At 40.2% G+C, this 70,917-nt stretch overlaps 6 protein-coding genes across 9 annotated transcripts in view; 2 read left to right on the plus strand and 4 right to left on the minus strand.

The window, feature by feature from the left end:
• znf395a (zinc finger protein 395a) overlaps positions 1-5,251 on the plus strand; it is a 10,742-nt gene extending 5,491 nt beyond the window's left edge. For both annotated transcript variants that reach the window (XM_042420559.1, XM_042420550.1), the window contains exons 5-10: positions 342-544; positions 641-741; positions 950-1,232; positions 2,288-2,413; positions 3,867-3,937; positions 4,207-5,251. In XM_042420559.1, coding sequence (XP_042276493.1) covers positions 342-544; positions 641-741; positions 950-1,232; positions 2,288-2,413; positions 3,867-3,937; positions 4,207-4,318 — 896 coding nt within the window. In that variant the 3' untranslated portion in view covers positions 4,319-5,251. The remainder of the gene's footprint in view (positions 1-341; positions 545-640; positions 742-949; positions 1,233-2,287; positions 2,414-3,866; positions 3,938-4,206) is intronic.
• A 3,592-nt stretch (positions 5,252-8,843) lies between these two features.
• gtf2a2 (general transcription factor IIA, 2) lies at positions 8,844-14,961 on the minus strand. 3 transcript variants are annotated; one of them, XM_042421011.1, is made up of 4 exons: positions 14,883-14,961; positions 11,712-11,816; positions 10,764-10,947; positions 8,844-9,161 (listed from the first exon to the last, which is right to left on the minus strand). In XM_042421011.1, the coding sequence occupies exons 1-3, from the start codon at positions 14,895-14,897 to the stop codon at positions 10,795-10,797; spliced, it is 273 nt and encodes a 90-aa protein (XP_042276945.1). In that variant the 5' UTR covers positions 14,898-14,961; the 3' UTR covers positions 8,844-9,161; positions 10,764-10,794. The 3 variants fall into 3 exon arrangements, with proteins under 3 accessions (XP_042276945.1, XP_042276938.1, XP_042276929.1); XM_042421004.1 differs by lacking the exon at positions 14,883-14,961 and adding an exon at positions 13,112-13,541 and having other exon boundaries at positions 10,821-10,947; XM_042420995.1 differs by lacking the exon at positions 14,883-14,961 and adding an exon at positions 13,112-13,537.
• A 326-nt stretch (positions 14,962-15,287) lies between these two features.
• Positions 15,288-18,987, plus strand: LOC121897142. The gene is made up of 2 exons (XM_042411460.1): positions 15,288-15,376; positions 15,597-18,987. The coding sequence occupies exon 2, from the start codon at positions 15,841-15,843 to the stop codon at positions 18,985-18,987; it is 3,147 nt and encodes a 1,048-aa protein (XP_042267394.1). The 5' UTR covers positions 15,288-15,376; positions 15,597-15,840.
• Positions 18,988-22,041: 3,054 nt separating this feature from the next.
• LOC121897152 lies at positions 22,042-24,793 on the minus strand. The gene is made up of 5 exons (XM_042411472.1): positions 24,676-24,793; positions 23,283-23,354; positions 23,117-23,167; positions 22,521-23,012; positions 22,042-22,299 (listed from the first exon to the last, which is right to left on the minus strand). The coding sequence occupies exons 1-5, from the start codon at positions 24,791-24,793 to the stop codon at positions 22,112-22,114; spliced, it is 921 nt and encodes a 306-aa protein (XP_042267406.1). The 3' UTR covers positions 22,042-22,111.
• Positions 24,794-26,781: 1,988 nt separating this feature from the next.
• Positions 26,782-34,832, minus strand: LOC121903268 (NLR family CARD domain-containing protein 3-like). Its single transcript, XM_042420130.1, has 10 exons — positions 34,744-34,832; positions 34,413-34,523; positions 32,475-32,585; positions 32,268-32,346; positions 31,848-32,076; positions 29,811-31,608; positions 29,532-29,705; positions 28,533-28,706; positions 28,288-28,334; positions 26,782-27,620 (listed from the first exon to the last, which is right to left on the minus strand). The coding sequence occupies exons 1-10, from the start codon at positions 34,830-34,832 to the stop codon at positions 27,082-27,084; spliced, it is 3,351 nt and encodes a 1,116-aa protein (XP_042276064.1). The 3' UTR covers positions 26,782-27,081.
• A 5,583-nt stretch (positions 34,833-40,415) lies between these two features.
• Positions 40,416-52,860, minus strand: LOC121897159 (NLR family CARD domain-containing protein 3-like). Its single transcript, XM_042411482.1, has 9 exons — positions 52,755-52,860; positions 52,277-52,356; positions 49,035-49,113; positions 48,615-48,843; positions 46,565-48,365; positions 46,286-46,459; positions 45,445-45,618; positions 41,278-41,324; positions 40,416-41,017 (listed from the first exon to the last, which is right to left on the minus strand). Exons 1-9 carry the CDS (start codon positions 52,833-52,835, stop codon positions 40,482-40,484), a joined length of 3,201 nt encoding a protein of 1,066 aa, XP_042267416.1. The 5' UTR covers positions 52,836-52,860; the 3' UTR covers positions 40,416-40,481.
• Positions 52,861-70,917: the final 18,057 nt, after the last annotated feature.

A 70,917-nucleotide genomic window follows, 5' to 3' on the forward strand; every position in this document is an offset into this window, starting at 1 on the left:
ATTTTCCATTTTCATGGTTTTCCATCGTTTGAGCTTTGACTGCTGCTCTATTAATGACGTCGTCTCGTTGTGTCCTCTTCTTGTGGATGAAAACAAACATTCTTAACATTTTCTTTTGACTATTTTCTGGAAATTCGGTCAAAATTCAAGCTACATTTGGATGGAAATGTGGCTAAAGAAATAGTAATAATAATGGTTGTGATAACAGGTGTCATAGTTGTACTAATAGGAGCAAAATCTACAGAAATCTAAAATAAATGAGAAATATTAAACGTATCCAACTTCTATCTAATATAATCAACAGACCGGTGAGTCGTTAACACTGTATTGGTGTGTTTCAGCTCCTCTGATGGATTTTGGAGGTGGCGAGCTCTCTGACAGCGGCAGCAGCGGTTACTGGAGCGTCGGCCACGGCAACGTGAGCCCAGTCCCCTCTCCACCAATCGCAGAGCCCGACATCGGCCCGGTCACGCCCCCTGACGAAGGCCTGGACATGGAGATGGAGCAGGTGCTGTTTGACGAGCCGGCGCCACGGAAACGCAGGGTAAAGCGGCGGGAACGATGCCTTCAGGGCTTCGCTGTAAATAGAGGTGTCGACACAGCGGACAGGTGTAGCTGATGATGTGTTTTTGTCCTCCAGAACTCAGTGAAGGTGGCGTACAGGTGTCTGTGGCCGAGCTGTGGGAAGGTGCTGACGTCTGTGGTTGGAATAAAGCGTCACATCCGGACGACACACCTGTGGTGAGTCTCACCTGACAGACAAACAGTGTCTCTTTACTGCTTCTGTTTTTGTATAGAAGTTCAATCCTGCCTGAAAAATTTATATTAAAAATAAAAATTTAATGTTGTCATATAATTGTGAGACATTTTAACTTAACTCATAGTTTATATTTCTGTGAACAGACGTCGTAGGTTGTACTTGACCTTTGACCTCCTCCTCTTCTCACAGCCGCGGCAGCGAGCACGAGCGTTGCTCCCGCAGCGAGGAGGATTTTTACTACACTGAGATCAACCAGCAGCAGCAGCAACAGACTCCTCCTCTTCCTGTCCTCTGTGGCTCCGCCCCTTCCCCTCCCTACTCCCCCGGCTCGCTGTCCCCCTCCTCCCCTCCCAGCCCTCCCCCTCCCTCCCCTCCGTCCCCACCTCCTCCGGCCTGCGGCGCCCTGAGCCGCTCCGCCCCCTCCTCCTCCTCCGGCAGCTTCTGGCAGGTCCAATCAGAGCACTCCTACCAGGTGAGGCGGGGCTTAAGATGAGTGATTGACAGCAAGTGTGTACGAATGAAAGCCGCATAAACATCTCTTAAAAACACCTAAATAGGCACTATTACATTATTTACTTTAACTTTTAGACACTAAAATATCATATTGAGAAATGTAAATTAATAATTCAACAAAAATATCTTATAAAAATTAACCAATTAAAATACTGTTGTTGTTGTTTTTAACTTCCAACAATGTAAATATTGTTAAACTTTGGACTTTAAATATTATCTTCCAGATTTTTAGTTTTTTTTCCAAGTATCTGTTTGTTGTAGTTTGTTGGATTTGTTACATTAAAATAAGTTTAAAACAATATTTAATGTATAAACTGAGAAATAAGTTTTAATTTGCAAGACTCATCTCACGTTTAGTTGTTTAAATTTCATTCAGTTTTTTTGTTGTATGGTAATAATATGCAAAAATAAGATGGATGTACATAATAAATAATGTCTGCGATGTAGATGTAGCAATAATCCTGCTTTTCTCTCGTCTCGTTAACAACATGAGAGAATTTGCAATCAAATTTAAAGCCATAAAAGCACGTTTGCATGTAAAAACACGTTTTTCTTCTTGTTCCTTCAGTTGGATGTTGTTCTCTTCTCTGTGCAGAAATGATTTATGTGCAGAGTTTCATCTGCTGGAGGATGAAAGTTTCTGTTTCTTCACCTTAAATCTCAGTTTAACACATTTACCTACGAGCACGATTTGTGACATCACAACTAGTTTGGAGCCAATCGTGTCCCAGTATGCAACTTACACAAGTGTGATGTGGAAACTTGAAGCCTGCAGAGCACAAACACTGAGAATGAATTAATTATTTACAGTGAAAGAGGAGACATCTGATGTCCAACAGGAAAACTTCTGACATGAAACATATTTGCATATTCATGGTGGAAGAAACATATCAGAGAATTATTCCAAGCAGATTATTTTTAAATGCTTTAACACATGTCTGGATGGGATCTTTAAGTATAAAACAAGATTAAATGTAGAAAATGTGTGTGTAATATTTTGCTGTGGTGTTTTAGGCTCCGTCTCCCGGCCATGTGGAGCCACCAGCACCAGCAGCAGCAGCAGCAGCAGCAGCAGCAGCAGCAGCTTTGAACACAGTTTCCTGTCGTTGGACGGCCCCACCCACCACCTGCCACAGACAGGTAACATCTTAACCTGGATTTATACTGTGCTGTGCTGTAGCTGACTGCTGCTGAAGTGCCGGTTTGGTCTTTTCTGGCAAGAAGAAAAATATAGAATAACACCGGACTGATCCTTTGAAACAGGGATGGTAATATGGGTAATAAAAACTGTGCAGAAGACTCTGAAAACTGACCAGAAATTATGCAAATTTCTGCACTTTCACTCATGCAGACTGAAACTCTGCAGACCCCTGATTGTTTGGACAGTTCTGGACTTTCCCTGCAAATATTAAGTTAGATTCTACATTTTCTAATCACTGTGGATCCTTTTAACACCAACAAGAGCAGCACACTTCTCTGATTGAGTTCCTGTTTTTTCTCAGTCTGAATCCTGTACAGCAGTCTATTGTTTATTTCCTGCAGCAGCCCCGAGGAGCCTGTTAAAACTGGTTTTATACTGGAGGGGGGCGAAGTGTGTGTGTGTGTGTGTGTGTGTGTGTGTGTGTGTGTGTGTGTGTGTGTGTGTGTGTGTGTGTGTGTATGTGTGTGTGTGTGTGTGTGTGTGTGTGTGTGTGTGTGTGTGTGTGTGTGTGTGTGCTCCTCCCTGATGGTTTTCATTCAGCAGGAAAATCCCCCTCGGATGGTTGCAGTCACATTTTCCATCAGTCTGCCTCAGTGCAGCGCTGCCACCTGCAGGCCGACTGAGGCAACTGCAGAATGTTTTTACGCCACAAAGAGCTTTAAAGGACAAGGTCACAATTTTTCAAGTGTGTCTTAAACCAACAGTCAGGAGCCCAAATGAACATTAAACCTGTTTATCTTGCTGTAATCATTCCTCCTGTTCATACTGACCATTAGAAGATCCCTTCATAATGACCTTACAATGGAAGTGATGGAGGACAAAATCCACAGTCCTCCTTCTGTGCAAAAATATTTAAAAGTTTATCTGAAGCTAATATGAAGCTTCAGCGTCCAAATGAGTCAAATCAAGTAGATATCTTTCAACGTTACAGTCTTTTTAGTGCCAAAGTTCCTCTTTTTGTTACTATACTTCCACCTGCAGCTCAACAGGGAAACACTGTCCGAGGAAACACAAAGAGGGAATTTGATGCTAAAAAGACTGTAAATGTGTCAGATATCCACTTGATATGACTAACTCAGACTGCTGAAGCTGAATAGAAGCTTCACACAGACTTTTAAATGACTGTGTGGACACACTGTGGATTTTAGCCTCCATCACTAACATTGAAAGCACATTTGAAGGATCTTTTAATATCCAGTATGAACAGGAGGAATGATTACAGCGAGGAAAACCTCTTTCACTGTTACTATGGACACCTGACTGCTGGTTTAAGACAGACTGGAAACATTGTGATATCATACAAAATGATAAAACTTTTGCTCCACAGTAAGGACTGTTAGTCTCTGAGAGGAAACAACAAAGAGCTGAAATAAACATGTTTCTCCTCCTCAGGGTTTGTCGTTTCGGGTGCGTTCGGTCAGCGTAGGAGAGCAGTGGCTGCAGCAGCAGAGCGCCCCCTGCAGGTCAGTATCTACAGAGGCTTAATGACGTAATGCTGCATTCATGTCACATCAGAGCTGTCACATAATTAGTTTTTAAAATAGCATTCACATCAACATCCAAGTCATAATTACAACTCTGAAATGTGTTTGAAAAATTATAAACTTTATTTGTATAGAGCCTTTTAAATTAAGGGTGACAAACAAAACATTGTTTTATCTTTCCATCTCTACAATCCATCCCACAGAAAGCTAATTTTGCTCATCTCTCTCTCTCTCTCTGTGTGTGTCAGGAGGATTCGTGGTGAAGCCAAGAAATGTCGCAAAGTCTACGGCATCGAGCACAGAGACCAGTGGTGCACGGCCTGCCGCTGGAAGAAAGCCTGCCAACGCTTCCTCGACTGAACAGAGCAGAGGAAGAAAGAAAGAAAGAGAAGAAGAGGAAGAGGAGGAAACAGAAAGGAAGAGAGAAGGACTGTGAGTGAGGAGCTGAACCAAGACTCTCAGCTTCACCTGGTGGATGTTTTATACTTTCTTATATCTGAAACCAGAAATATTTCCTTTTTGTACTCTTTCTACATTTTGCTAGAAGTGTTTTTATTATTTTTATTCTAAATGTGTATTTTGTAGATGTTGTCATCTTAAAGAACCTGTGTCCTGGGGCAGCTATGTATGTGTATGTGACCTTTGACCCGGTCACCTGCTGACTTTGAAGCAGCTGAGTGAGCTTTAACGTCCCAGCCGACTCTCCTCAGCCTCTGCGTCAGGAGATATGTGTACTCTCTATATATATGTTTATCAGCAGATTCATATACATCTCAGTCGCCATGGAAACAGATGGAGGAAGATGAGAGAGGGGGTTAGGGTTCACCCTGAATCTTAGTTCTCAGGTTCATGGATCAAAACGTTACGAGTCACCACTTCTACAGGATCCCAACATGGACAAAAAACACACCGACACGCACATTTTAGAAGTCGAGCACAGACAGAGTGAGTTAAAGAAGACACATCTGTGAAATTCTTAAAACATCGTCTCCTTTTCCTACTTCATGTAAAAAAAATCCAGACTTTGTGAATATTGTTCATATTGTTCAAAGTCATCTACAGTCTCGTTGGTGCTACTTCAGGCCGCTGATTAATCTGCATTTTGTACACTGAAGTGAGTCAGGAGCAGTTTCGGACTCTGACACACCAAACCGCCCACATTTTCAGGATTATCTCAGTTTTATAACAGCAGTTTTGTCCTTCAGCTCCAACTTAATGTGATTCAGTGTTTAGGAATTTGCATCTCTGAGATACATTTATAAAACTTACTAAAACTGATCCTTTATTCTCTAATCTTGTGGCTCTGGTCTTGTATTTAATCCTGATGACAAAAATTTAAGTTTTAAGACTGTAATATACTGTATTTTAGTTCATGTTGCAGTCACATGGTGCATATTCCTGTTGTGTTTTTTTTTTTATCAGATTGCTTCACACACAGAAAAAACTGGAAAGTATTGTTTTTTCTGGGTGTCTGTAGCCACCTAGAAGTTTAATCCAGGCTTTTAAAGATGTGTGTTGATCAGGGAGTTTCCAATGAAAAACACTACCCTAGTGCATTATGGGAAATGTAGGATCTAATGTGTGACCCATACAGTCAGTATATCTGGACCGTTATAGTCCCCGGGCTTCATGGAGGGTCGACTATGAGTCACTGCAGATGTTCTCAGTTTATTTTTATTTTTTACAAGACCGTTTGTTTTGTTGAATTAAAGTTTGTTTGATTATTTCAAAATGTTTTTTTGGGAATTCAGACAGCAGCGGAGGGTTTGTGTATATCGGTATTATCCTCTTATTCAGCTCTCAGCTCCGTTACAGAGACTCAGGATGTAGATCTCTATGTAGTTAGCCATAATGTGCGTTCCAGGCAGCTACTTTCAGTGTTTACTTTCGTTGAGACTCAGAGACAAACATCGATGATTAATGTGAAATCATATTTATCTGGAGTCTTCATTTCTCTCGATCTCTATAACGGAGCTGAAGAGTGTTAGCGTGAACCGTAGAGCCACAACGGACACGTTTATATATCAGGTTGAAATAAACCGGGGTTAATTATTCCTTTAAGGGTTTCATACTTTCCTCCAGTTGTTGCTTTATTTTTTTTGTGAATTACTGGGCAGGTTTTCCTCCTCAGGTCCAAATAAAACAAGAAACACTAATAATAATAATAATAATAATAATAATAATAATACATTTTATTAATACAGCACTTTTAAATCGCACTCAAGCAGGAGAGACGCTCTGTTAAAAATAGTAAAACAAATGTGTCACACAACGGTTAACGTCCATGAGGAGAGTTCAGGAACAAATAAACAGCCGACAAATGCAAACAGTGACGAATCTTTACAGTCACGAGCCAACAGCTTCGGGAACCAATCATGTAAACTCTCTGTGGTGTGTTCAAGTACAACTTTAAGGGTGCAACATGCGACATTCAGCCCCACTAGATGTTGCACCGGAGCAGCAGCAGCATCTCAGATCAAAACACATTTTGCTCTTTGACACATTGCTGTGCAGAAGTGAAGCCAAAGGATCTCGTTACCTGCTGTCCTGCTTGTGTGACATCATTTGGAGCAAGTCTGCGCCCCCTTTTTATATCAAATAACTAATTAAAAACAAACATCAGAAAAATGAGCACTTGGACAAACATCAGCGGGATAATAACAACCTAAAATGACAGAAACCAACTTTCGGATATTTTAGTTTGGCTCATGTCCTATCTGGTAACATGGAGGGGGCGGGACTTATGACCAATACTGTATCCAGCCACCAGGGGGCGATCCAGATGTTTTGTTCTTTTGGGGAGCTGTCATGACGTCCATGTTTATATATACGCTGATCAAATATGGATCAAGATTCTGTTACTGCGTTGACTATTTATCACCTTTTCAGAAACATATTCTAGTGTTTACTGTTTCGCTGTAATATGTGAAAGTTTGTGACCCGGCCGCCATGTTGAAAACGGCGGCGGGAAGGACAGCAGGGACTCACATGCATGTACGGCCAGACCGGCTATCAATACAAAGAACAGAGATGATCTGATTAGAACACACAGAGTGACTTTATTCTCTGCTCAGGACGCCATTACTCCACTATAGATGTTTGCTGATATCTAGTGGAGCTGAATGTCGTTTATTTGGACCTTTAAGGTGCTGGTTGTTTGTGGTGGTGGTTGGTTGGTGTGTGAGGGCTCTTTAACTTCTCCCACTAACACTGAACTCAGCAATAATCTGTTTTATTTGAAAGATATGAATCATTTCATCACATCAGTGTCCAAAATCTTCAAATGCTCCTCTCGCTTTATTTCCCATCAGTCCTTTCTTCCAGGAGAAGTTTTATTATTTGGAAACAGAAGCCATTTCCACTCCTCTCTGTGGAAACCACATGCAGTATTGATCAAATTACAAATATATAATACAGAAAAACACAATGTTTTACACTGAATTACATATATTTTATTCTATCTTTCCTTCCCTGGTGTATATGTTTTTATATACCAGACCCATATATGATATCTAATATCTTCCTGAAGCCTTTTAAACATTCAGATTTCAGACGTTAAATGTCGTTAAATAAATATTTGTTGCTTTAAACTGAGACAGAAATTCTCTATTTATATTCTGTATGTCCTGTTTGTATATGAGCAAAAGATTAAAAAAAAAAAAAAAAAAAAAGTAAATGTTGATTGTTGTAATGATGTCATTTTTTAAATGCACTCTTTTATACGAGGTGTGAAATCCTGATGTTGTTCTAATAAACTGGAAAAACTGATTCTTGGTTTGTTTACTGGTGACAGAGGCAACGTTACTGCTACAGATTTATTATTATGTTTAGATTAGAGCTGAAACTAATGATTATATTCATTATTGATTAATCTGCCAATTTATCAATTAGTTGTTTGGTCCCTAAAATGTCAGAAAATGTCAATCAGTGTTTCACAAAACTCAACACGACGTCCTCAAATGTTGTTTTGTCCACAACCCAAAAATATTCAGTTTACTGTCACAGAGACTAAAGAAACCAGAAAATATTCACATTTAAGAAGCTGAATCAGAGAATTTTCTTCTTAAAAATGACTAGAAACAACTAATCCATTATCAAAATAGTTGCAGATTAATTTAATAGTTTGCAGCTGATCGATTAATTGACTAATTGTTAAAGTTTTAGCCACTTTAGATTCTTCTCCATAATGCAGCAGCATCAGGAGGTGTCTGATCATCTGCAGCCAGAGTCATAAAGAACCTCAACATCATGGAGTCAGTCTGGGATCAACATGAAGACACAGAAACAGCAGAAGAAGAAGAAGACGCAGGAACGACCGACCTGCTGAGAACTGCTGCTGCTTTAAAGACGAAGCTGCTCACAACAAATATTTATTAAGTTTTCTGCTGTTTAGTGAACTTTGTATTAACTTAACTGGTAAATAAAAACTATTCATGACATTATTTTTGAAAGCATCCTCACTTTACTCTTAGTGACTAAAACTTTTGCAAAATACTGTATAAAATGATGTTACTGTTGTAAAACATATATAACTTATAACTTCATATATGAAGCTTCTAAAAGTGCTTCTTTTATTTTCACTGTTCATTTCACAAAAAATAAATCAAATCACCTTTGAAAACAAGAACTATAGAAACATATTTTACATTTTTCATCCACAAATTAAAACTAAACAAATGAACTAATGTCTGTTTTGATGTCAATGTAATGTACAGACCCTGACCCCTGACCCCTGACCCCTGACCTTAAATGATTCTTCAAACTGCTTGTTTAGTTTAAACAAAACCCCAAACAGATTCAAATCATGTGCAGACATTCAGATAATATCCAGTTTTTACAGCTGAATATAAGTCGACTTGGCGTGAAGGAAAACTCGGAGCCTCCGTGTGTTTTAAATAAAGTTTTTTATTAAAGATGATCCAGCTCAATAATTACAGCAAACTGAACACAAACCTGTAAACTGATAATAAAAAAAAAAAAAAAAAAACTGCTGCAGGTACAGTGACTGGTCCACTCTGACACACACACACACACACACACACACACACACACACACACACACACACACACACACACACACACACACACTCTCAGCTGTGACTCTGCTGTAATAAATTATATGTACAGTCCAGGTCCATCTGTGACTCCGTCTGACACCCAAAACACACAGAGAGACGTCACTCTGCAGCGTTGGAGCCCGAATCTACAGAGACAGAACAAAATAAACGAGTGTTATCAACGAGATCATTACAGGAACCATCAATACAAAAACACAAAAAGGAGGTGAAACATATCTGCACAAGTATGAACATGTTTTAACTTATCCTGATAAAAAAAGGAGCAAAAACTGGAAGAAAATGACTTAAAGGACTGGAGTTACTGGTCAGTTCAGACATTCAGAGGCTCAGACAGGCTGGGAGATCGATCAATTAAACTGATTAATTCGTCTAAGAGCTAAGTTAAGAGTCCAGATGTTTGCACAAAGTAAAGTGTTGAAAATAGCTTAAGTTAACAAGAATGAGACACAAACTAATTTAACTTTGAATACAGAAGATCCTGGATGGGAAACGTTTGTTAATATAATCTGAACTTTCTGAACTGGAAACAGAACAAATTGTGTGTTTTCTGGGACTGAATGAGAAACTTTATGGACTCTCTCTTATTTAACTGAACTGACTGGAAAAACATGGATAGAAAATATGATGTCTGTTTTTTTATTATAGCAGGTGTTGAACTGCTCGGACTCTCGGTGTATTTAACGTCTACGAGAGGAAACAAGACTGAAAATGACTCCAACACCGATCTGAGATCTGTTTGTGTTTGTATCATCTCTGGTTGGGAGATTCAGAGTGACGAATCTGAAACTGAATATAAGGCTACGACTAACAATTATTTTCATTATTGTTTAATCTGTGGATTGTTTTCTCAATAAGTTGATTCGTTGTTTGGTCTATAAAACGTCAGAAAATGGTGAAACATGTCAAGTCAGTGTTTCCCAAAGTCAAAGACGACGTCCTCAAATGTCTTGTTTTGTCCAAAACACAAAGATGTTCAGTTTACTGTCATAGACACTAAAGAAACCAGAAAATATTCACATTTAACGAGCTGGAATCAGAGAATTTTAGCATATTTTCTTTAAAAAAAAAAAAGTCTCAAAACGATTATTCCATTATGAAAATAGCTGCCAGTTAATTTTCTGCCCATTGACTCATCGTTGGAGATCATCTTACTGTCATGTCCTAAAATCTGAGAAGCTGCAACCAGCAAATTTGTGACATTTCTGCTTTAATGTGTTATATAATAATAGTTTCAGACGTTCCTTGTCGTTAGTGACGCCGGTGGACGTTAAGTGAGCTGCAGTCAGCTCACTTAACGTCGCTTACACCTCTAATGATAATATAAAAGATCTCTACGGTTGTGTTTTGCGCCTTGTTTCAGCAAAGCATCTCTCACTCTCAGACAGCCCCCCCCCCCCCCTCCCCAAAAAAATTAAAAATAAATATGTAAGAGTTGTTGAGAGCTGCTGTTTGTTTATAACCCAACAACAAAGGTATTAAAGGGTTATAAACACACCTGGATAAAAACTAGTAGAAGTTTTTATTTAAACACTTTTAAAGAGGTGTTGATTTATCTTCACGTCAGACCTCATTTATATGAATTACGATTCATATAAGAAGAAAATAACAGAAACACCTCTCAGTACAACCCAAACACTTCAACAGCAGCACAAACTTCACCCTCCAACCTGACCAGAAAATAAACCACCACCTCTTTAAAAAAGATCAAATAAAAACTGAACAAATACCTGCGATTTCATCGTCTTGCACAACATAAAATCAGGCGATCGTTGATGTCGACTCACTCTTTCCGTCACAGGCGACGATCTTCACCTTGTCGACCTTCACCAGGTCGGTGACCTCTCTGAACTCCACATCGTTCAGGACAAATGTCCACACGTTGTCACAGAACCTGTAGGTGTTCAGAGAACCCTGGAGGACGGAAAGAGAACAAACAACAAACCGGTGACGCACAGAACAGAGACACAGTCCAACACAACCTGAACATGTTGCAGAACATCCTGTCAGACAGTCAGTGTGTCGATGCGTCAGTCCATAAACTCCTGAGTCGACTGATGCATGTTGCCTTCATTAAACTACGTCATCATACTTAAAATAACGCAGCGTGACAGCATGACAGGCTTCATACTTCTACACATTCTTGTCTCTAAATGACCCAAATACATAAAACACATAACTGTGGTGGAAACAGAGATGATGGACAGAAAGTAGTAAAACCTGGTTTCTGTAAATCTGTGTATCCATGCAGCACATCATTAACCACATTTCTCTCCCACACTGATCTTATTTTGGAAGCGTGGCTCACTGATTTTAACTGTATTAAAGCAAGTTAATGGTTTCCATGTTCCCAGAGCTGTAAACTCCAGTCTGTGAGTATTACAAACCGCTGTGCAGTGTTTTTTCCTGATCAGCCTTTAAATACAATAATCTGTTGCACCAGCTGTACTGCTGCATATTTCATTGTCTCCACAGCACTTTAAAACAACACGCCCACACAGACACTTTGCTTTTCTAGCAGATGCACGGCTGGTGCGTTTTCAGGGCGTACGGTCTGCGCGCTGTGTCAAATTTTGGGCTGCCTCTCTGCAGACGTCTGCATGGACCCTCGCAGACATGAGCAGAAAGCATGAACTGACCAGACGTTGTTGCTTTCTGACTTCTTCCTGTGGACTCACCCTGAAGTTGACTCTGTTGCGGACTCTGTTGGCGAGCGCCGTGTTGATGGCTTTATCGAACTGAAGGAGGACCTGGAGAGCCAGCTGAGGAGTGATCTGCTGAGTCTGAACACACACACACACACATGATTTAATTTAACATCTAACAGCAGGAACCTGAGACACACACACACTCACAGTGTTGCAGAATTCATTCACATCGTTTTCAGAAAAGAAGGAAATCAGCATGAACATAGAATGATTATTTGATAATCGAAATAGCTGCAGATTAATCAATCATTAATCAATCGATTAACTGTTGCAGCTCTTCTCTACATGTCTTTTTATTTATTCAGAAAATTTATCTGCAAATATATTGATAATCGAATCATCGTTTTAATCATTTTTTAAGCAAATATGCCAAAAAGTTTCTGGTTGCAGCCTCTCAAGTGTTACGATTCGAAGCTTTTACGTGTCGTACATGATGGTTAACTGAATATCTTTAGACAAAACATTTGAAAACGTCCCAGTGGCCTTTAAGAAGTTATAAAAGGCAGTTTTCACTGTTTTCTGAAATCTTACAGTCAATCAATTAGTACTACTAGAGATCATTTAATAAGATTAAAGACCTCAAGGAGGCTGCACTTAATTAACAATCAATTCACTTTTTTTTTTTCCAAATGTTTTACTGAATTTTACTGACTTTGGAACTTTTTTTGCAACCTTATCACAAACAAAGGACGTAATTTTATATTGTCTAAGTTGCTTTTTCCTCAAAGAAATCATTAAGACATCAAAACATTGACTTATGTTAATATGTTGTACATGTTTGGTTATATTCGTTTGTACAGTTAAGTGATACTTGATGATTTTTATGTCTTACATATAAAACAATAAAAACTGGACTAAACTGTGTCTTTCAGGGGGACCTCTGAGGATCTTGTGTCATTTCTAATTCAGCTTTTTGTTTGTTTATTTTATACTTCAATAATCACGGAGGTTATGAGATACATCACAACAAAACTCTGTAAAACAACACGGTCACGTATCTTATAATAAAAATATCAACATGAGGTCGCAAACATAAAGCTGACTGATGAAAACGTTAAATTCACTGGTTCATTTGTCACCATCAAATATCAGTTGAAACCAACTAACAGAACTAAACAGAACTTTTGTTAACGGTTTACCTACATGACCTCACCGCGAAGATGATGCTAACTACCTACAGTAGCTGATATCCACAGTTTTAAACACTACAGACGGAAAATTAACATGAGAATATTTCTGTTTACTTCAGACTGAAATCAGAGCTAAAAGCTAAAGTTAGCAGCTAACAGCCGATCAGCGTCTCTGGCCGCCGCTGTTGTCGTTAGCAGGATGCTAAGCTAGGCTAACTGTGAGCTAGCAGCTGGTATCACCTGTATGAGCTCGTCCAGACTCTCCTGCAGGCTGTTTCCCAGAGTGGTGTTCCTGTACAGCTGATAAGCCATGATGGAAACCACCAGAGGAACAAATAACTGGTTACTGTAAAAAGCTATCCGACAAACACAAAGCTAACGGAGTCGCTTCCCTCTTCTTCTATTTCTTCTTTTTAGTTTTAAACGACGGTTGGCGACCAGCGTATCAGGTGCATTACCGCCACCTTCTGTTCCGGAGTGAAGACCAGAGATTAAATCCCACCAGCGGATCCCACCGGGCGCGTCTGCTTCGCGTCCCGGCTCCGACACGGTTTTTGTTCCGTCCTCCACACGGCGTCATTCATACACCACCGGCAGCGTTTCAGAAGCAAAGCGCTTTGACTGCGGTCAAGTGAGCCGCTGTTTGCAAAACCACTGAAAGCCAGCCGCCTTTTAAATTCAGTTGTCCTGCTCCTACAGTAATTACGGCAGCCTAGTCAAAGCCAGCGCCTTTATCTACCGTAATAAGCTGATTTTATTAACTTGCTCAGATTTTATTGATTTGGTCATTTTTCCTTATTTTTTGTGCTTCTTTTATGGATAATTAGGCTATGGAGTTAAATGGTTTATTTACTTGTCTGTTTTAATTGTGTTTATTGTTGATATATGATTGGCAGTCTGCACGGGATGTTTTGAAAATTGACCGGACGCAGCTCTGATGCAGCTTCTGTCCAAAATAGACTAGATTTTTAGAAAAAGAATCGGAGCAGATTAAAGTGTTTCCTGGTTTATTCTCCTCTACTCACTGTAGAGCCGAGAGTACTGCCAGCACCTCCTCTGAGTAGACTCCCAGATCATTTGGAGTTCACTTTATTCTAACTGGAACTGAAAAAGCAGCCCCAGTTGTATGATGTTCTGGATCTTTTCACCCATCTGTATATACTTGTATGTACTGGGAGTAGCTGCTTTCTTGAGCCCCATCAGGTACAAATCTGCGGTGTTGTGTGTGTCCATGGTTCAATCTCCGAAATAACTACTGTTGGGCTTGTCTTGATATTATTAACCCCCATATCCTCTGCATACACTTTGCCAGCCTTGGTCTTTGTCCTCTGCCTTGTTCCCAGTACTCCTGTATGACCACTTTTGTTTGGTGTTGCTCTTTATGCCCTTTGAGGTTAGCCCAGTAATTAGTCATTAACTTCTTCCTCTTAATATCTAGTGGCATCTCCCCTGCCAGGACTTGCAGAGCTGGGATGGGGGTTGACTTTACTGCTCCACAACACTGTCTAAGAGCTTGAGTTTATGAGGCTAATCACACCATCATAATCAAGCACAGACTAGATCATTTCCACATAGATAAGTTTTTAATGAAGAGAAGTTTGCCCCCCCCCCCCCCTGAATTAAAAAAGTTTTAACCTTTTAAAAATAGTCATTTATTTATTATATAATTAGCGGTTTATGCAGAAATCCATCAGGCTCCTGCAGACGCCAGAAACCTCCCAGACCTCGATGAATTTTATGAGCGTAAGTATGTTTTATTTATTTAAAAATAATAATAAAAACATACCAGTAATAGTATAAATACACATATTGCGTCATGTTTATCATAAACTTTTATTTTTTTTCTGTTTTTTTACAGTTATATCAGAAGATGATCTGGCCGAAATTAACCTGACACAATCACACTACAGTACGTATTTTTATATACTTTTTCTTTCATTATTTAACAATGTTCTGAACAGTTCAGTTAAACAATTTTATTATTATTATTTTTTTTTTTTTAAACACTTACAGATATTCCAGACATCACATCGTTTCGCCAACTCCTGTATGAGGGGCAGGAGGAAAACGTTTCCACAAAAGTTTTAAATCCTTCTGTATGGCTCTCTGTTAACGTCCCTTCACCACGGCCGGCGAGGGAGGACGATCTTCCCGCCGAAGTCCCTTCTTTACAGCCGGTGACGGAGGAGAATCTCCCGGAGGATGAGCATCGTCCTCCCGCATCACCCAACGTAGTACTCCCTTCATCACAGCCGGTGACAGAGGAGGATCTTCCCGCTGAAGTCCCTTCTTTACAGTCGGTGTCGGAGGGGGAGGATCCCCCGGAGGATGAGCATCACCCTCCCGCATCACCCGACGTAGTACTCCCTTCTTTCCAGCCCCCGACGGAGACGGATCTCCCGGAGGAGCGTCATCCGCCGGCCTCACCCGACGCAGAACATCCCGGTTTTCAGCCCGAGACTGAGGACAACCGGCCGGGGAGCGTGCATCGTCTGAATGAATCGGGTAAGAGTTTGAAATCCGGCGGCTTACCACAGCTTCCTGTGACGTATTGGTAGACGATAAGAGGGGAGGGTTTAGGAGGATAATTTCCGGCAGGGGTGCGGTGTAAGCTAAAAAAAAAGACAGCGCCGTTTGTGGCTATGGGTAGTAATAACATTTTCAATACAGTGTATGACTTAAATGTTGATTTTTTTTTTTTTTAATTTATATCTCCGATTGATAGATGACTCTGAGAGGAGAAGAGGAGGTGAAAGACTCATCAGACGTGTGAGGATGGTGGAACGGAGAAGAAAGTGGAATCAGGACCGTCGACGGCAAGCTGTAATTGGAAGAAAAAGCCTACAACACAGACGTTTGACTCTGACAAGAGAGCTTATTTCCTTCTGTCGGTATGTTATAGCGATGAAGTGAAATGATATAACTTTTTTTTTTTTTTTTTTTTTTTTTGTAAACTGTAGTAAGAGAGTATGGATGAAGAAATAGATTTAGAGACTTTTTTTAATCTTTGTCAACCCTCTGTTATACCATATGAATTAGAGACGACGGTTAGAGAATTAAATCAGACCCTAGGGACTTTAGAGCTAGAATTAGACGAAGTAGCGGTCGTAGGTGAGAACTTTACGGACGCTTTAACAGAGCTTGAACAAATTTGCCGTCAGGAAAACTATTTTCAACCCTTACACAGCGCTCTTTACTGCTTAAATCAGACCCCCTCCACTGACCCCGCACAGCAGAATGAATTGGAGGTACAATTGGAAGGTCAGGAAGACCCCTCAGAGCAACGAGGAGGAGGAGGGGGAAATCCGACTCATGAAGCTGAGTCGATTCCAGATCCCCCTCCCCCAGCTACCCCTCCTTCTCCTCTCCCACCCACCCTTCCTTCTTCTCCCCCTGCCACCCCTCCAGATCAGAGAGATCCTGTAGACGCTATAAACGTTGAAACCATACGGCGTGACCGCTTCAATAATCTAGAGTTGAGAAGTCTTCTAAACTTTCCTCAGATTGGGCGGGTAATAGATTATGCTACATTTTACCGCGAAGTCATGAGAAGCCTTGAAAACCTGTTAGAGAGAGTGATCCCAGAGCTTAGACCTAATGATATGTTACAGTTGGAATTGATAGGTGAAAATGTGCAGAGACACACCTCAGTCAACTATCAAAATGACGACGAAGCGGTTATGGCGGCTTTTCAATCCTTAGTGGATCAATTAGTACAATCAAACGCAGCGATTATGGAAGATGGGGGGTTAGAATTAGTTGTGCAGGTGGTACATAATCACAGAGGGGGTGCCAAGAGAAAGTTGGAAAACACTTTAGACTGTGAAATCCTCTCCAAGAAAGCTCCACATCTGTATGTGACAAACAACTCGAACAACCAACTCTGTTTCGCCGTCAGTTTAGCTCATCTGATCGATTCTAATCTTACAGATAGCCAGGCTGTAAACTTTGGGAGAGAGTTACAACGTTTGGTTGGTTTAGACGAACATACCCCCGTCACCTTCAGCGACATATCCAAGTTTGAAAAGATTGTGAAGCGTAAAATCATGGTGTTGTACAGAGACGAGGGCCAGCGCCCCCTCTCTCGATTTGAGACGGACTCACCCCAATCAGACAAACCCCTGTATCTGTATCTGTCTCAGGAGCATTACTACGGTATTAAAAACATCAAAGGATTTACAGGGAGGAGATACATATGCAGTTACTGCCACATTGGATACAACAACCCTCACAAGCACACCTGTGCCGGTCACTGCTTGGTCTGCATCGATCCTACATGTAGTAAGGAAAAGAGAGAGCCCGTCTTTTGCAAAGATTGCAACAAAATGTGTCGCTCCCCCTCCTGTATGGTCAGGCATAAAAAGAGACGAATGAAAGATGGAAAACGAGTCAGCCTTTGTGATCTGCAGAAAAAATGCCCTAAATGCAAACTGTTTTACTGTATACCCACATCTACGGGCTTTAATAAGCACAAGTGTCCCCGGGCAAGATGTAAAATCTGCGGGGAAGCGCTACCCTCTGACTCTAAGGCAGCCGTCGAGAATCATCTCTGCTACATTCAGCCTCTCCCCCGCGATTCAGAACATACAGACAAATTAATCTTCTATGATTTTGAGACATTTGTTGATGATAGACACGTGCACGTCCCCTTCCTGGTATGCACAAAAACGTTAAAAGGGTTAGAGTGGATGGCCTATGGTCAGGACTGTGTCACAGCCTTTCTCATGCACTTCAGGAGACCCCTTTATAGGGGCTCTACATTCATAGCGCATAATTCCAGAGGATTTGACGGCTACCTGCTCCTTAATGGTATGGTAGAGTTAGGTTTACAACCCTCTATCATCATGCAGGGAAGCAAAGTCCTATGCTTCGAAGATCCAGATTTTAATCTGAAATACATAGACTCCCTATCCTTTCTCACCATGCGTCTCAGCGCTATGCCAAAAGCGCTGGGTTTCGATGATCAGACCAAGGGGTATTTTCCTCACAAGTTTAGCTCTGAGAAGCGACTAAACTACAAAGGGCCCTACCCCCCACCCAGTGATTATGGCATAGAGCGCATGACGGGCGGTGAGCAAGAAAAGTTCTACGGCTGGTATAAAGAGGCTAGTCGGAGGGTCTTTGATTTCAAAAAGCAGGCGATACATTACTGCAAAAATGACGTCGACATCCTCTCTACAGGCTGCATCAAATTTAGAGAGGAGTTTCTGAGTGAGACAGGCGTTGACCCTTTTAGCCGCATCACTATAGCCTCAGCTTGCATGAAGGTGTTTGTCACAAATTTTCTGCCTCCCCGTAGCTTAGCCATACCTTCGCCCGATAACTACAGGCACCAATGTAAAACTTACTCCAGAGCCAGCATTCAATGGTTAGAATGGGTTTCTTACACCCAGGGGGTTTTCATCCAACACGCTCTAAACAGAGGAGAGAAACAAATTGGCAAGTACTATGTAGATGGTTATGCAGAGGTGGGGGGTGTGAGGTACGCCTGGGAGTTTCAGGGATGCTTTTATCATGGGTGCCCGACCTGCTATGACCCTAGCGCTACTTGCCCAATGACAAACACTCCCTACGAGGAGCTACACCTGGCTACTGAGGAGAAAATACAGACGTTAAAGTCTGTTTACGGCGTACACACCTATGTCATGAGAGAGCACGAGTGGGTCGAGATGAAAAAATCACACCCCGGGGTAGTAAAGTTTCTCAAAACCTCTGATTTTCCCAAACCTCTCTCCCCCCGACAGGCTCTTTTTGGCGGTAGGACGAGTGCCTTCAGGTTAAGGTACACGGCGGGGGAGGACGAGCGTGTATTATACGCGGACGTCACTTCTCTGTACCCGTACGTCAACAGCGTCTATCCTTACCCTCTAGGTCATCCCGTCATTATCCACAGAGACTTTGATAACCCTGAAAACTACTACGGTCTAATCAGGGCAGTCGTATACCCACCTCGAGGGCTCTATTTACCCTTGTTACCCTACAAAACGTCTAAAGGTAAACTAGTGTTTACTCTCTGTCGCACCTGTGCAGAAATCAACAATCAGCAGGGCGCATGCAGACACGATGAGGAGGACAGGGCATTGACGGGGGTCTGCATGCGCCCTGCTGATTGTTGATTTCTGCACAGGTGCGACAGAGAGTAAACACTAGTTTACCTTTAGACGTTTTGTAGGGTAACAAGGGTAAATAGAGCCCTCGAGGTGGGTATACGACTGCCCTGATTAGACCGTAGTAGTTTTCAGGGTTATCAAAGTCTCTGTGGATAATGACGGGATGACCTAGAGGGTAAGGATAGACGCTGTTGACGTACGGGTACAGAGAAGTGACGTCCGCGTATAATACACGCTCGTCCTCCCCCGCCGTGTACCTTAACCTGAAGGCACTCGTCCTACCGCCAAAAAGAGCCTGTCGGGGGGAGAGAGGTTTGGGAAAATCAGAGGTTTTGAGAAACTTTACTACCCCGGGGTGTGATTTTTTCATCTCGACCCACTCGTGCTCTCTCATGACATAGGTGTGTACGCCGTAAACAGACTTTAACGTCTGTATTTTCTCCTCAGTAGCCAGGTGTAGCTCCTCGTAGGGAGTGTTTGTCATTGGGCAAGTAGCGCTAGGGTCATAGCAGGTCGGGCACCCATGATAAAAGCATCCCTGAAACTCCCAGGCGTACCTCACACCCCCCACCTCTGCATAACCATCTACATAGTACTTGCCAATTTGTTTCTCTCCTCTGTTTAGAGCGTGTTGGATGAAAACCCCCTGGGTGTAAGAAACCCATTCTAACCATTGAATGCTGGCTCTGGAGTAAGTTTTACATTGGTGCCTGTAGTTATCGGGCGAAGGTATGGCTAAGCTACGGGGAGGCAGAAAATTTGTGACAAACACCTTCATGCAAGCTGAGGCTATAGTGATGCGGCTAAAAGGGTCAACGCCTGTCTCACTCAGAAACTCCTCTCTAAATTTGATGCAGCCTGTAGAGAGGATGTCGACGTCATTTTTGCAGTAATGTATCGCCTGCTTTTTGAAATCAAAGACCCTCCGACTAGCCTCTTTATACCAGCCGTAGAACTTTTCTTGCTCACCGCCCGTCATGCGCTCTATGCCATAATCACTGGGTGGGGGGTAGGGCCCTTTGTAGTTTAGTCGCTTCTCAGAGCTAAACTTGTGAGGAAAATACCCCTTGGTCTGATCATCGAAACCCAGCGCTTTTGGCATAGCGCTGAGACGCATGGTGAGAAAGGATAGGGAGTCTATGTATTTCAGATTAAAATCTGGATCTTCGAAGCATAGGACTTTGCTTCCCTGCATGATGATAGAGGGTTGTAAACCTAACTCTACCATACCATTAAGGAGCAGGTAGCCGTCAAATCCTCTGGAATTATGCGCTATGAATGTAGAGCCCCTATAAAGGGGTCTCCTGAAGTGCATGAGAAAGGCTGTGACACAGTCCTGACCATAGGCCATCCACTCTAACCCTTTTAACGTTTTTGTGCATACCAGGAAGGGGACGTGCACGTGTCTATCATCAACAAATGTCTCAAAATCATAGAAGATTAATTTGTCTGTATGTTCTGAATCGCGGGGGAGAGGCTGAATGTAGCAGAGATGATTCTCGACGGCTGCCTTAGAGTCAGAGGGTAGCGCTTCCCCGCAGATTTTACATCTTGCCCGGGGACACTTGTGCTTATTAAAGCCCGTAGATGTGGGTATACAGTAAAACAGTTTGCATTTAGGGCATTTTTTCTGCAGATCACAAAGGCTGACTCGTTTTCCATCTTTCATTCGTCTCTTTTTATGCCTGACCATACAGGAGGGGGAGCGACACATTTTGTTGCAATCTTTGCAAAAGACGGGCTCTCTCTTTTCCTTACTACATGTAGGATCGATGCAGACCAAGCAGTGACCGGCACAGGTGTGCTTGTGAGGGTTGTTGTATCCAATGTGGCAGTAACTGCATATGTATCTCCTCCCTGTAAATCCTTTGATGTTTTTAATACCGTAGTAATGCTCCTGAGACAGATACAGATACAGGGGTTTGTCTGATTGGGGTGAGTCCGTCTCAAATCGAGAGAGGGGGCGCTGGCCCTCGTCTCTGTACAACACCATGATTTTACGCTTCACAATCTTTTCAAACTTGGATATGTCGCTGAAGGTGACGGGGGTATGTTCGTCTAAACCAACCAAACGTTGTAACTCTCTCCCAAAGTTTACAGCCTGGCTATCTGTAAGATTAGAATCGATCAGATGAGCTAAACTGACGGCGAAACAGAGTTGGTTGTTCGAGTTGTTTGTCACATACAGATGTGGAGCTTTCTTGGAGAGGATTTCACAGTCTAAAGTGTTTTCCAACTTTCTCTTGGCACCCCCTCTGTGATTATGTACCACCTGCACAACTAATTCTAACCCCCCATCTTCCATAATCGCTGCGTTTGATTGTACTAATTGATCCACTAAGGATTGAAAAGCCGCCATAACCGCTTCGTCGTCATTTTGATAGTTGACTGAGGTGTGTCTCTGCACATTTTCACCTATCAATTCCAACTGTAACATATCATTAGGTCTAAGCTCTGGGATCACTCTCTCTAACAGGTTTTCAAGGCTTCTCATGACTTCGCGGTAAAATGTAGCATAATCTATTACCCGCCCAATCTGAGGAAAGTTTAGAAGACTTCTCAACTCTAGATTATTGAAGCGGTCACGCCGTATGGTTTCAACGTTTATAGCGTCTACAGGATCTCTCTGATCTGGAGGGGTGGCAGGGGGAGAAGAAGGAAGGGTGGGAGGGAGAGGAGAAGGAGGGGTAGCTGGGGGAGGGGGATCTGGAATCGACTCAGCTTCATGAGTCGGATTTCCCCCTCCTCCTCCTCGTTGCTCTGAGGGGTCTTCCTGACCTTCCAATTGTACCTCCAATTCATTCTGCTGTGCGGGGTCAGTGGAGGGGGTCTGATTTAAGCAGTAAAGAGCGCTGTGTAAGGGTTGAAAATAGTTTTCCTGACGGCATATTTGTTCAAGCTCTGTTAAAGCGTCCGTAAAGTTCTCACCTACGACCGCTACTTCGTCTAATTCTAGCTCTAAAGTCCCTAGGGTCTGATTTAATTCTCTAACCGTCGTCTCTAATTCATATGGTATAACAGAGGGTTGACAAAGATTAAAAAAAGTCTCTAAATCTATTTCTTCATCCATACTCTCTTACTACAGTTTACAAAAAAAAAAAAAAAAAAAAAAAAAAAAAGTTATATCATTTCACTTCATCGCTATAACATACCGACAGAAGGAAATAAGCTCTCTTGTCAGAGTCAAACGTCTGTGTTGTAGGCTTTTTCTTCCAATTACAGCTTGCCGTCGACGGTCCTGATTCCACTTTCTTCTCCGTTCCACCATCCTCACACGTCTGATGAGTCTTTCACCTCCTCTTCTCCTCTCAGAGTCATCTATCAATCGGAGATATAAATTAAAAAAAAAAAAATCAACATTTAAGTCATACACTGTATTGAAAATGTTATTACTACCCATAGCCACAAACGGCGCTGTCTTTTTTTTTTTAGCTTACACCGCACCCCTGCCGGAAATTATCCTCCTAAACCCTCCCCTCTTATCGTCTACCAATACGTCACAGGAAGCTGTGGTAAGCCGCCGCATTTCAAACTCTTACCCGATTCATTCAGACGATGCACGCTCCCCGGCCGGTTGTCCTCAGTCTCGGGCTGAAAACCGGGATGTTCTGCGTCGGGTGAGGCCGGCGGATGACGCTCCTCCGGGAGATCCGTCTCCGTCGGGGGCTGGAAAGAAGGGAGTACTACGTCGGGTGATGCGGGAGGGTGATGCTCATCCTCCGGGGGATCCTCCCCCTCCGACACCGACTGTAAAGAAGGGACTTCAGCGGGAAGATCCTCCTCTGTCACCGGCTGTGATGAAGGGAGTACTACGTTGGGTGATGCGGGAGGACGATGCTCATCCTCCGGGAGATTCTCCTCCGTCACCGGCTGTAAAGAAGGGACTTCGGCGGGAAGATCGTCCTCCCTCGCCGGCCGTGGTGAAGGGACGTTAACAGAGAGCCATACAGAAGGATTTAAAACTTTTGTGGAAACGTTTTCCTCCTGCCCCTCATACAGGAGTTGGCGAAACGATGTGATGTCTGGAATATCTGTAAGTGTTTAAAAAAATAATAATAATAATAATAAAATTGTTTAACTGAACTGTTCAGAACATTGTTAAATAATGAAAGAAAAAGTATATAAAAATACGTACTGTAGTGTGATTGTGTCAGGTTAATTTCGGCCAGATCATCTTCTGATATAGCTGTAAAAAAACAGAAAAAAAATAAAAGTTTATGATAAACATGACGCAATATGTGTATTTATACTATTACTGGTATTTTTTTATTATTATTTTTAAATAAATAAAACATACTTACGCTCATAAAATTCATCGAGGTCTGGGAGGTTTCTGGCGTCTGCAGGAGCCTGATGGATTTCTGCATAAACCGCTAATTATATAATAAATAAATGACTATTTTTAAAAGGTTAAAACTTTTTTAATTCAGGTTATTCTGACATTATGCCGGAGCGTCGTCTGAAGTTCAAGGTCTTGTCTGCGGTCAAGAAATACTCTGTATTATCATTGCTATTAAAAAAAAAAAAAACTATGTTACAAGGCTACCATAAGAAGAAAAAAGAATAGGTAAGAAAGAGGGTTTATATTTTTATTAGGTTTTACTTTACTGCAGAGTCATAGTAAGTACTTTTAATTTACTATTTTTTCTCCTTTTTTCTCTCCTTTTTACTCTTTTTTTTTTTCCTCCATCAACAACCATGCCGCTAAAAAAAAAAAAGAAACAGTTTTTCACTCAACTATATTATTTCTTCAAAATACTCCAGAATGCTGAATGATTTTTATTACGTATTCACTGCTGAAACAGGATAGCAGAAGGTGCTTCTAATTTACTTTTCTTCTCTATCAACAAACACAACTTACTGCTGAAAAAATCATCTTTTTAACACAGTTTCTCACTTTTTTATTCATTTCTCTATTTTTCTACAGAAAATGCCATAATACCGCATTTCAAAATACCCGCGCCAGACTAACATGTCTCAACCATATGCTAATTTCTAAAAAACATAACTTACCAATTTCACACTTTCCCACGATAACCTAATATATGCATAAATTATGCATAAATTATGCTAATTAGGGTGACCTCTTGACCTAGACCTGTCAAAATCATGTTTGACGAAAGGGTGTACCTTATACTCTCTCTACTGCTACTCTTCACTGAAGAAATTTCCTCAAATTTATCCCAGTCCACCGTTCAAACACCCACCTTCTCCCTCTTTGTGCTGATACACTTTCTGCCTCAATATCCACTGTTGTAACAATTGGACAACAACTCCCAATGCAAGACTCTTCCCATATCTCCCAGTTACATTTTCATTACATTAACTGGATCTTGCCTGGAGCTCATCTCTAACCTCTTCCCAAGTCAGTCCTGCCAGTCCAAGGTGGTGTACTGCTTCTTTTACTATCAACCAAATCTTTTGACTTTTAGACTCCACTCCAGTTGTAATATTATTCCTGCAATAAATGTCACTAGCTTTTTCTATTCAATCACTAAATTCTCCTTTGAGACCTCACTGGATACCCCCTTGGACCCCATGGATGTTTTTTTTTTTTTACCTAAGACCTGTCCTTTTACCGGTTTCGCAGCCTCTCACTTACTGTATCTCCATGCATACCTGGCTGTTTGGTTAAATGATTGACACAGTCGAAGGCAAGCAGTTGCCTGAGAGAACAAAGGGAAACCCACTCACTTCCCACTTCCATACTTTCATCACTATCCTTCCGTTGATACACTTTCTCTGATCCATTCATGGAGCAGTTGTGCTTGACTGCCGTTCCCTTGCTACTGCCTGCTGAGGACGCCGCCATCCCTCCGATATTGGCATCTCCTTTTCCAAAGTTGTATTAAACAAAATTCATTCTACTACAACTGGACACCAAGCCTTCTTGTCCAGTAACCTGATCACACTGACAGCGGCTCCAACCAGAGCATCCATCCGAGTACCATCAATGTCACACTTTCCTAAACGAAATCAGCAAGATCAATGCCAGCCACTTCCCTCCACAACAAGCCAGTGAGCTGAACAACCCCTCTGTAACGTCAAGCTGATGGCAGAGAAAAGAATGCTAAAAGGTTACTAATTCACATTAATTGAATAATAATAATAATGATGATAATATTAATAACAATGAGAGGAACAAGAAAATAATCATTGTAATATTAACAGAACTTTATTGTCCCACTTTTAAAAAAAAGCCTAAAAATGAATCTACTCAGGAAGGCTTTTTCATCTTAACTCTTATTGTTACTATTTTCTTTATGATCTGAGTTCTATGCTATTAATACTGTAGCAGTCTGAGTTTCACTATGAATGAAAATTGTAGAACAAATTAAATGTACTGTTATTATTATTATTATTATTAATAATAATAACAATAATATTATTAATATTAACAACAATAATACTATTCATAATAATAACAATAATAAGTGTTATATTTATTAAAAAGATGATTAAATCAATTAATTAATTGATGATGGCATAAATAAATGACAAATAAATGACCTAAATTAAATTTAAATTTAACAAAATGAGACATCCTCACTTCAGAGCCGTCATGTCAATTATATATAACATGCGGCAGAGCTGCATCATCTGTCCATTGCTTTGTTACAGCCTACCACTGTATTTTATGATCTCTGACAGATGAGCAGAACAGTGTTCATGACAATGTATATATTTACTTTTAATTCAAATTACAATGTGGCATAATATGACAAGAATATAGGATGTCATACATTGTTATATTTTATTGAACAAGTGTGCGCACACACGCACGTTCACATATATCCTTTATATATTTTATTGTGTGAAGCACCACAAATGGTTTGTACATTCCAGCTGTGTGTTTTAAATCATTTTAAAAATTCCTGTTATTCCTGCAACATCCAGCGTGTCACAACAATATACTCAGTACAAGGCTTGCCCCAGTGGTCGATGTTACCGGTGTTACACAGTATTGGGACATACACCGACGACATTACTTGCCCGCTGCCCATACCGTAGTTTTTCTTATTTCTATTGAAACAAACCCATTTATGTCATTTTCACGTATCATCACCCACGTTCATCAAATAAAAAAACTCTGATTTGTAAAATATCAAGCGTGTTATCAATACTTAGTTGGACAACGGATGCTACAATTATAAACTGACTGTCTGCTATGGGAGCGTCTGCAGCAGCAGCAGAGACGCAGCAAAAAGTAGCAGAGTGAGATGTCTGTTCTCCGCCCTGCTGCTGTAAACAAATGTAACGCTAGCCATTATCAAGCTAGCTGTTATCTTTGTCAGCAGTAGTAAGCTGAGCTTCTGCAAGTGAGCATGTCACAAATATTTAAAAATTATTTGTTTTTGGGAAGGAAAAAAAAAGTCAAATACCAGCACACAGGTCAGTTACATCTCAGTCTCTCTCTCCCTCTGCTCCACTGTTAAGTCTATCAGCAGGTCTCAATGAGGGGAGTCACATCCACCTGCTGCATGATGCACATTTTCTTATTTGTACATCACTACCGGAGTTGGAGGTAATTCACCAGAGATAAAGCTGAGCAACTGACACACACAAAGTGCTTTCAAGGAACTCTCCATAACCTATTGTTCCCCTTCTCCTTTCCAAAAAAGTTAGGAAAGGACATCTGAAATGTGACCCCAACTACACACTGCTTTTTATAGGACGTCAAAAGCCAAAAAGGTTGGAAACCACTGGTTTCATCTTTAACAATGCGTTGTATTTTAAAAGCTTGTTATATTATCCATTGTGTCAGTAAAGTGAGGATGCTTTCAAAAATAATGCCATGAATAGTTTTTATTGATGACGATGTGATAAAATACATGTGAGAACCACAAAAACACTCTGGGCTTCCACAGCTGGACAGATGTTATTATATTAAAACATGAATAGAGCTGCATGAAGCTAATTGGATCCTGACAGTAACAACAGCAGAGCCATCTGAGACAAATCAATGAATAACCAAGAGGGGAAAATGAGTGTTTGAGTCTGAGACAGATCTGCTTCACAGTGCAGAGTGTGTGTGATGTTTGATTTCAGCAGCTGATCTTCAGTCAGCAGAGTTTCTGTACACAGGAGAGACTCTCCCTCCTACAGAGGACACAGAGACACTGAGGAAAAATATGACTTATACCAGAACCCAAACCCGGCATACAGAGGCTGAGTGAATGTGGTGTTGAAGGTGTGGAGGTGGATCAGTGTGTCAGAGGAGACTCTGTAGAAGGACAGAGTGCCAGCAGGACAGTCCACATACACTGCTACTCTGTTAGAGATGGAGGAGGAGGAGGAGGATGTTACTGTCTTATTGTTACAGACAGAGTAACCAACTTTACCAGAGCAGCTCAGACTCCAGGACTGATCATTCCATCCAAACACACAGTCATCTCTGTATCCTCTCCTTCTGATTCCTCCGTAAGTCACTGATATATAAACTCCTCCTCTCCACTCGACCTCCCAGTAACAGCGACCAGTCAGAACATTTCTAGACAGCAGCTGAGGATAGAAGTCAAATCTATCTGGATGATCAGGATATGACTGATCCTCTCTCACATATGTCACCTTCCTGTTGTTGTCAGACAGTTTGAGTTCTCTGTGCATTGTGTTTGTGTCCAGTTCCAGTTCACAGGCATCTGATGGAGAGAACAAGACACAATACAGCTGCAGTTTATCATCTGTTGATTTATTAACAACTTTACTGACAATCACTGAAATTAAAACATTCAAACTTAAACCATCTCCATGACAACAGAGACACTCCATCCACTGAGGAAGGCCATGAAATGTGACTAAAAGCTTTGGAGATACAGAGTAATTGGACCTTTTGATGAGAATTTTTTTGCCAAATTCAAATTTAAACTTTATTGTAGCTGCATCTGATTTTTGTCTTAATGTAAATTCAACAGTTAGTTCAGTTAGAACATTAACAGTCAACATGACAGTGAAGATGTCGATAATATTCATGTTTTTTTCAATGAAGTTTAGTGTAAACTGAAGGTCTTTGCACATCAAGTCTGTTATTTTCATTTCAATCTCTCGTCTGTTAGAAACAGATTTCTGTCCAAATGCTAAACAGCTGAAGTCAGTATGAATGAATAAACTTTGTCTGCAAGAGAGACATGAGTGACATTATGGAGCAGGTAGCACCACCATGTGGCCTCTTGTAACTCCTGAGCTGTTACGAACAGAAAGAAATTTCTGTTTAAATGGATTCATCATTTTGAACTTTTTTCACTTCTTTTACATATTTCATCCAGTTTTTCTCAAAGTTCTCATGAATCAAAATGAAAACACACTCACACTTTCTCAGACCAGGTTTCAGTCTCTGCAGTCCACCATGGTCCACCCTGGAGGAAGAGAAAAAGTCACAATCAACTTCATATGCCTTCACTCATATTCATCATTAAACATGAACCAGAGTCCCTCAGTTAGTCAGAGTGTCTCTCCATCTGTCCATCTGTCCATACTTGAGTGTCCATCCATCAGTCCATACCTGAGAGTGTCCATCTGTCCATACCTGAGAGTGTCAACCTGTCTGTCCATACCTGAGAGTGTCCAGTCTCCAGTGTGGATCATCCAGTCCAGCAGACAGCAGCTTCTCTCCCAAGTTTCCTGGATGATTGTAGCTTAAGTCCAGTACTCTCAAATGGGAAGGGTTGGAGCTCAGAGCTGAGGCCAGAGAATAACAGCCTTCCTCTGTGATCAGACATCCTGACAGACTGAACACACACAACAGTTGTTTTAATGAGCTTAAAAAGATTCTCAACTGAATAAACAGTATTTTGTCCTTCAAGCCTTTATGTTTGTTGTGTGCATTACACTTGGTGCCCCCTGCTGTATGTTGGTGTCATGCAGATACATTTTAGGTTAGTTGGACGACAGAAAGCACATGTTCCTGCTGGAGGCTGCAATTACTGAAGGTCAGGGTTTAATCCTATGCCATTCTGTCATTTTTTTACCTTGGCAAAAGAAATGCCTTTAAAGTGAAATATTATTTGACCGCATATCTCAAGATAGTAAGAAGATTTCATAGAAATTTACCGATTTTTTATGTTCATATTATTCATTCCAATGATTTTCACTGTGATTGCAGTCATTTAATTGTCCAACTTAGTGTCTTCCATCATATTTCTGATTTAATTTCATTGTGTTTAAACATTTAATTCCTAGTATTTTCAGAAAAAATGTTAAATGTAAATAAAATCATGTGCAACATTTCCTGAACAGCAGATCTGATTTGTATGTTCACCTGCATGTAGAGGACATGACAGTAATTCTGTGTTGTTTATTTTCTGTTATTCTTTCCATTATACTAGATTTTCATGACTTTATGCACAGACTTCATGACTTTATTGAAGATTAAATGACAGAAACATATATCCTGACTCACATGTTAGCGTGAAAGGAGTTTGACTTAGTACACTTGATATTACAACACTTCAGCTAAGACAGTACAAAAGTCTTTTAGTATCAAAAACTCTACATGTCAACTAGAAACGGGGGAAGCCAAAATATTACTTTGTATACATAGTAATATAAATGACCTGAGAGTTTCCAGTCTGCAGTGTGGACTCTCCAGTCCAAGAGACAGCAGCTTCACTCCCGAATCTTTAAGGTTGTTGTCACTTAGATCCAGCTCTCTCAGACTAGAGGACTGGGAGCTGAGAACTGAGGACAGAGCTCCACAGCTTCTCTCTGAGAGGTTACAGCCACTCAGTCTAAAGAAAAATCAGCAGAACAAAAGAAAACAATTGCATACATTAGTTTTCTTTCTTGAGCAAAGATTTAACTACATTAATCTGGACATTTCTGTGTGCACGTACAGAGCTTTTTTAGAGGCTTTGACCACTGGCAGCAGCCTCAGAAGAGCCTCCTCTGAAGCAGAGTATTTCTTCAGGTCAAACACATCCAGATCTTTTTCTGATGACAGTAAGATGAAGACCAGAGCTGACCACTGAGCAGGAGACAGTTTCTCTGTGGAGAGACTTCCTGAACTCATGCAATGTTGTATCTCCTCCATCAGAGAACAATCTTTCAGTTCATTCAGACAGTGGAACAGAATGATGCTTCTCTCTGCAGACAGATTCTCACTGATCTTCTCCTTGATGTACTCAACTGTTTTCTGATTGGTCTGTGAGCTACTTCCTGTCTCTGTCAGCAGACCTTGTAGGAGAGTCTGATTGGTCTGCAGTGACAGACCCAGGAGGAAACGGAGGAACAAGTCCAAGTTTCCATTTGGACTCATCAAGGCCTTGTCCACAGCAGTCTGGTAGAAACATGCTGATTTGCCTCTGAACACATCAGACCACCAGAATGTTGTTTGTTTTTCTGCCAGCAGATTGACTCCAGAGTTGATGAATGTCAGATGGACATGAAGAGCAGCCAGAAACTCCTGAACACTCAGATGGACGAAGCAGAACACCTTGTCATTATACAGCCCTCTCTCCTCTTTAAAGATTTGTGTGAACACTCCTGAGTACACTGAGGCTGCTCTGATATCAATGCCACACTCTGTCAGGTCTGATTCATAGAAGATCAGGTTGCCTTTCTGCAGCTGCTCAAAAGCCAGTTTTCCCAGAGACACAATCATCTTCCTACTCTTTTTATTCCAGTGTGGATCTGTCTCAGCTCCTCCATCATACTTGACATTCTTCAGTTTGGACTGAACCACGAGGAAGTGGATGTACATCTCAGTCAGGGTCTTTGGCAGCTGTCCTCTCTCTCCGCTTTTCAACACATCATCCAGAACTGTAGCAGTGATCCAGCAGAAGACTGGGATGTGGCACATGATGTGGAGGCTTTGTGATATCTTGATGTGGGAAATGACTGTGCTGGCCCGCCTTTCATCTCTGAATCTCTTCCTGAAGTACTCCTCCTTCTGTGGATCAGTGAACCCTCTGACCTCTGTCATCATGCCAACACACTCAGGAGGGATCTGATTGGCTGCTGCAGGTCGTGTGGTTATCCAGAGACGAGCAGAGGGAAGCAGTTTCCCCCTGATCAGGCTTGTCAGCAGCACATCCACTGAGGTGGACTCTGTAACATCAGTCAGAATGTCATTGTTGTGGAAGTCCAGAGGAAGTCGACACTCATCCAGACCGTCAAAGATGAACACAACCTGGAACTCTTCAAACCTGCAGATTCCTGCTTCTTTGGTTTCAGTAAAGAAGTGGTGAACAAGTTCCACCAAGCTGTACTTCTTCTCTTTCAGCACATTCAGCTCTCTGAAACTGAATGGAAATGTGAACTGTATGTCATGGTTGGCTTTGTCTTCAGCCCAGTCCAGAGTGAACTTCTGTGTTAAAACTGTTTTCCCAATGCCAGCCACTCCCTTTGTCATCACTGTTCTGACTGGTTCATCTCTTCCAGGTGAGGCTTTAAATATGTCTTCATGTCTGATTGTTGTTTCTGGTCTGACTGGTTTCCTGGAATCTATTTCAATCTGTCTGACCTCATGTTCATCATTGACCTCTGCAGTCCCTCCCTCTGTGATGTAGAGCTCTGTGTAGATCTGATTCAGAAGGGTTGGGTTTCCTGCTTTAGCAATCCCCTCAAACACACACTGGAATTTCTTCTTCAGGTTAGACTTGAGTTTACATCGACACTGTGCAGCACGAGTTCCTGAATGAACAAACGACAAATTAAATCAGTGAGTGGATCCTACAGAAAGTCTAGAAATCTGAACACGTAACTGTGTCTGTATATTCCTCCTCCATTAGTTTTATTCAGCTCGTCAGTGGGGGACAAACAGCCTGATGCAGATGTGTGCAGCATATTTACAGCAGAGTTTGAAATATAAACCTCTCCCATGTTGCCTCCATTTCCTCTCCATCATGTTAAATCTGTTAAAATCCTCTTACTGCTCTGCAGACGGTCAGCCAGGTCTTCCTGCTTCATTCTCCTCAGGAAGTGCAGTATGATCTTAAGAAAGGTCTCTCTGCTGCTCCTCCTCTGCTCCTCATCCTCTTCGTCTAATACCTCCTCATTCTGGCTCTGACTCTCTAAGTACTCTGGGTAATCTGGACTCAGACCCCTCTGGACTCTCTTCAGCTCGTTTTTCACAAAAGTGATGATGTTCTCCTCCAGCAGCTAGAACAGAAAGATAAACTGAACATTTAATTCAAATTGTTGAAACACAACATGTGATTCATTTGTCAGTCTGAGGGCCTGCTGGTCTAAATAGAGCAGCATGGACACTGTTAGGACCTGAATGGTACTTTAGTATTTCATCTGTGGTTGATGGAGTTAATAGTAAAACGTGTGTTTGTGCAGGTACATGCCATGAATATGGAGTTCAGGTGTGTTTGATTCTGTTGTGCAGACTGATCACTGAGAACCTCTGAGCTCTGCTGCTGAACTCTGTGGAGAAAACATCACATTTAAGGACATTTAATGACTCAAATCTGCACACAGCTTATTGAAGATGTTCAGTCGTGATGACAAAATGAACTCCTGTAAATGCTGGATACTGGATTTCAAGTTCTTACCTTCCATCAGCAGGTTGTCCAACTTTAAAGTTAACAGGATGACCCATAGAGCGGTCGCTCTTCATAGACACGCAGCTGGGTTCAGGAGAGTCTGTTCTCTGCTGCTGCATCCTGATACAAATAAAACGGTGACAAAAGCATGAAGTTAAAAGCAAAAAAAGAGGGATTAATCATTAGTTTAAATCCCAGAATTAAATAGAAATCTTTCAGAACAGAGAGGCTGATGAGTTCAAATTCCTCCAGTGATGAAAAGAGGATGGCAGGCGACTTGGTCATGAGTCAACAGAAGAAGAAGGAAGTGAGGATGTACCACAGGAGTTCTATGGTTCAGTAACAATCTATGCCAACCTCAATAACTAAAGATGGAACTATAAACATCCCAGTTCAGCCTTCAGATGGATGAACACAACATCAAGCAGCTTTTACTCTGTACAGACTCTGTTAGAGGAGGTACAATGTGATCCATACATCTTTTTAAAAACTGTCCCTGGTGCTTTATGTGTTTTCAGAGATCTCATGGCATCAGCTTCCTCTTTTTGTGTAATGTCTTCATCCATCCATTGTTTATTACCTTCTTTGAATTTTGTCAGAGTAAGATTTCCTGTAAATTATGAGAATAATCTCCTGTCCATTTCCCCATCTGATCCATACAGATCCTGATAATAATTTTCAAAAAATTTCTGAATTGAATGGGGCCATTTAACATACTGCCCTCTTGATATGTGAGAGAAAAAAGGAAAAAATCAATTTTTCTTCTTTTTCTCCTTCTTGTTTTGTGTTGTTTGTTTGTTTATTTAGAAGAGAGGAGGTGGAAGAAGAAGAAAAAGAATAAAAAAAGGTATGAAAGGTGTGGACTGTGACTGTGGGGATGCCGTGGTCCTGCTTGATGCAATCGCCTGCTATTATGTCTGTAAATTAAAGAGTATGGTCTAGACCTGATCTATATGAAAAGTGCCCTGAGATAACTTCTGTTGTGATTTGGCGTTATATAAATAAAACTGAACTGAATTGAATTGAAATTAAACTTGGTATAAACTGTGCCTATTGGAGCCAGTACATGAGAGTGAGCTACAAAGGGGTCTGGATTAGGTGGATTAATATTGTAATTATATCAGTGTATTGTCTGTTAAATTGAATAAGATGAAATAAATAAAGTGAAAAAGAAAAAATAAATCAAACCACATAGAAAAAAGTGAGGAGGTGTGTTACATGTCAGTGTTGTCCTGCAGAGGGCAGCAAACACCTGCCAACACTGAATAAGAAGCTCTGTGAGGGAGGGAGCTGAGTCTTTTTGAGATGGAGATGTTCCTGTCAAACTGAAAAATAATCAATTGTCCAATCACAGCTTGGAGGCAGCGCCATGGGCGGAGCTTATTAACACAAGCACAAGGTGAAGTCAAACATGATTGACAGTCTTTGACAATGAAACAGTTTCCTGTGGGCTGAGGGACAGAACTACTGACTGTATGTTTAGTTCCATTTGTGAGACTATTTGCAGTTTTAATGAGATGGATTGTGCTGCATGAATAAAAAGAAAAGACAACAAACACTGAAATGTAAAACACCTTTTCACTTTGTTTTCTATGTTCTGATTTGATTTTAATGTGGCCTGAGAAACCTTCATTGTCTCTTTACCAAAGGTTTTTCACTTAGTTATGACAGTAAACACTTACATGAAAAGGAAACACGTATACATAACGTGCATTGTATCTCATTTCCTTTCTTTCTTTGATTTTTCTTTAAGGAGCCATTTTAGAATTTTTGCATATGTTACACACACATATTGATATAGTGACCATGTTGGTGTCTTATAACAATGAACTCTTTGACATGTGACTGTTGCACAGGTGTACACCTTGATGTCACTGCTGAAACAATATATTGATTCCTCTTCTCAGGAGAGTCAGATCATAACAAACTTCACTTTTAAATTCTTACCTTCCATCAGCAGGTTGTCCAACTTTAAAGTTAACAGGATGACCCATAGAGCGGTCACTCTTCATGGACACACAGCTGGGTTCAGGAGAGTCTGTTCTCTGCTGCTGCATCCTGATACAAACAAACAATTAACAAATCAAAGAGTTTAAAAAGATGAATTTCGACCAGACTGTCAGCAGCTGAAGTTTTAGAAGAATGAAATTAAGAAGAATGAAAATCAGTAAGAAGACAGTGGATGAGTAATGTTCTCCTGTTCATCAAAATGTCATCTGATGAAAGATGCGGTTGTGAGTGGAGAACAGTGATGGATAGTTAGAGATCCTCATCTCACCTCTGAGCTTTGGTCTGGCTGTCCTGGTCCCCACACAGAGAGCTTTTAGAGGGAGGGACTCCCTCCTCTTTGTCCTCACACTGATCCATAGCAGAGAAACAGCTGCTGGGAGAGATACACTCAGTCATTCATCTCTCTAACATGTCACAAATACTGTAGAAAACAGTGAAGCAGCAGCTCTTCCCATCAGACACACTGACCAGGTCCATCTGAGGACTCTGCAGCCTCTGGGACAGTTCACAACATGGACTGAAAAACAGCTTTCAGTCAAAACAAGTCTGTCTCAGTGTTGGAAGACGGTTGTGTTTTGGATTAAAATGCAACACAGCTAAATTTATCAGTCTTCAGTCTTCTTTCAATCTTTCAGAACAGAGTGACTGATGAGTTCAAATTCCTCCAGTGATGAAAGGAGGATGGCAAACAACCTGGTCATGAGTCAACAGAAGAAGTCCAACCAGTTCTGACATGCCATGCATTTTTCACTGATCATATGAGCTCAGGTTACAATCAATGTGCTGTTGGTTTAACCTAAGAACCACTGACAGTAATACAAGAAAATCATTCTCAAACTGCTCTCCTTTAACTCATAAAGAAACAATTTATCAAGAATCAAAATCTTTTGTAAAACCTGAAGGATTAAATAAATATTGTGAAACAATCATCATCCAGAAACATTTCGACTGTCCAGTCAAACAGTGATTCAACACAATGTGATCAAAGTAATCATGTTCATCAGACATTTACAGATTTCTCTGGTAGGATTCTCACCTGCTGAAGTCACTTCAGGTCAATTTACAGACACTTTCCACCTTCATGTGTCGAGGAAACATCAGGAGAGAAGAAGCTGCTCATTCTCCCTCGTCAGTCCTGGTGTCTGTGTGCATTTGAACTGAGGACATTGTCACATGCTCATAACTTCAGAGTCCACGTCTAAAAAAACTTCAAAGTGATGTCAAAACCAGTCTAACCTGTGGCAGAAACCCAGTCAATGTCAGAGAAATCACACATCACATGATGTAGTTCTACTATCTGTCCACTAGATGGAGCCAACTGAACATCTAATGAGCTAAAGATCAGCTCAGCATCATCATCTGCTGTTAGAATCTCTGACCAACAACAACACTCAGACTCTGTGTCAGACAAATATTTCTGTTCTCTGTATCTCTTCCACATTAATTCATTAAATTCAAACAGAATCTGCAGCTGATGAGAAAGGTCTCTCTAAATTCTTTGGCAGCAGCCTACAGAAGGTCTCTGATCTCTTCAGTCCATATTCTACTTCCCAGCCCCTCAGATCCTCTGATTAGTTACTCCTCTCTCTTCCACGTTCACAGTCAAAGGTGACTGAGCTTTTTCTATTGCTGCTCCCAGATGATACATTTCTCAGAGTAAACATTTCCAGAACCAAAGATATGGTTATTGACTTCCAAAAAAGGACAAAGGGTAGAACTTGTAGAGAGCTACAGGTACATTGACACTGATGTGACAAAGGCTTTTCTGTAGAGGTTAAACATTTTGACCTTCTCACTGATCTGTTGTTATGGGAATTTAAATGTATGAAACAGGAATCAATTAGGAAACACTGTCAAGGCAGCAAGTAAAAGCAACGTTCTCTGTGAGAGACATTTATAACACAAAGGCTGAATCCATCCTGTCAAATCCAGACGGTCCTGCCCTCTGACAGAGATACAACTTTCTAAAAGTGAGGTGCAACAGGTTCAAGTTTCCATTTATCTCATGTGCAATAAATGCTCTTAATTCTAACACATTATAAACTGTCCCTTTGTTCTTCACACAGCTCAACACTTAATTTTTTCTCATCTTTATTCTTCTTCTTGTTTTCTTTGCTTTTAATGCCCATCCTTTATTTTGGTCTGAATTACATGTATAGTAGCATCACTTTTAATGTCTTTAATAGTCTCATTATGTTTAAGTTTTATTGTGTTTATATTTTCATGGTTTTGGAGGAACCACTTTTATTAGTCTTTCTAAGTCTGTAGTTAAGTACAGTACTTGAGTAAATGTACTTAGTTACTTTCCACCACTTTAGACTTTGGATACACACACAATACTTGTTATTAGATCCGTTTATTGTTGGTTTGGCTCTGCACATGAAATTTGCTGATATAATAAGAAAAATATAGAAAATCACCAGAATTATCCTTCCACATCATAACAGTATGAAAAAAAATCACAAAAAGCAGAATATGTATGTTTTACTTAAATTTAGTTGATAATACTTATGTACTTTTACTTTAACTGCAGGACTTTTACTTGTAATGGAGTATTTTTACATTGTTGTGTTGCTCCTTTAACTGAAGAGAAGGATCTGAGTACTTCTTCCACCACCTGAAGACTCTCATTTTCACAACTATGTTTCTGTTTGTTACAGTCATTTATGTACTTAATTTCCAGTTTTAATTAGTTAATTGTGTCTTAAAATGTGTGATTCATTCAAAGATTATTTTAAAGAAGGTGTCTTTATGTGCGCAAAGGTGAAAAACCTCCTCTCATGAACAGATCTGTTTAGCCAGCCGCTCCTCTGACCTCTGACCCCGCTCAGCCTCCACGCTGAAGGCAAACAGCAACTCAGCGCTCGATAAATATGGACGAGCAGGGAAAACACAATTATTGGGAGGAGTGTCGGCTCAACAGAAAGGGAAATGATTAAAAATGATGCAGGAAAAAGCGATAAGAACACAAAGGACTGATGATGTTGGATGCACCAAACAGGAAGTGGTTCCTTCACTTAATGAGTGTCTGAATTACAGCAAGAAGAAGAAAAACAGCCAATCAGCTTCCTTTACACATATTCTTCTCCCTCCTTTTCTTCCTTTCTTTTTTGTACTTCCTTCTTTTCTTTCTTCCTTTCCTTCTGTCTGTCTTCCTTCTTTTCTTTACTTTCTCTTCCTTTTCTTCCTTTATTCCTTCTTTTTTCTGTTTTTTCTTCCTTTCTTTCTCTTCCTTCCTTCTTTTTTTCCTTTGTGCTTTCCTTCCTTTCCTTCCTGTCTTCCTTAACCTGGATCTGCAGATTATCTTCTGATCAGATGGATTTTTGAGAACCATAATCAACATTTAATTTCTTAAAAGAAATATACAACATAAACATTTTTTTTCCATGATCCCTTAAATCTGATAATTCAAGAAAAGTGACCCAGATATGTAGTGAGTTGGACATTTTCCAGTTTTCCAGCTTTTCCATGAGGTGCAAAGCTGAATCAGAATATCATATTCAGAAAAGCACAAATAATGGGTTTTTACAAACATTTATTTCATACAAAATATTTTTAAAATTATTTGTTTTTGGGAAGAAAAAAAAAAAAGTTGAATACCAGCAGACAGGTTGGTTACATCGCTATCTCAGTCTCTGTCCTATTCTCCACTGTTATGTATATCAGCAAGTCTCAACGAGGGCAGTCACATCAACCTGCCACATTTCCTTATTTGGACATCACTCCCGGAGTTGGGGGTGTTCTCCTGAGATAAAGGTGAGCAACTGACACAAGCAAAGTGTTCTCAAGGGACTCTCCATAACCTGTTGTTCCCCTTCTCCTTTCCACACAGTTAGGTTGTAAAAAGTAGGCAATAAATGAAAAGTGCAAAGCAAGAATCACCTTTGAAGTTCCTCTCTACACATTACACGCTGTGCTGTCTCTGTGTTATGAGTGTTTCAACTTGCGGTTGGAAACAGGAAGCGAACAGTGGTCTCCTGCAGCAAAGTCCACTTTTTGCCATCTAACTATCCAGTCATCCAGCCAACTCACCACCTCCTGACATGGAAATTTGTCACCTTATATAGACATCATCAGTCTTATGGCATCTAATAATGATGCGGATGGGTTTTCAACCTTCCTCTGGAGGTCCTCCATTTTCCCCCTCACTTCTTACTTTCATACTTCTATCACTATCCTTCTATTCATACACTTTCTCTGATCCATTCATGGAGCAGTTGTACCTCACCTCCATTCCCTTGCCACTGCCCACTGAGGTCACCGCAATCCCTCTGATATTGGCTTCTGTACCTTTGTTCTATTCAACAAAATTCCTTCTACTACAAGCTCCACACCATGCCCTCTCCTCCAGAGTGTTCATCCCAGTACCAGGAAGTTGTTCAAATCAACAGGATCAACACCAGCTGCTTCCCTCTACAACAAGTAAGCAAGCTGAACAACCCATCTGTGACATTAAGCTGACGACAGAGAGAAGACTTCTGGTTAAAAGCTACTAATTCACATTAAATTGAACAATAATAATAATAATGACAATAAGAACAAGAAAATAATAAATGTAATAAAAGAAATTTAATGTCCCACTTTTAAAAAAAGGCCTAAAAATGTTTCTATTAAGGACAGCTTTTTCTTAATCTTCACTCTTATTACTATTTACTTTATGTTGTGTGTTCTATGTCATTAATACCGTAGCACTATGAATGTAGTTTCACTATGAATGAAAAGTGTGGTACAAATTAAATGTATTATTATTATTGATAATAACAACAACAACAACAACAATAATAATAATAATAATAAATGTTATGTTTATTAGATGATTAAAACAATTATTGAATAAACAATGGCATACATAAATAACAAATTAATTAATATATGAATAAAATATTATATTAACATATAAAAAATGTAAATATATATATTAAATTTAAAAGAAGGCAATTAAATACATTGAAATAAAAATAAAATATATATCAAAACAAATCAGTATCCAACTCGTTCCTTATATTCTAATAAATTCTGAGTATCTATTTGCAGGCTGGCTTTTTTATTTATTTAACTGAATTGGGGTTTTTTTCTTTCCTTTTTTTATTTAGGTCACATTACAGCTGACTGTATTGGAATTGTACTCAGATTTTATAACACTATATGTATTAGCTAAAGTCTCACTTTTTACATTGTAGGTATACAGACTTAAATGTGTTTAAATGATCATATAAAGCATGAAAGTTTTTCTATCTCCCTTTAAACCTTTTTCTGTTGTTGATTTTCTATTTGTCCATCTGTCTTTATATAATCTTTTCCGTCTTTTGTATTTTCTTTGACCTGTGAGTCATTTTATTGGATTGTATTTTCTTGTGAACTCTTTTTTTTAGGTATTACAGCTTGAGAATGTCCTGAAACTATGTGTAATAAGAGCTCTTAATTCTAACACATTTTAAATAGCCTCTTTGTTCCTCCCACAGCTCAATACTTTATTTTTTCTCATCCTTATTCTTCTTATTGCTTTTTTTTATTGCTGTTAACATCTATCCTTTATTTTAGGCTGAATTTCAGTATAGTAGCATCACTTTTAATGTCTTTTATAGTTCTGTTATGTTTTTATTGTCTTTATGTTTTCATGGTTTTGGAAGAAATGCAATTAGTCTTTGCAGCTGTTCCTAAACAAACTAACGTGACCAAACTTTTCATCAAGTATTATGAGCTTGATGTAGTTAAAGTATTGCAGTAAAAGTAGTGGTTTGGTCCCTCTGACTGATATATTATTATATATGACATCATTAGATTATTAATAGTGAAGCATCAGTGTTAGAGCAGCATGTTACTGTTGTAGCTGCTGGAGGTGGAGCTAGTTTACACTACTTTATATACAGTTAGCTAGTTTAGTCCAGTGGTTCCCAACCTAGGGCGACACAGATCTGCTTCACAATGCAGAGTGTGTGTGATGTTTGATTTCAGCAGCTGATCTTCAGTCAGCAGAGTTTCTGTACACAGGAGAGACTCTTCCTCCTACAGAGGACACAGAGACACTGAACCAGACCAGAGTGTAAACCCAAACCCAGCACACAGAGGCTGAGTGAATGTGGTGTTGAAGGTGTGGAGGTGGATCAGTGTGTCAGAGGAGATTCTGTAGAAGGACAGAGTGCCAGCAGGACAGTCCACATACACTGCTACTCTGTTAGAGACAGAGGAGGAGGAGGAGGGGATGGATGTACCTGTTTTATTGTGCCAGACAGAGTAACCACCATCAGAGCAGTCCAGTCTCCAGGACTGATCATTCCATCCAAACACACAGTCATCTCTGCCTCCTTTCCTTCTGATACCTCTGTAAGTCACTGATATATCAACTCTTCCTCTCCACTCGACCTCCCAGTAACAGCGACCAGTCAGAACATTTCTACACAGCAGCTGACGCCATTCATCAAATCTGTCTGGATGATCAGGATATGACTGATCCTCCTTCACATATGTCACCTTCCTGTTGTTGTCAGACAGTTTGAGTTTTCTGTGTGTTGTGTTTGTGTCCAGTTCCAGTTCACAGGCATCTGATGGAGAGAACAAGACACAATACAGCTGCAGTTTATCAGTTGCTGTTTTATTAACAACTGTACTGACAGCCACTGAAATGAAAACATTCAAACTTAAATCATCTCCATGACAACTGAGACACTCCATCTACTGAGGACGGTCATGAGATGTGTTTATGCCAAAACAGATTTTCCATGATTTTAAACTTTTTTCACTTTTACATATTGTATTCTGTTTTTCTCAAAGTTCTCATGAATCAAACTGAAAACACACTCACACTTCTTCACACCAGGTTTCAGTCTCTGTTGTCCACCATGGTCCACCCTGGAGGAAGAGACAAAGTCACAATCAACTTCATACACTGTCACTCATATCCACCATTAAACGTCAACCAGAGGCCCTCAGTTAGTCAGAGTGTCTGTCCATCTGTCCCTACCTGAGAGTGTCCACCTGTCTGTTCATGTCCAATTACATCAATTGGAGGTCACTAAAATTAATGTTGAGTCTGTGTGTACATATGGAAAGACAATGTCAGACTCTGTAGTTTTCTTTGGGCCCCTGCCATGTCATCATTCAACTGCTGGCTGTCAAGGTGGTGTCCTGCAAATGATATGGGCTTCATAGATAATTGGCGGACATTCTGGGGAAGACCTTGTTTCATTAAGAGAGAGTGCATATGTTTCGCTTTGGATGGAGCTGCTCTCATATCTAGAAATATGGCTGAGTTTATAAGTAGACCAAAACCATGACAACCCAGAATTGAGACCAGGAGGAAGAGCTGTAGTCCTACACGCTCTGCACTTCCATTAGAGCAGTTACCTACCCAAAACCATATAGAGACTGTGTCTGTCCCCCGACCACTTAAATCAATTAAATCTAAAGTAAACAGAAAAGGATTTATTCATAAAAATATAATAAAAATTAACACCACCACTGCAATAATACAACAAAATATGATAATTAAATGTGGACTCTTAAACATTAGATCTCTGTCTTCTAAAGCTGTATTAGTAAATGATCTAATCTCAGATTATCTGTGTCATGAAGAATATGTTACACATATATATATATAAGCCTAAATGATTCCTCACTTCTGGAAGCACTCGACTTTGTGAGTATCAACGGTTACTTCATGGTTGCATATAATAATGAGTGGTAGCTGGGATGTGTTGAAGAGAGGATGCCCAGCACTGGAGAATTGAGATTGAACTTTCTGCATCCTCATGGGCCATCTCCATCATACATGTTCTTATACCACCCTGATACACTTGTGATGGACCACCAGGATGTGCTACTGGTAGTTGAACCTGTGATGGGAACAGGACGGACGTACACAATGTCCAGCAAATACACAATTGCTACATCAAAGGCACTGAAGGAGCACAAAGTGAGAATTTAGCCACTGCTACCTAACTTCATTGCCACCTCAACATTCAAACAGTAAGGTAAGAGAACTATTGTAATTAAATTGAATTAACATTTATCTTCAGATTCATGATTCCACGCATTTTGTATTTCTTTGAGCACGGTATCCAGTGGCCTGGGAGCCCATCAAGAAATTAGTGCTTTATAATTTTGCATGTGCCTGACCATGCATGGATCAGTAACTGCTGTTCAACAACATTGTAAGGAATTAGTGATGTGATGCCACTTCAGATAAGTAATGACATCTCAGCAAAGTCTCAAAAACCAAAGACCAAACTTCGGGAGGTGTTGATGAAATTATAACCTAACTTTGATGAAAATCTTAATCATTTTAGAAAATTGTTTTTTTTTTACAATTCAACTTTCAAGATTATAATCATTCATAACACTGTTACCTTTCATTTTGGGGTTAACATGATAGAAATGTTCTAAAATCTATGACCTATATTAAGGGAGATATGGCAAGTCAAAGTCACAGATGCACGCTAATTAGTTTGAACTTTGTTAGCCCACATCTCCCTTAATAGCAATCCAAGACACGTGCAATTTTGGTTCCACAGGTTTCTTATGTGACCAAATCAGCATGCCAAGTTTCATTAATATCTATGACAATGCGGTCCAAAAGTGTGATGAATTGACCAGGACTTAGCCACACGTTAATGATGAATCATCCATGCACGCAAACGTTAGATACAGAGTTCCACAAGGTTCTGTGGTTGGACCGATACTATTCATCTTATATATGCCTTTAGGTAATATTATTAAGATACACTCCATAAATTTTCATTATGCAGATGATATACAATTATATTTATCAATAAAGCCAGATGAAACCAATCAGTTAATTAAATTCCAAGCATACCTTAAGGACATAAACACCTGGAGGACATGTAATTCTCTGCTACTAAACTAAGATAAAACTGAAGTTATTGTGATTGGCCCTTAACACATTTGAAACACATTATCTAATGATATAGCTACTCTAGATGGCATTGCCCTGGCCTTTAGCACCACCATAAGGAATCTGGGAGTTATCTTTGATCAGGATGTGTCCTTCAACTCCCACATATAACAAATCTCAAGGACTGCCTTTTTTCACCTACATAATATTGCACATATCAGGCACATCCTGTGTCAAAAAGATGCAGAAAAACTAGTTCATGTATTTATTACTTCTCGGCTGGATTATTGCAATTCCTTATTATCAGGCTGCTGCAATAATTCTCTAAAAGCTCTCCAGTTGGTCCAGAATTTATCTGGACATGTACTGACAAACACTAGAAAAAGAGATCACATTTCCACAAATGCAGAATAGCATTTAAAATCCTTATCCTCACCTACAAAGCCCTTAATGGTTATGCGCCATCATTAAAGAGCTCATAGTACCCCATTATCCCACTAGACCACTGCACTCCCAGAATGCAGGCTTAATGGTGGTTCCTAGAATCACCAAAACTAGAGTGAGAGGCAGAGCCTTCAGCTATCAGGCTCCTCTCCTGTGGAACCATCTTCCAGTTTAGGTCTGGGAGGCAGATACCCCCTCTATGTTTAAGAGTAGGCTTAAAACCTTCCTTTTTGATAAAGCTTATAGTTAGGGCCAGCCAGGCTCGCCTTGGACTAGCCCTTAGTTATGCTGCCATAGACCTAGACTGCTGGGGGACTTCCCATGATGCACTGAGCTTCTCTCTCTCCTACTCCCCCTCTCCAACTGTATGCATTCATGTACTATTAGTGCATGTTACTAACTTAGCATCTTCCCCGTAGTTTTGTGCTTTCTCATCTTGCAGGTGACCTTCAGCTGTGGACTAACTGCTGTCCAGTGTGACGTCTCATCACTGCTGCTATTATTGGAAATCCAACTTCTAAGTCTGATCTAAATCCTTTTCTTTCCTGTGATATGACTTAAGAACAGGTGAAAACAAAGGTCTTACCAGGATAATCTTTCTAAGTTCCATAAAAAAAAAATCATCTGTGAAAAAGGGTGGAAAAAAAGGTTTTGCCAAGCGAAAAAAAGAAGTTTTGACAGGATAATTTTTCTAAGTTCTTTTTTTCATCTGTGAAGATAGCAGGTGAAAAAATTTTTTTTTTTTTTTTTTTAGAGTGAGAGGCAGAGCCTAGCGTTAGCTATACTGGCTATACTGGCATTAGCTATACTGGCTATATAACGTCAGTATAGCTAATGCTAACATTTTAATACATAAAATACATTTCTAGCCAAAAGAAAAACATGACAGTAATGTTATATAATTTGCCAACACACAATATATGTAACTTGTGTTTAGAGCATATGGAGATATTAAAACTCACCTGTAAGAAAACATGACTGCTTTCAGTCCTATTTAGAACATGGGGTAGTGGTGCACTTGTCTCCTCTTGTGGCCGAAATGAGTATTACAACAACAAACACTTTGAAAAATCCTGACAAAAAAATATTTTCTCACCTGCTACTTTGACAGATGAAAAAAAAACAATGTTGCCCTCTTGTGGCCAAAAAGAGCATTAAAACAACAAACACTAGAAAAATCCTGATCCTGGCAAAACCTCTTTTTTTGGCCTGGCAAAACTCTTTTTTTTTTCATCTGTGAAACAGGTGAACATTATGGAACTTATAAAGATTATCCTGGCAAAACCCTTTTCTTCACCTGTTCTTAAGTCATAAACACAGGAGAGAAAAGAATTTAGATCAGATTTAGAAATTGGATCTCTAGAAATATTTTTTTTCTTGCTTGCCTTTCAGGGCTTCCGTACATTCCCCTCTCCCCTCCCTTACTCTTTCTCTCTCAGCCTAACCAGTCAAGGCAGATGGCCACCAACCTACAGCCCAGTTCTGCTTGAGATTTCTATTTCCTTGCCGCTGTCGCCAAGTGCTGCTCATGGGGGAACGTTAGGTCTCTGGAAAATAAAGAGTATGATCTAGACCTGCTCTATGTGAAAAGTGCCATGAGATAACTTCTACTGTGATTTGGCACTATATAAATAAAATTTACTTGACTGAGAGTGTCCAACTGTCTGTCTATACCTGAGAGTGTCCAGTCTCCAGTGTGGACCCTCCAGTCCAGCACACAGCAGCTTCTCTCCTGAGTCTCCTGGATGATTGTAGCTTAGATCCAACTCTCTTAGATGGGAGGGGTTAGAGCTCAGAGCTGAGGCCAGAGAAGCACAGCCTTCCTCTGTGATCAGACATCCTGACAAACTGAACACACACGACAGTTGCTCTAATGAGCTTTAAAAGATTCTCAATTCAATAAACAGCATTTTGTCAGGCCTTTATGTTTGTTGTGTGCGTTACACTCGGTGCCCCCTGCTGTACGTTGGTGTCATGCAGATACATTTTAGGTTAGTAGTAAGAGAGAAAGATCATGTTCCTGCTGGAGGCTGCAATTTCTGAAGATCACTGTGTGATTGCAGTAATTTAATTAGCCAACCTAGCATCTTCCATCTTATTTCTAAGTCATTTCATTCAGTGTTTAAACATGTAATTTGTAGTATTTTCAAAAAAAATATTAAATATAAATAACATTATGGGTAACATTTCCTGAGCAGCAGGTCTGCTTTGTATGTTTACCTGCATGTAGAGGACATGAAAGTAATTCTGTGTTGCATATTTTCTATTATCCTTTCCATTACACTAGATTTTCATGACTTTATGCACATTGAGCCTTCGTTGAAGATTACATGACAAACATATATCCTGAGTCATATGTTGACGTGAAAGGCGTTTTACTTACTGTATACTTGATACTACAACACTTCAGCTTAGACAGTGCACAAAATATTTTTAGCATCGAAAACTTTTCATGTAAACTAGAAATTGGGGGGAAGCCAAAATGTTACTTTAAATACATGGTAATAAAAATGACCTGAGAGTTTCCAGTCTGCAGTGTGGACTCTCCAGTCCAGCAGACAACAGCTTCACTCCTGAATCCTGAAGGTTGTTGTTACTCAAGTCAAGCTCTCTCAGACTGGAGGACTGGGAGCTGAGAACTGAGGACAGAGCTGCACAGCTTCTCTCTGAGAGGTTACAGCCACTCAGCCTGAAGAAGAATCAGCAGAACAAAAGAAAGCATTTACAAACATTAGTTTTGTTCCATTAGAAAAGATTAAATTACATTGATGTGGATAGTTCTGTGTGCACCTACACAGCTTTGTTGGAGGCTTTGACCACTGGCAGTAGCTTCAGAAGAGCTTCCTCTGAAGCAGAGTATTTCTTTAGGTCAAACACGTCCAGATCTTTTTCTGATGACAGTAAGATGAAGACCAGAGCTGACCACTGAGCAGGAGACAGTTCATCTGTGGAGAGACATCCTGAACTCAGGTACTGTTGGATCCCCTCCACTAGAGAATGATCATTCAGTTCATTCAGACAGTGGAACAGATTGATGTTTCTCTCTGCAGACACATTCTCATTGATCTTCTTCTTGATGTACTCGACTGTTTTCTGATTATTCTGTGAGCTACTTCCTGTTTGTGTCAGCAGACCTCGTAGGAGAGTCTGATTGGTCTGCAGTGAAAGACCCAGGAGGAAGCGGAGGAACAAGTCCAGGTATCCATTTGGACTCTCTAAGGCCTTGTCCACAGCACTCTGGTAGAAACCTGTTGGTTCAGGTTTGTCTTTAAATAGTTTAGACCACATAGCTGTTTGTTTTTCTGCCAGCAGATTGTCTCCAGAGTTGATGAATGTCAGATGGACATGAAGAGCAGCCAGAAACTCCTGAACGCTCAGATGGACGAAGCAGAACACCTTGTCCTCGTACAGCCCTCTCTCCTCTTTGAAGACCTGTGTGAACACTCCTGAGTACACTGAGGCTGCTCTGATATCGATTCCACACTCTGTCAGGTCTGATTCATAGAAGATCAGGTTGCCTTTCTGCAGCTGCTCAAAAGCCAGTTTTCCAAGAGACTCAATCATCTTCCGGCTCTCTGGACTCCAGTGTGGATCTGTCTCAGCTCCTCCATCATACTTGACATTCTTCATTTTGGACTGAACCAACAGGAAGTGGATGTACATCTCAGTCAGGGTCTTGGGCAGCTCTCCTCCCTCTCTGCTTTTCAACACATCCTCCAGAACTGTAGCAGTGATCCAGCAGAAGACTGGGATGTGGCACATGATGTAGAGGCTTCGTGATGTCTTGACATGGGAGATGATTGTGCTGGCCTGCCTCTTATCTCTGAATCTTTTCCTTAAGTAATCCTCTTTCTGTGGGTCAGTGAACCCTCTGACCTCTATCACTATGCCTACACATTCAGGAGGGATCTGATTGGCTGCTGCAGGTCGTGTGGTTATCCACAGATGAGCAGAGGGAAGCAGGTTCCCCCTGATGAGGTTTGTCAGCAGCACATCCACTGAGGTGGACTCTGTTATATCAGTCAGGATCTCATTGTTGTGGAAGTCCAGAGGAAGTCGACACTCATCCAGACCATCAAAGATGAACACAACCTGGAACTCTTCAAACCTGCAGATTCCTGCTTCTTTGGTTTCAGTAAAGAAGTGATGAACAAGTTCCACCAAGCTGTACCTTTTGTCTTTCAGCACATTGAGCTCTTTGAAAGCGAATGGAAATGTGAACTGTATGTCCTGGTTGGCTTTGTCTTCAGCCCAGTCCAGAGTGAACTTCTGTGTCAAGACTGTTTTCCCAATGCCAGCCACTCCCTTTGTCATCACTGTTCTGATTGGTTCATCTCTTCCAGGTGAGACTTTAAAGATGTCTTCTTGTCTGATAGTTGTTTCTGGTCTGTCTTGTTTCCTGGATGCTTTTTCAATCTGTCTGACCTCATGTTCAACATTGACCTCTGCAGTCCCTCCCTCTGTGATGTAGAGCTCTGTGTAGATCTGATTCAGAAGGGTTGGGTTTCCTGCTTTAGCAATCCCCTCAAACACACACTGGAACTTCTTCTTCAGGTTAGACTTGAGTTTATTTTGACACTCTGCAGCACGAGTTCCTGAATGAACAAACAACAAATGAAATCAGTGAGTGGATCCTATAGGAAGTCTAGAAATCTGAACATGTAAGTGTGTCTGTAAATTTTTTCCTCATCCAGCAGTTTATTGAGCTCATCAGTGGAGGACAAACAGCCTCTGATCTGATGCAGATGTGTACAGCATATTTATAGCAGAGTTTGAAATATAAACCTATTCCATGTTGCCTCCTGTTCCTCTCCATCATATAAAATCTGTTAAAATCCTCTTACTTCTCTGCAGATGGTCAGCCAGTTCCTCCTGCTTCATTCTCCTCAGGAAGTACAGTATGATCTTCAGAAATGCCTCCCTGCTGCTCCTCCTCTGCTCTTCCTCCTCACCATCCAACTCCTCTTTATCGTCACTCTGACTATTTAAGCATTCTGGGTAATGTGAACTCAGACCCCTTTTGGCTCTCTTCAGCTCGTTCTTCACAAAAGTGAAGATGTTCTCCTCCAGAAGCTGGAACAGAAAGATAAACTGAACATTTAATTTAAACTGGTAGAACACAACATGTGATTCATCTGTCAGTCTGAAGATCTGCTGGTCTAAACAGAGCAGCATCGACACTGTTAGGACCTGAATGGTACTTTAGTATTTCATCTGTGGTTGATGGAGTTAATAGTTCAAGATATGTTTGTATATGTACACACCATAAATATGGAGTCCAGGTGTGTTTGATGCTGCTGGGCAGACTGATCACTGGGAACCTCTGAGCTCTGCTGCTGAACTCTGTGGAGAAAACATCATGTTTAAGGATTTCATGACAAACAAATCTGCACACAGCTTATTAGAGATGTTCTGTCATGATGAAAAATGAACTCCTGTAAATGCACTCTGATTACTGACCTTATTTTTCATACAGATGCATTTGAATTCATGTATATGGTCATATAATTTAAGTAATTGATTATTTTTGGAAATGTATCGATTTGATGTATGTAACCTTAATGTTGGTTTGGTCATTGATTTCTCATTTTTGTGCCGGATGCTTTTTGAGTACTTGAAGAGGTGTGCCATCTTAAACTTGGCTTTTCATTGTGATCCAATTGCTGTCACCCACCTGCATTCACTCATTAATCAGGATTGTGTGACACCCCCTACCAAGTTTATAAAATGTTTGCTTGTTGTTTGTTCACCCTTGTACCCTGATAAAGACCTTTATGGTTGAAACCGGTCATTTTTTATTGTAAGTAGCCATGCTGAATAAAGGTTTTTTAACTTAATCCTAGAGTTTTTTATTCCTGCTCCACACACAAGTGCCTGAAGTTTGTTTTTCCTTCTAAATAAAGATGGTAGTATAAACATCCCAGTTCACTCTTCAGATGGAGAGCATCAAGCAGCTTTTACTATGTACAGACTCTGTTAGAGGAAGTACAATGTGATCCATAATTTTTTTTAAAAACTGGTCCCAGTGCTTTCTGTGTTTTCAGAGGTGTTATGTCATCAGCCACCTCTTTTTCTGTTGAAATGGTTTCTGCCTGTTATAAACGATACCCCCTGCCAGTGTGGCACAGGCAGGTGGCTGTTCTACAACCTCTGACCTAGGTTTCGAATGGGTCTCCCACAGGCTACACATAGACTGCCTTAGCCTACTTAGGGAAACCAAGTTTCAGCCTGGCTTCTATCTTACCAGCTGCTGTTCTATCACTTTTTCAGGCATATCACACCAGGAATACCAGATAGCCGGATAGCAATGGAAATGTGTGTGTGCAATAGGTGGTAAGAGACTGGAAGTACTCCAAGATGACCCTTAAGCGGGCTATCTCTGGATGAGGCCCTCTTTGTATCGTGAGGACACTCAGATCCCTGGCCCTAACATCTTATTAAATACCAATTCAACATGTGCTGTACACAAAACATGCAGATACTCTTAACCTTGGCTTGTGTCCTGAAATTATATGCAACCAAACACAAGTACATCAAAAGAGCTTCAATCAACAGAACAAAACCCATCCAAAATATCTTATTTATCTGAGCATTGCATTTTTATCCATAGCAATTTTTAATCATTGTTTTAGAGTCAAATTTAATTACTACTGTCAGCCTATCTCAGGGGATGCAATGTCTTACCTTAAAGGGCTAACCAGAAGACCTCAGAGATTAGCAAATACTAGGAACTTTGGTTGGAATATACAAAATTCAATCCAGTTTTATTTAGGTTTTACAATAATATGAAGATTACAAGTTATAAGAAGTAAAATACATAAACTGAATGCAAAAAAAGTAGAAAATACCCACTAATGCTCAAATCAAGAAAGGACCAAAAAACTGAAAGGCAAAAGGCCAAGAAGAAGTCCCGAGACCTCTTACTACCCCACTTTTATATCATCCTCCTTGAAGCTTCTTACATCTCAAAATCCTTATATGGTTAACAACCAGAACATCAACAAACGATTGGATAATTTTTGTTTGTGTCGCACATCACAATTCGTAGAAATCTAACAATATACTATCATTTCTAACATTTCCAGGTCTTAACGGTTAAAGGTTAAGGATGCATAAGAGTCAGTCAAGTGCAGAAACCACAGCTCGCTTCGCAGAACAGGCTTTCTGCTGTTCTAAGGAGAAGTTTTAGGTTGCATGGACATGCATGCATATCACATTGCCCTCTTGATCTGTTAGAGAAAAAAGATCCTTTTTTCAGCAGCATTATGGATTTTCTTCATTTTCCCCTTCTTCATTTGTGTTATTGTTTGTTTTGTTTGTTTGTTTGTTTGTTTGTTTGTTTGTTTGTTTGTTTGAAAGAGAGAAGGGGGAAGAAGAAGAAAGAGGAAAAAAAGGTATGAAATTAAACTGGGTATAAGCTGTGCCTGATGGAGCCAGTACATGAGGGTGAGCTACAAAGGGGTCGGTATCAGGTGGATTAATATTGTAATTATATCAATGTATTGTCTGATAATTGAATAGGATGAAATAAAATAAAAGGAAAAAAATAAAAAAATAAATCAGACCACAGAAAACAAAGTGAGGAGGTGTGTTGTATGTAGTGTTGTCTTGCAGAGGGCAGAATACACCTGCCAACACTGAATAAGAAGCTCTGTGAGAGAGGGAGCTGAGTCTTTTGGAGATAATGTTCCTGCCAAACTGAAAAATAATCAGCTGTCCAATCACAGCTTAGAGGCAGTGCCATGGGCGGAGCTTATCAACACAAGCATGAGGTGAAGTCAAACATGACATGACAATAAAACAGTTTCCTGTGGGCTGAGGGACAGAACTATTGACTGTGTGTTTAGTTCAATTTGTGAGACTGTTTGCAGATTTAATGAGATGGATTGTGCTGCATGAAAGAACAGACAAGACAACAGACACTGAAATGTAAAACACCTTTCCACTTTGTTTTCTGTGTTCTGATTTGATTTTAATGTGGCCTGAGAAACCTTCATTGTCTCTTTACCAAAGGTTTTTCAATGACACATTAAACACTTACATGAAAAGGAAACACGTATACATAACATGCATTGTATCTTATTTTTCTCTGTCTGTCTTTCTCTCTTTGATTTGTCTTTAAGGAGCCATTTTAGATTTTTTTCTCATCTTCAATAAATGAAAAACATTCTTGTGTGTAACAATCCTTTCTGTCAATTATCAATCTGTTCACTCATTTTTTCAATCCTAAAATCAATATTCTGACTGTTGCTCAGCAGGGTCCATCTTTGAAGTTAGCTCCAGACAGACACATCCAAGTTAGCTGCTGCTCTGATTATTGGATGTGATGTTTTCAAAGTTACACACATATATTGACATAGTGACTATGTTGGTGTCTTATAACACTGAACTCTTTGACATGTGACTATTTCACAGGTGTACACCTTAATGTCACTGCTGAAAGAATATAATGATTCCTCTTCTCAGGAGAGTCAGATAATAACAAACTTCAGTTTCAAATTCTTACCTTCCATCATCAGGTTGTCCAACTTTAAACTCAATAGAATGATCCATAGAGCAGTCACTCTTCATGGACACACAGCTGGGTTCAGGAGAGTCTGCTCTCTGCTGCTGCATCCTGATACAAACAAACAATTAACAAATCAAAGAGTTTAAAAAAAGATGAATTTTGACCAGACTGTCAGCAGCTGAAGTTTTAGAAGAATGACATTTAGAAGAATGAAAATCAGTAAGAGGACAGTGGATGAGTAATGTTCTCCTGTTCATCAAAATGTCATCTGATGAAAGATGCTGTCTCATCTTAATTGATTGGTTGACTAATCAGTCATTTAGGTCTTTGTAAACTCAGAAATTTAGTAGTTCATTCTGAGTTATTGTGAGTTATTATTCAGTAGTTGAGTGTCAGATGTGACAGTGAGTGTGAATAATGACGGTGGAGTGATGTGAGTGGAGAACAGTTAGAGATCCTCATCTCACCTCTGAGCTTTGGTCTGGCTGTCATGTTCCCCACACAGAGAGCTTTTAGAGGGAGGGACTCCCTCCTCTCTGTCCTCACACTGATCCATAGTAGAGAAACAGCTGCTGGGAGAGCTGCACTCAGTCACTACAACAGGTTTCATCACAGGACACATTAGTTCTCATTCATCTCTCTAATATGTCACAAATACTGTAGAAAACAGTGAAAACAGTGGTTGTGTTTTGGATTAAAATGCACCACAGCCAAGTTGATCCAAGCTGTCCGACCAGTTCTGACACTTCCTGCATTTTTCACTGATCATGTGAGCTAAGATTATAATCAAAGTGCTGTTGGTTCAACCTGAGAACCACTAACAATAATACAAGGAAATCAGTCTCAAATTGCTCTCATTTAACTCATAAAGAAACAAATCATCAAGAATCAAAATCTTCTGTAAAACCTGAAGGATTAAATAAATATTGCGAAACAGACAATCATCATCCAGAAACATTTCTACTGTCCAGTCAAACAGTGATTCAATACAATGTGATCAAAGTGATTGTTCATCAGACATTTACAGATTTCTCTGGTAGGATTCTCACCTGCTGAAGTCACTTCAGGTCAACTTATAGGCACTTTCCACCTTCATGTGTAGAGGAAACACTGGGAGAGAAAAAGCTGCTCATTCTCCCTTGTCAGTCCTGGTGTTTGTGTGCATTTGATCTGAGTATGCAATCATATCCTCATAACTCCAGAGTCCACACCTAAATAAACATCAGAGTGACGTCAAAACTAGTCTAACCTGTGGCAGAAACCCAGTCAGTGTCAGAGATATCGCACATCACATGATGTAGTTCTACTATCTGTCCACTAGATGGTGCCAACTGAACATCTAATGAGTTAAAGATCAGCTGTTAGTATCTCTGACCAACAACATCAACTTGGCTGTGATGCATTTTATCCAAAACGCAACCATCTTAGATCTCTGAGTTTATTTTCAGTTTCAAATTTTCTACTAAATTAAATTAATTTAAAGGTGTCTTTGAATCCGGTGTTTGGCCTTTGGAGAGCTGAAAAGTAACCATGATATTTTACTCAAGCGAAGCTTTGGCACATGTTCTGAAAAGTAACCATGATATTTTACTCAAGCGAAGCTTTGGCACATGTTCAATAAGGAATATCTCTATCATCACACTCTGCCTTCAAATATCATGGTTTAACACTGCTATCTTCTTCTGTTCTATTTCTTTGTCACTTCCACTTTCCATGCTGTCAAAATGCCTTCATTCTCAATTCTGTCATCACCATACCTGACCAATACTCTTTCTATCTGTGTCACTCCAACCAATCAGACCCTTAGTGCTGCTCATTAAATATTGTTGCTATTATAAAATCTGCCTTTCAGACCTACTATTGTGCAACCCACCTCCTCTCCATCACCACTATGTCCTCCATGTCACCCAGAATGACCCAACGATAGGTCCCTTCAACCGGCTCATTCCTCCACCACCAGCATCAAGACTCCAGATCCTGTCTTATCTCCTATCTTCATAAAGGCTTACACTTATGAAGATACCTCACGTTGACTGAGTCTAATTATTAAAATATCTGTTGCAATTCACAGTGTTATTTACCTTCTTATTTTTAAGCACACACATACATTGTACGGAGTTGATCTTCTTCATTTGACCCATCCTACACACTAGGAGCAGTGGGCAGCCACAGTACAGCACTCTGGGCCAATGTTCTGAGACACTGACAGGAGTATTAACCCTAATATACATGTCTTTTGATGGTGGGAGGAAACTGGAGAACCCAGTGGAAACCTACATAAACACGGAGACAATATGCAAACTCAACACAGAAAGGAACAAGGACAGCCAGGATTCAAACCCCTGACCTTCTTACTGTGAGGCAATAGTGCTAACCACTGAGCCACCATGATGCCTCTTTAATCTTCAACACAAGATGCAGAAGCAGAATGAAAATCAGTAAGAAGACAGTGGATGAGAAATGTTCTATCAAAATGTCATGTGATAACAGATGTTAAATAATCAATCGCGAGGTCTTTTGGATTAAAATGCACCACAGCCAAGTTGATCCAAGCTGTCCGACCAGTTCTGACACTTCCTGCATTTTTCACTGATCATGTGAGCTCAGATTATAATCAAAGTGCTGCTGGTTCAACCTGAGAACCACTAACAATAATACAAGGAAATCATTCTTAAACTGCTCTCCTTTAACTCATAAAGAAACAAATCATCAAGAATCAAAGTCTTCTGTAAAACCTGAAGGATTAAATAAATATTGTGAAACAGACAATCATCATCCACAAACATTTCTACTGTCCAGTCAAACAGTGATTCAACACAATGTGATCAAAGTGATTGTTCATCAGACATTTACAGATTTCTCTGGTAGGATTCTCACCTGCTGAAGTCGCTTCAGGTCAACTTATAGACACTTTCCACCTTCATGTGTAGAGGAAACATCAGGAGAGAAGAATCTACTCATTCTCCTCGTCAGTCCTGGCGTCTGTGTGCATTTGATCTGAGGACGTTGTCACATGCTCATAACTTCAGAGTCCACGTCTAAAAAAACTTCAAAGTGATGTCAAAACCAGTCTAACCTGTGGCAGAAACCCAGTCAATGTCAGAGAAATCACACATCACATGATGTAGTTCTACTATCTGTCCACTAGATGGTGCCAACTGAACATCTAATGAGCTAAAGATCAGCTCAGCATCATCAGCTGCTGTTAGTATCTCTGACCAACAACAACACTCAGACTCTGTGTCAGACAAATATTTCTGTTCTCTGTATCTCTTCCACATTAATTCATTAAATTCAAACAGAATCTGCAGCTGATGAGAAAGGTCTCTCTAAATTCTTTGGCAGCAGCCTACAGAAGGTCTCTGATCTCTTCAGTCCATATTCTACCTCCCAACCCCTCAGATCCTCTGATTAGTTACTCCTCTCTCTTCCACGTTCACAGTCAAATCTAAAGGTAACAGAGCTTTTTCCATTGCTGCTCCCAGATGATACATTTCTCAGAGTAAACATTTCCAGAACCAAAGATATGGTCATTGACATTGACACTGATGTGACGAAGGCCTTTCTGTAGAGGTTAAACATTTTGACCTTCTCACTGATCTGTTGTTATGGGAATTTAAATGTATGAAACGGGAATCAATTAGGAAACACTGTCAAGGCAGCAAGTAAAAGCAACGTTCTCTGTGAGAGATATTTATAACACAAAGGCTGAATCCATCCTGTCAAATCCAGACCGTCCTGCCCTCTGACAGAGATTCAGCTTTCTAAAAGTGAGGTGCAACAGGTTCAAGTTTCCATTTATCTCATGTACAATAAATGCTCTTAATTCTAACACATTATAAACTGTCTCTTTGTTCTTCACACAGCTCAACACTTTATTATTTCTCATCTGTATTCTTCTTCTTGTTTTCTTTGCTTTTAACATCCATCCTTTATTTTAGTCTGAACTGGATGTATAGTAGCATCACTTTTAATGTCTTTTATAGTCTTATTATGTTTTTATTGTATATTTTCATGGTTTTGGAGGAACCGCTGTTATTAGTCTTTCTAAGTCTGTACTTAAGTACAGTACTTGAGAAAATGTACTTAGTTACTTTCCACCACTTCAGACTTTGGATACACACACAATACTTGTTATTAGATCAGTTTATTGTTGGTTTGGCTCTGCACATGAAATTTGCTGATATAGTAAGAAAAATATAGAAAATCACCAGAATTATCTTTCAACATCATAACAGTATGAAAAAAAATCAAAAGAAGCAGAATATTTATGTTTTAATTAAATTTAGCTGATAATACTTATGTACTTTTACTTGAGTAGGATTTTAACTGCAGGACTTTTACTTGTAATGGAGTATTTTTACATTGTTGTTTAACTGAAGAAAAGGATCTGAGTACTTCTTCCACCACCTGAAGACTCTCCTTTTCACAACTATGTTTCTGTTTGTTACAGTCATTTATGTACTTTTTTATGTTTTAATTAGTTAATTGTGTTTTAAATTGTGTGGTTTATTTAAAGATTATTTTAAATAAAGTGTCTTTATGTGTACGAAGGTGACAAACCTCCTCTCAGACTGTTGAAGCGGCTCGTTGCTGCTGCTGTAAGCGTTTCTGTGATGGATGACGTTGCTGAGCGTTGTGAACGGCTGTTTGCTAATGAACAGATCTGTTTAGCCAGCCGCTCCTCTGACCTCTGACCCCGCTCAGCCTCCACGCTGAAGGCAAACAGCAGCTCAGCGCTCGGTAAATATGGACAAGCAGGGAAAACACAATTATTGGGAGGAGTGTCGGCTCAACAGAAAGGGAAATGATTAAAAATGATGCAGGAATTTGGAGCCACGGAGGAAGAAAAAGTGATAAGAACAGGAAGGACTGATGATGATGGATGCACCAAACAGGAAGTGCTTTCTTTACTTAATGAGAGCAAAAAGAAGAAAATGTAATTTTTCCTTCCTTCTCTCCTTCCTTTGTTCTTTCCTTCTTTTGTTTTTTAACTTTCTTTTTTTTAACTTTTTCCTCCTTTTCTTCCTTTATTCCTTGTTTCTTCTGTCTTTCTTTCTCTTTCCATCCTTCTTTTTTTTTAACTTTTCTTCTTCCTGTCTTCCTTAATCTGGATCTGCAGATTATCTTCTGACTAGGTGGATTTTTGAGGACCACAATCAACATTAAATTTCTTAAAATAAACATAAAATAAAAACATTTTGCTTCATGATCCCTTAAATCTGATAACTCAAGAAAAGTGACCCAGATATGTACCGAGTCGGACTTTTTCCAGTTTTCCAGCTTTTCCATGAGGTGTGAACCTGCATCAGAATATGGTATTTAGAAAAGCACAAATAATGGGTTTTTACAAATATTTATTTCATACAAATATTTTAGAAATAATTTGTTTTCAGGAAGAAAAAAAGTCAAATAACAGCGTACAGGTCGGATACATACTCTCCTCTGCTCCATTGTGCTACACATACTGTACGCCGATACCAATATATCTGTGAGACATCTTTCTATAATATTCACACATGAAACTACAGTAGACTTAAAGTTATGGAAAGATTGTTATGGTTAATAAAAAGTTGAACATTTGCAGGTCTGTGACAGGATGTGGACTCTGTGACAGATAAGAATCATTTAAAATTCTTACATTTTTCAGAAAAGATCATTTAATTCCTGTCACAGTTATGCTATTGCATTCCATTTTCATATAATTTCATCATCACAGTCCTCTCCCTCACTCAATACAAACGAGTGAAGACGAGAATTATACGAATTTTGGCTCGTTCATGTTGTAAGCTAGCTACTCAAGACGTTGTAGTTCTGTAATTGTTTGCATTTAAGCTAATCACTTTCTATGACTTTCTATGTTTAAAGGTGTTTCAAAGATGTTTATTTCGTCACTTTAAGAAGGCAGTTCACATGTCAGCTAAGTTAAAAACATATTTAATCAGTAACAGTCCATACTGTGCTCTGGCTAGAATAATTTAGAAAAACATAAAAGAATAACCTAGCTGTAGAATCTGTGGACTGTGTTCATAATAAAAAATGTGATTAAGTTTCACTGTTTTAATACAGACGAGAGCTGTGTTCTTGTCTCTTCATCTCCCTTCACTTTTTCCTGTTTCAGGGCACAAAAAACACGTCCATCCTCTGTATCCGTAGTTTCCTCCTCACTATATAAAAGGAAACTACTTCCTGCATTGACACTGAACATTAGCACTGGATGTGAACTGTGTAATATGGAGGCAAATCTTGATACTGAGCTGGTATTTACATTTAGTTTCCACTACAGACAGCAGGTTTTGATCCACACTAAACTGTTCAAGGAGGATGAGGATATAATGACTGAAGTTAAAGAGTTTTATCTTTGAATTTAAAAAAACATTTTTTCTTTCATCTTCTTTTCTTCTTTTTGTTTCCTAGATTTTATGACAACATGAGTCGACATGTTCTCTGCTGTCATTTTTCTCTCTCTCTGCCTCTCAGTGCTCATCACACCCGAAAGAGGAAGTCTCTGAAAACGACACTTTTAACTCCTGCAAGACGTTCATACAAAAGAAAACACCGCTCTGTTATTAAATCTGAGGCAGTGAAATAAACGTGTGTGTCGGCTCAGTGAAACGATGCAGCAGCGGCCGTTTGACAGACAGATATTTGCTGACGTATAACCTGGCCGGTCAGAGGTCATTACCCTGCTGACTGATGGGAAACACTTTGGTTTCCTTCCTGCCGCAGATCAGAGTGAAGCAGGACGGACACAAAACATTTCAGATGGTGTTTATGCTGCGATCATGTCATGTGGGAAAGATTCACATGTTTAATGTTTAACTTGTAAGCATTCACATCATCAGACAACTCCGTGAGGGTTAAACATACTGCGCATTGACAACATACGACCCGGTCGCCAGAAGAAAATGTTGGCATTGAACGTTTCTGCAAACCACAGAAACGTTGAATATATACGTTTCAACACGTGAAATACGTATCATATCAACATTTCTACAAATGTTGCATATTAACATTTCTACCCGTTAAATAATGATGTTTTATGGTGTGACAATGCAGTGGTTAAGGTCTGGTTAGGTTTAGGCACAAAGACCACTTGGTTAGGGGGAAAGATCATGATTTGGGTTAAAAAAAAAGTAAAAGCGGCCGATGTCTCACTAAAAAAAGCCGGTTTTCTCGCCAGAAAACCGGCTGTAAATGTCCTGACGTCTCGCTAAAAACAACTGCTTTTGTCGGTTGAAACAGGAAGCGGACATTGGTTTCGGTTTTGAGGTGGCCAATAAACTTACTAACTGTCCACCTGCCCCTCCTCCTCCTACATAGAAAAGATCAACTCATATAGATCACATGTGAACTACGTCACTTTAGAAATGTTGAGATGATATGTTTTGTTGAAATGTTAATATGATACGTATTTCACGTGTTTAAATGTAGATATTCAACGTTTCTGTGGTTTGCAGTAACGTACAATACCAACGTTTTATTCTGGCGACCAGGCGGCAACATAACTATCTATTTAATTTGTGTTTAATCTCCTTGAAAGTTGGACTTTGGCTGGCGTTAGACGTCCTCATTTTCTAGATTTTCAGGAACTTCCGAAATGTGAAGCGCAGAGACTTTCCTCCCAAGAAAAACAACACAACAGGTTGTAACGTCGGTCGCCCAAAAACAACCTATAGTTATGTTTCAGAGACAGTTGCCATCTAGCCAACTGTGATTTTAGGTGCCAGTGAAAACATATTTAAATAACCACTGCAGGGACTGTGATAGGTGGAAATGGAAAACGTAATGCACATGGAATAGAAAGTAGCTGCTTGTTAGTGGTTGTACCATCAGCTTTAGCTGCTGTGGCTGGTCAGCATGGCACCTTTAGTTTAATGCTGTATTATAAAATGTAAAAATAACAACCTAGCCTTGAGTACAAACATTATGATAGATGCTAACATGAGTTTTGGAATTCCATTATGATTTTTCTGTGCACAAGCTGAAACAACATCTGTACTTACACATTTTGATCACCTGTCATTCATTAAGGTTCACTATGTCATGGCCACTCCAGTCAAAACGTCCTGATACGCTGCTGCATCTAGCGGCCGTAGTAACTGTGAGGCGGAGCGGTGCTGCAGCTCAGATGACGTATATATATGTGGACAGATTTCCTCATTCAGAGGAGGAGGCTGGACGGAGGCTTTAACCCAACAGTGATAGCAGGAGTGTTGATACATTGATGTTTATTTACATAAGTTGTACAACGTAGAACGTCTGACATGACTCTTGCTGTATTGATGGAGTCGGCGCTGTGGAAACGGACGTTAAACTGAGTTTATCAAGACATCAGGTCGACATGGAAGAAATTAGAGATAAATGTCTGTGTTCAGCTTTTCACAGATAAATGTTATCAGTCAGCATCTGTCAGTCAGCTGTTTAAATGTTGCCGATGTGTTGAGTAAAGTAAAGTGGATTTTTTTTCTCTTTTGATGAAGCTAGGCTAACATTTTCCCCCCCCGCTCCCAGTCTTTGTGCTAAGCTAAGCTAAACATGTCCTGGACACACAGACATGAAACTGAAACACTCTGGAGTAAATATTCACACTTCAGGTTGTACTACAAGACAAAAGAGTGTTTTGATGCTGCGTCACATGATCAGCTGTTGCATTATTTCTGCAGCAGGTTTGGTTACATAACACACACACACACACACACACACACACACACACACACACACAGCTCACACAAATCATGAGGCATTGACATTTTCTAAATCTCCAAATTAAATCCGCAAACAAATAATTACTCGAGTCAATGAGAACAATTAATTGCGTGCGGCCTCTGAGGACTGAATCTGCATATTGAATGAGCTCATTAACATAACGGCGAGAGATGAGCGGAGCTGCAGGAGCTGCACGTGTTTAGTCTCGTATCACTCGGCTGTTTAACCTCCTGCACACTGACACACACAAAAATACTCAACAACTAAATACTCAACTATTAACCTAATTTATTAAAAAAAAGAATCCAGACATATAAAACATCCGTCCTACCTGTGAAGTCTGGATAGTTTTAGTGGCAGAAACACAGAAGTTTGTTTGCTTTTATTTGCATTTTAAATTTGTAAAAGCTCAAACATCTACAAAACTATTTAATTATGGCTGAGGTGTGAAAGTTGTGATGGAAATAAATATTTCCCAGAGATCAGCTGACAGAAGTAAATACTCCGGTAAACCTGCAGGATCTTATTACATGATGGTTTAAAGGAAAAATCCAGCATGTGAACATATACGTCTTTAAATATTAAATACTGTTCTGCCTACAGTTAAAATAATCATGAGAAATTTTTATTGATTATGTTTTTTTCAGGTTTGGTTCAAGTTAGTTAAAGATGCTGCTGTGGCTTCAATGTTCATAAACATGTTGAGCTTCAAGTCACTTTTTTTCTGTATTAAACAGAGACCAGGATCAGGAAACACGTTCATACTGCTGTAGTTTCTACCAGCAGATGTTGTTCTGTAAGACTGGATTTGGGGGAAAAAACAGCTACGTTGTCTGTGAACATTTCTCATAAGTTCAGTTTTAACATTTTTGCAACTGGCAAAATAAGTTAATTAACAGCATTTTAGGCCAATTCATGATTCTGTGGACTCGCATGTGGTTCTGTACATTTTTCTGGGGGGTCCGCAGACACAGACGCATGTTACGCTGGATCGTGTTAAAAAACTCAAGGCCAAACTTCTTGTTGAAAAAAATAAGGAGTAACTGAGTACTGAGCAGCAAAAATGCACTTTAATGCCAGGCAGAGCAAATACAGCGCTCATATACAGACCAACCTAATGCTCCGAGTTTTCACAACTCAGGGCGTCTGAAATACCCTCGGGTCGGCATACTAGTGTCCATCCTCTTTGTTCTTTGGCCAATTGCACCATTATCATTTCTTTACATCACCTGTTGTTGGCCCAAAATCTCTAAAATAGGTTTTGGCCTGAACTGGTCATATCTGGCATGACCAGTTCCATCCAGTTATGCTCTTTTTATTTTTTTGTAACTGCTAAGGATCATATTACATCATCACTGCCAGATCTGCCCTTGGCTCTATTTTTTTTTTATTTCTTGATCCTCCTCAGAGATTATTTTTTAAAAATATGAAGTTTAATGCACACACTTTCAAAGTGAAGTTTAACATAAACATGCCCTCTAGTTTATCTGGTGCAGATTCTTTTAACATTATGTCATTGATTGTATGTGGTCTGTGAGGTTGTATATTTATTATAATGACAATTTAACACACTACTACTTATTACTTATGAGATGCAAAATGGAAAAGATCCTAATGGCACAGAGTGGTCATGACAGGTGTCATGAGTCTTTACACCACAAGCACCAGTAAACAGGGTTGCAGCTCGATGACTTTCCATAGTTGTAACAGGAAAACAGTACAAACATACAGACGAGACAGACATTCCTGTTTGCACATGTGCAGTTGACGTGCTTGCATCCAGTCACAAAGTTTGGGCTGCACGTGGACATTTGCAGAGGAGCTGTACCCTCGATATTTACGTCATGAGGACCAACATGGACCCTCGCAGCCACGGGAGGCATGAATTGGCCTTTTCTCATTAAAAAGAGAAAATGTTCAGCAGCATTACGTTTGTATCAAAATGTATTTGCTGTTGCAGTTTAGTCGTGAATAAACATAATTTCTAGGAGACAGGAAATATGCTCCGATAAAAACCAGGATAGTGTGGTATGTAAAGACCTGATCCAGGTTTCAGAACATCTGTATACCAGGATACAAGTGTGCATGTAAACAAACTCATTAGCTTTTGAATCAGCTTCACTCACGTTTCTACACATGTAACTGTGACCTGAAACACAGGACGGACTTCAAACTGCAAGAAACACAACATGAGCTTTACAGCCAGCCGAGTGTCGGACAGAACAAACAGCATCCTGGTGATTTAGATATTGTTCAAGCTTTACTGACAGAGGAGGTGAAAATGAAAATCTCTCCTCTTTGGTCTTCACTGCGACGCTCGTTGTCCATAAACCTGCAGAATAATTAGAAACGACTGATATGTGTGTGTGAGTTCAGATGTTTTCCACCTCGCTGCGTCTTCATCCGAACACTGAATGTGTGTTTGCTGACAGAAACCTCCAATATTTCCTCAGATGAAGACAAACAGACTGTAGTCTGTGTAATTTTTAGTGGATTACTCCTTTAATCATGTGGCTCTCTGATCTCACAGAACAAACATCGACACTCTAATTAGTGGCTTTAGTGTTAATTAGCCGACGGTAATCTGAAGTCAAACACACTGAACTGTGTTTCTGTTTGAAGTTACAGTTCTGTCTGTTCATCCAGCAGGTGAGTCAAATCGCAGGAGCTGGAACTATTTCCTGACGAACGACCGCGTATCCATCCGCCATCCTCCGCCGGGTGCTTCTGCGCAGCGTCTCCGACTAGAGAGCAGGTGTCCAAAAAAAAATTAATTACTGCAATCCAGCTTTGTTAAAATGTGCCGGTTAATAAAAGCCAAGACATAATTAAATTTGCAGCCGAGTGACCTTGAGAGTTAAAACATAAAAACATGATGGATGGAAGGAACACACACACACACACACACACACACACACACACAGTCTTTAAGTTATTGTACTGAATTATATTATTACTTATGATTGTTTTTCATATTTACCATATTGGCACGAATATAAGACGACTGTTTGTGTTCCAACACAGCATCAGAAACACAATAATCAAGAAACATTAAACTCAGTGAAATATTGAGACAATAGTGCGACTCAGTGTGACAGCTGTCAATCAAACCCACACGGCAGACATCAAATTTACTATACGTCTTCAAATCTTATTAACGGAGCAATAATTTCCAAAATGACCACCAGCACACTTATTAGAGGGTCTGAATTTAAAGATTAAGACCAGAATCACCAGAAAAATGACTGACTAAGTATTTCTGGAGAGAAGTTGATGCTTTTTGAACCATCTAGCGGCCGTCGTGGTGCTTTAAGGTTCTTCAGACTCGAGGCGTGAAGCTGCTGCTTGGTGTCGACACAGTCTGACTCTGCTGAATCACAGAGAACTGTTTTACACTACTGAGGCCTCTCTCAGACATTCACCTCTTTATATTAATCCAACATCAGTTTAACATGTTGGTCTCATGTCTGAATTTGAGTCACTTTTTTTGGTAAAAGTCGAGTCAGTCTTCTCTGTCTGTGACACTTTGAACACAAGTCTGAAGTCTGTCAGATGAACATAAAGACCACAGCAGCTCAAACATGTTTCACTGACACGTTTATTGTCTCGGTCTTCATCTCTGATGCACAAATAAAAAATAATATCGCTATGAAAGAGATTCTTCTCACATCAGATCAGTTCATAAAAACCCGTTTTCCTCTCAAAAGAGGTTAAAAACCCTTCGAACAACCACTATAACAACTGTCATTCAATGCTGGTGCATTTGGACTTTATAAAACCTGTAAAGGTGAGTTCAGACAGCGTGACTTTGACCACTGGACTGTGTGTATTTATTCACAGCTGATGTACCGTCAGTACATCAGCAGCAACATACAAGTTTAAACATTTTAAACTCATGTGAACACGTCTTCGTGTCCATTCGTGCAACTCTGGACGAATCCGCAGCTACTTGCATCTTTGCATCTTTGCATTGACCTCGTATGTAATCACACCACATCTAGAATTCACTTCACGTTCTGTCTGAACATTAACAGCATTAGAAGATGAAACTGATGTGAAACTTTAACAGCAAAATAAGCCTGAAAGAGAATCAACTGTCTTCTTCCTCCTGATCAAGAGGTTTTTAACTGACTGCTGCTCTTCCTGTAAACATCCCATCATGTCTGGAACATTAACATCAGAGTCTCCTTTGTCTGAATGGTGAAAAGCATCACTTTAACAGCTGCATGAAGCCAGCAATGTTAATGTTCTTATATCTGAAAAGGGCTTAGGTCACTTAATACAGTTTATCTTCCTTCATGTCTGTTTGCTGGTTTGGTGGAAATGAAGAGAACTGATCTTCAGGATGGATCAGAGTGATGGTGAAGAACAACCTGACGCACCAGATGGATGTTAAACAGAAACATCTGAGAAGTCGTCCTTGGAAACTGTTCAGAAAAGGGCGGGCACTTTCAAAAACTGCTTTGCAGGTGATTGGTTGAACCACCTGTCTGTCATCGTCTTACCTGGCGAGACAGCTGGATTCGCGAGATTACGCAAGAATCCTCAAAGGACGCTGATTGGTGGTTCAGACACAAGACGCTATATACTGTCTGCAGACATTACTGCAGGTAAACATGCTGCTGCTTTCACTAGGTCCTATTCTGATTGGCTGAGGGTGAAGGTGGGGGCCACACCTCCAGCCAATCAGAGCAGGTGCTCATTAATAATGTGGATTTTATGTAAATACCTTCGTAAACAGCATGCTGGAGGACAGGAAAGAAATCTAAATGACTTTTGGTGAATAAAATGGACTCAGTGTTTATAAAAATGGGTCAAAAAAGGCCAAAATACCAGATCTTTAAATATCTGACGTCTGTCTGCAGTAAAGATCTTCACAGACTGACTGACAGCTTCAGGTATCAGTTTAACATCAGTAATTAAACAGTTTAATGTGTTTTCCGCAGCGTTTTCAGTCTCCTGTCATCAGTCTGACGTGATGAATCAGTAAATATTCTCTCAGGTTTAAAGGACACAGCGACTGTATTTCTCTGCTGTCATCGCCGTGGTCACCTAACAAACCGCAGCAAATTACATATTAACTTTCTTTTCCGCTACGCTCGCCTTTTGTCTCCGTAATTGCACGGACTTCGCCGCATAGTCACAGACTTCCTCTTTAAAGATAACCGGTGTTGTAAGTCATTTTCTTCTATACATGACACGACCGACCTCCTCTCAAAGTATTTTATGAAAGTAATCAGACGCATCAATCACGGCGAGGCGGCGAGGCCTGCGCTCATCCTCTCTGTTTGGAGTTAAATGGCCCTAAAGACTAATGAAAGAGCAGACTGAGCTTTACTCCTGCAGTCTGAGGGATTAATCTCCTCTGTCACTGCTCAGTCAGTGTTGAGCAGATAGAGCCATCATTCAGCTCAAAATTAAATCGCTATTTCAACTTATAACCCATTTGCAAGAAAGGTTACCCAGCTGAAAGCAATAAATTCTGCCAGTTTTAACAGCGAGCTCCAAACAAGGAAAAATGTTATAATATTCCTTTAATATTCTTAGAATCAGTGGAGGAAGACGTCAGCGATCCTTTACTGCAGTACTGCAGTTTAAAAATACTCAAGTACAAGTAAAAACTTACTAAATATTGATCTTTCTGATCACTGAGTTGTCGTAGAATTACAGATGTTGCACCTTTTAATTTCAACATCATAAATCTGTCAAAGCAGAACACACAAACATCAAACACATGTTGTAAAAATCAGCAGAAGCTGCTCTTTACAAAGATGTGAAAACACACAAGATGCTCCTCATAACTTCAGATCTGCAGCAGATTCATGATCAGCACATTTTTCTTCGGTGAGAGTTTTTACAGCTGCGTCCACAGTCTGTGTATGAACCATGTGACTGTTTTATTCCCCCGAAATATGACATCACAACTTAATATCCATCAGCAAGTCAACTGATCAAATAAACAAAAATGTTTGTTTTGTTTTTTTCAGTACATATTTTGACATGTCAGTGAATGACTCATGTTATTAATGTCAGCTGTTGCAGTGAATAAAACACGTCACCACAGATACTGAATTTATCCAGAATTAACAGAGAAAGTTCAGTTGTCTGTTTTGTCTGTTTTGTCAACACTGTAATATTTTACCGGCCGCTGTGCAAGAGAACGTGAGAGAGTTTGAAGCTTTTGTTCACAGACTTGTACCTTCGACTTGTTATTGAAGAACCAGATATTTTCTGACACAGTTGTTCATCTTTTATTCTGGTGATTCAACCCAGACAGTTTCATGCCATGAAAGAGAGAACTGAGTCACCTGAAGCTCAGGATGAATCTGCAGACCGGACAGATCACATGTAAAGATTGTTTCCACCGGCTGTCAGTCAGCGAGGAGCACAAACCTACAGCTGAGTAATCACACAGACAACACACTGAACCTCTGCTCAGTGAGGTCTGGACATCTGAAGGATGACAAACAATTATTGCATGTTCTTCCTCCAAACAAACATGGATGCAATCAGCTGTTTGTACTGTTTATATGCAGCGTGATTTATGTTGAAAAGGCAAAAAAGAGACGTGTGTAATTGGAGGTTGAGTTAACGAAGCTAACGTCAGGTTCTTTTCCTCAGTTTCTGTGACACCACAAACCTTCTTCTTCTTCTCTTTATTTACCGGTACGTCTCCCTCGGTCACCAGTCTGAGTCACAGACATCAAAAATATAACAGAGCTGCTCTGATTCGCTCCCATCAGCCGTCACCAACAAATCAGATTCACAATCAGCTCAGCAGTCGTTATGTTTCCCCGACTTAACAGTGTTTAGATTTTTTTCATCTATTCTGAAGAAAAACTCATTTTAAAACATTTTAAATGCAGCTGACTGCTTTTACCAACTTACCTGTGATAGTAAATCACTCACGCTCACTCCGACTGTCCGTTCACACAAACACACATCACACACAAACACACACATCACACACAAACACACACATCACACAAACACACACAAACACACACATTCCTCTCAGTTAACTCACATAAACACTCGTCATGTCTCTCTAACAGTCAGCTGTCTGATTTGAAACCTGCTCTTTATTTAAATGGCTCTCAGGTAAATATCATCTGCAGTCAGAGTGTGATGATGGCGGCGGCGGCGGCGGCGGCCTCAGTCACGCCTGTCGTGTTGAGCGAGTGCTCTCATTGAACTGTGGGCTGCAGCGGCAGACATGTCATCAGCCTCAGACTATCTGTCTTTATCTAAAGCTCGGCTCATCTTTCATCGAGCGGCGGCTCCCGAACAGAGGAGAAGCTCCGGAGGGAGAGAGACTGAGCAACGGCCCGCCGGGATCAGACTCGTCTGAGGAGGAACAGGAAACATCTGATTGGTCGCTAACTGCGGACCAACTGAAGGCTGATCGTGGAGGTTTCACAAGGTCTCAAACGTTAGATCCGATATGAAACACCTGCCCTGATCTGATGTGCATAAAGATCCATAATCAATAACTCATCACGCAGCTCAGACAGGATTAATATGACGACAGCATCACATTCATCCATCAACTAGTGGCAACACTTGTCTACACATTATAAAAAGACATTTAAATACAGATCAAACAGTTAACTAGAAAATAAAAAACAGAGCAGAATAAAACAGGAGAATAAAAGTTTACAGTGCAGCGAGATATGAATCAAAAGCTCTGAATTTGATTAAATAAAAGGTAAACAGAGAAGTTTTCAGCTTTGAGAGTCAGAGCAGTTTTCTAAGAAGAGATCATAAGAGGAAACAGATCATCTTCTCCAGCCGAGTGCTCGGACTTTAAAAAAGGCGGCACCTCATGTTACGACCCAGAGGCCGTATAGTGAACATTTTCTGTGTATTATGTGCCTAAACTCACTTTGTGTGTTTGTGGATCAGCTCTGTGTTTAATGGGCTGCAGGTGAGCTTCTCTGATTGGCTGAGGGAATGATTGTGTAGGTTTTTCCAGAGAGCTGATTGGTCCCGGCCTAAGAGCTTGTGGTTTAAAGGCCGGCTCCCCCCCCCCCCCCCCCCCCCCCCAGCTCCTGCAGACTCTCCTCTCTCCACTTCCAACATGTTGTGTAAAATGTCCTAAATAACTTTGCAAATACAGTATATATAACAAAATGTTCTATATAACAGTCGATCCATGTGATCCAATAAAACCTGAAAAGATCATTTCATAATACAAAGATTAATAGTTGAGCTTGTTTACAGTTGAAGCCGTTTACAGATGTTTCTTTTTGTCTTTATTTCTTCATATACTTGCAATTAGACATGTTGCAGGTTATGAGTTGGTACAGATGTTGAGCTGGTTATGTGTATATTGGGCATTTCCTATTAGTTTATGTTTCTTTGAATGAATGAAAGTGTGTCACGTATTCATGTATGTGTAAGTGTGGCAAAGAGAACGTGCAGGTGTAAGCCAGGAGGGAAAAATAAAGAAATAAAATAAAAAGAACGTTTGGAAAAGTAAATATATATGTGTACATACACTCACATATGTGTATCACCAATAATGATGCTAACGGCTAGCTGCAGTACCACAGTTGTCCACTGGGGCTCTAACACAGTCAATCATACATGAATGAGTTTAACTCATTACTGACATCAGGAAGCAGTGAAACTAAACACAAGACTAACAAGGTAAACACGCTGAGAGTGTCGGGCTGTGTGTGTGTGTGTGTGTGTGTGTGTGTGTGTTGATGGATGGACGGACGCAGCACTGAACGATCTGTTCACTAACACGAGGCGACACAATAATCTGCTCGTTTGTCGGCTTAACTGGAACGCCAATACTGTATCGACTGAAGTGTCAGCCACACCGAGGCCTTCATTAACCTGCCATCTGTCTGCTGCGCGCGCGCACACACACACACACACACACACACAGACACACACACACAGACACACACACACACACACACACAGGCTGAGTGTGTGTGAGATGAAGACACTTGATCTCAGGATCTATCTGAAGCTGATCTCAGTTTTTTTCTGACCTGAACAGAGAAAAAGTCAAACTTTTTTTAAAAAAATAGTAATGTAATATCCGGTTTTAGCGGCCTTTAACAGACATAATTTCCCAGAAGCCCTCACACCATTGTAGGTTAAAGGTCAGCAGTCTGAGGCCGGTCTAGTGGGGAAGACTCTTGAAAGACCGCTACCCATGTTTCCTGCCAGCTGACCACTACTGGCTGTTACAGATCAGACTGTAGGTTACATGATGTTTTAAGAGTTTTTATTTAAAAAGGCTATTATGGGATGCCCTGGTGGCCTCATGGTTCTGGCACATACTGTCTAATTTGCCGGGGGACCCACATTGCATGCCACACACCCCTCCCCTCCCCTGCCCCCCGTCACGCTACACTGACCCCCAAATAAAGGCAAAATGCTTAAAAAAAATTAAAAAAGCTACTATTGGCAAATTTTAATAGAGAACCAAAGTCATGATGTCACTTCCTGTCTTGCCTCTGTTCCATTAGCTTCTGTAATTCAACCAAGCGGTAACCTCTGCGGCTGTAAAATGAAGCCAAAAACTGCAGTTCCTTGAATGACCACTTGAGGCTTTAAAAGCGAGTCAATCCCCATAGACCCCCATGTTAAAATGCCCAACTTTACAACAGAAATAAACATGTTTACAGCCTGGTACAAACAACGGTTTTGGTCTCTGTAGCTAATTTCCTCTTTCATGACAACTGTATGGGGGGTGAATGTTTTTATAACTCACCCGTTTAAATTTTATTAAGCCGTAAAGTTCTGCATAATGAAGGACATGGCTGCTTTGAGTGACAGGTCCGCCAGCCGCTAGGTGGCTTGTTTCAGCCATTCGGCCCGCCTCTTTGCCTATTTTTGATTGGCTGGGAGTTAGGTAGCATCACGCACCGCCAAGATGGCGATGGCCGGAGCGGCTCACTTTGAGC

The sequence above is a fragment of the Thunnus maccoyii genome, chromosome 1 (genome assembly GCF_910596095.1).
Source record: "Thunnus maccoyii chromosome 1, fThuMac1.1, whole genome shotgun sequence".
NCBI lineage: Eukaryota > Metazoa > Chordata > Actinopteri > Scombriformes > Scombridae > Thunnus > Thunnus maccoyii.

Excerpts from the sequence above, each read along its gene's own strand:
- gtf2a2 (XM_042421004.1), bottom strand. The coding sequence starts at position 13,183 with ATGGCTTATCAGCTGTACAGGAACACCACTCTGGGAAACAGCCTGCAG. Across the intron at positions 11,817-13,111 it reads GTCTGGACGAGCTCATACAG|ACTCAGCAGATCACTCCTCA; the intron begins GTGATACCAGCT and ends GTGTGTGTTCAG. Across the intron at positions 9,162-10,820 it reads CGTCGCCTGTGACGGAAAGA|ATTCGGGCTCCAACGCTGCA; the intron begins GTGAGTCGACAT and ends CTGTCTCTGTAG.
- LOC121897142 (XM_042411460.1), top strand. The coding sequence starts at position 15,841 with ATGGATGAAGAAATAGATTTAGAGACTTTTTTTAATCTTTGTCAACCC.
- LOC121897152 (XM_042411472.1), bottom strand. The coding sequence starts at position 24,793 with ATGGCGGCGTCCTCAGCAGGCAGTAGCAAGGGAACGGCAGTCAAGCAC. Across the intron at positions 23,168-23,282 it reads CCTCGATGAATTTTATGAGC|CTATATCAGAAGATGATCTG; the intron begins GTAAGTATGTTT and ends GTTTTTTTACAG. Across the intron at positions 23,013-23,116 it reads CCTGACACAATCACACTACA|ATATTCCAGACATCACATCG; the intron begins GTACGTATTTTT and ends AAACACTTACAG.
- LOC121903268 (XM_042420130.1), bottom strand. The coding sequence starts at position 34,832 with ATGGATCAGTGTGAGGACAAAGAGGAGGGAGTCCCTCCCTCTAAAAGC. Across the intron at positions 32,347-32,474 it reads GGACAACCTGCTGATGGAAG|AGTTCAGCAGCAGAGCTCAG; the intron begins GTAAGAACTTGA and ends TTTTCTCCACAG. Across the intron at positions 28,335-28,532 it reads TGGAGACTGGACACTCTCAG|GGTGGACCATGGTGGACTGC; the intron begins GTATGGACAGAC and ends CTCTTCCTCCAG.
- LOC121897159 (XM_042411482.1), bottom strand. The coding sequence starts at position 52,835 with ATGGATCAGTGTGAGGACAGAGAGGAGGGAGTCCCTCCCTCTAAAAGC. Across the intron at positions 49,114-52,276 it reads GGACAACCTGATGATGGAAG|AGTTCAGCAGCAGAGCTCAG; the intron begins GTAAGAATTTGA and ends TTTTCTCCACAG. Across the intron at positions 45,619-46,285 it reads TGCAGACTGGAAACTCTCAG|TTTGTCAGGATGTCTGATCA; the intron begins GTCATTTTTATT and ends GTGTGTGTTCAG.